Genomic DNA, 72,089 nt, shown 5'->3' on the forward strand with positions numbered 1-72,089 from the left:
AGCCTTCTCCCTTATGGGCCATTTCTTGGGAGGCATCCTAGCATGCTGGCCCCGTGGTCATATGTTTTTGCAAATTTTGCAAAATTCAGAAATTTTATCAGTAATCAGTTAAGACCAAGTCTTTCCATTGCCCTTTGCCCTTTACATTTTCCCTGGACCAGTGACTGGAATGGTCATGAGAAGTTTTGGAAGCTACTAAGGGAAAGTATATTTCTTCTGGGGAACATGCTTTTGTAGTTCAGTCACTTACCTACATACATATGCCCAAGTAGGAATGGGTTCTGGGAACACTCCTACCTCTGCTGGTGTTCAGTTGTGAAGTTCTGACCCTGCAACCCCATGGACAGTGGCACTCCTCTGGGCTAAGTCACCGAACATTGGCACATTCAGGCGCAGGCCCAGAGATCAGAGCTGAACATGAATGTGTCTGAAAGGTATTCAACACCGGAAGACGTGGGTAGATTAATCAATGTCATCAACTCAAAGGGCAATTAAGATTTAGCACTGCCCAAGAAAACTTGATTTACCTTGAAATGTTACAGCTCATATACAAGGAAAATTTAAATTTTCTCCAAAGTGGACAACAATCCCCCAAGTTTACAAAACATTACCAAGATGAAGTAAAGTTTAAACAAATTATTCTACATATCAATAATAAAGAAACAAGTTATAATCCATTGTGTGGGAGAAAAGATTGAATTATCTTTCTAGTCTCTTTATAGAAGAAAATGATATTATGAAAGCATTCCAATTTGAAGTGATAATCAAAGAATATGCAGCCAAAACAGTAAGGAAGAAGTAATACAGAGATGAGTCAAGGCTTTAGTTAATAAAATGTTGTGTTATTCTTCTAGATTTTATTATTTATGTCATATTTGTCAGCTTAGTTTTTCTCAATTGCAATGTTTTATTTTTTTATAAATATAAACTTTTGTGCTTCATTTTGAATTTTTAATATTGTAATTTCTTCTATATAGACTTTGCCCTAATTGCATAAGCTTTAGGTCCCACAAAATGTGAATTTTCTCATGGTTCCAATATTGAAAATAGTACCTCAGATAGCTGCACACTATCTATTGTGTACTGTTAACTTCTGTGAGAGAAAAGAAAAGAAATCAAAACTGTGATATATACAAACTGAAACTTTAGATTTAATGTTTTATTTAGAGACTTTATATATAATCATATTTTTTCTTTAAAAGTATCTGAAGCAAATGACAAAATTCACATTTGTTCATTCCCAGTGTAACTATGTACATTTTGTATTACTTTCTGATTTTTCTACATGTTGCAAATACTTCATGTTTTCTGAAAAGACTAAAAAAACTTCAACATATTTGGTGCATGACTGAAAAAAGGGGAACTAATTAGGAAGGTGTTGGTCTACATAAGAGATTCTAGTGCCCTGGCATAGGACAAAAGCCATGACCTTAGAAAGCAATGGATGAATCTGAGAAATATAGGGACTGCAATCAATGAGACTCAGTGACTGATTGTGGGTTGATGCTCAGATAGAAGTCTAGAATGAAGCCCAATTTTTGGTGGAGACAAGTGAACGAATGGTGGAACCGCTGAGAAGTTTTTTGGGCTTAAAGTGACAGATGATGAAGATGGGAGGGAAAATTTGTTTAGTCTCTAAGTCGTGTCCAACTCTTTTGCAACCCCACGCACTGTATGTAGCCTGCCAGGATCCACTGTCCATGGGATTGCCCTGGCAAGAATATTGGAGTGGGTTGCTATTTCCTTCTCCAGGGGATCTTCCTGACCCAGCACTTAAACCCATGTCTCCCGTATTAGCAGCTGGATTTTTTACCATTGAGTCACCAGGGAAGCCTGGGAGGGAAAATAGATATGATTTTATCCTAGTCCTTTCTTCCTACATTATACACAAAAAAACTGAAAACCAGAGAAGTGCAGTCACTTGCTCACTTAGGAGATGCTATTTTCTCTTTGAGCATCCTTTCTCACCTGGACTTTTAGAGTGTCTTGTAATATAGTATCTCCATAAAAACCAACTAAGCCTTTAGAGTTTTATGAACCGTAATTCAAAAACCAAATAAGAAACCTATCAGCTATGTCACTTGGAAACGTAGCTTAAACTCCCTGAGCCTAATTTCTTATTTCTATCATGGAGTTACGGTGCTTATTTATCTGAATTGCAGAGAAAATTATATGTGAACTAAGAAAAGAACTCAACAATTGGATGTGTCTTCAGTAAAATATTTCCCCTGGATCTAATGATTAAAGAAACAATTAGCAGACAATACTGCAAATACAAAATACCCACAAATAGTTGACAAGTAGTAGGTTGTGAACTTCCTGAAACATAATTTTGTCACTAAAAAATAACCAAATCTGATGTTATCATCATTAAAAATGAATGTGGAATTTCAAATTTTTGCTAAATAAGAAACAATCAATCCCTTCTCCATTTATTTTTACCCACATATTTACCACTTCCAGTGCTTTTAATTCCTGTGGAAGATTTGATTTTTCATCTAATTTTATTTTCCTTCAACTTGAAAAACTTCTGTTAATATTTCTTTCAGTGAAGGTCTGCTAGTGATAAATTCTTTAAGCCTTTTACTTTTTAATATTTTATTAATATTTAAGCCTTTTAATATTTTATTTACCCTTTAGTTTTGAAGGATGTTTTATCTGATTATAGAATTCTAAGATGATAATTTTATTTTTATTTTAGCACTTTAAAAATATCAGTCACCTCAGAGAAGGAAAAATATCATATGACATCCCTTATACATGGAATCTAGAAAGAAATGATACATAGATGAACTTACTTACAGGGCAGAAAAAGACTCAGTCTTAGAGAATGAACTTGCAGTTGCCAAGGGAAAGATGAGAGGAAGGGATAGTTTGGGAAGTTGGGATGGACATGTGTGTGTCTGTGTGCTCAGGACTGGGTTGCCAATTCCTTCTCTAGGGGATCTTCCAGGACCAGGGATCAAACTGGTGTCTTCTGCATTGACAGGCAGAGTCTTTACCACTAAGCCACCATGGATGCCCAATCTGTGTGTCTATTTATTGCAAATTGAGCAAGGAGGGTGGTGGTTAACAGTCAGACTTTAAAAGGAATATGGTAGAAGCAATGTGATGACAGAGAGACTCAATGTTGAAAGAAAGAATGCAAAATTGAATCTGTGCAATAGTTTCAATTATGAAGAACTTATGTAAGCATACAAAAAAGCCTTAGCATGAGCCAATATTAATTCTTGCTTCCTCTGGACAGCTTTTTAAATTCGGCATTACTATGATTAAGGTCTAAATAAAAATTTGTGTTTTTAATTTTTTTGTTTGTTTTCAAAGTCTTTATTATTCTATAAAGACTGATAAGCATTTTTAGATCTATACCAAACAGTAAAGAACCATCAAGAAGCTTCAGTGCTTCAAAGTATTTTTGTAATTTAGTAACTTAATTAAGTTCAAGTTAATCAAGTGAACAGAAAATTGAATATATCTCAAAAAAGAGAAGAGTCATATCTTTCAAGATTAGTGCCAAAAGAAAATTTTTCAATGGTGAGAGGTACCTATTCACCTTATAGCTCTTGTAGTAACCTCTTACTGATGGTTGCTGTCACAGCTATTTTAATCTCTGGATTTAAAGAGTAGAGAGAGAGAGAAAGGGTCATTTTAATGCTTATTACTAGCTTTATTCTTCAATATTATGCTTTGAAGCTGAGCTGAGACAAAATTCTAGCAAACAGACTAAATGATTATTATGTCTGTTACAGCAGATAATAGTAAGACAATAAACAGGAAACCAAGTGAAGCTTGGATGTTCTTGGATACTGTTATTTCTTTGCTCCCAGACTGCCTGCAGAGGAAGAACACCAGTATCTTTATCCGGAAAACACTTCCAAAATGGAAGTCCCATTTCCCTTATTCTTAAGATTTGTCTTCTGAGTTCTGGTTAAATCAGTCCTGAATATTCATTGGAAGGACTGATGCTGAAGCTGAAACTCCAATACTTTGGCCACCTGATGAGAAGAACTGACTCATTAGAAAAGACCCTGATACTGGAAAAGATTGAAGGTAGGAGGAGAAGGGGACGACAGAGGATGAGATGGTTGGATGGCATCACCAACTTGATGGACATGAGTTTGAGAGGCTCTGGGAGTTGGTGATGGACAGGGAGGGCTGGCATGCTGCAGTCCATGGGGTCACAAAGAATTGGACAGGACTGAGCGACTGACCACTTCCAATTTGCCTTGATTCATGGACCTGACATTCCAGGTTCCTATGCAATATTGCTCTTTACAGCATCGGCTTGAGAAATCTGTATGCAGGTCAGGAAGCAACAGTTAGAACTGGACATGGAACAACAGACTGGTTCCAAATAGGAAAAGGAGTACGTCAAGGCTGTATATTGTCACCCTGCTTATTTAACTTATATGCACAGTACATCATGAGAAACGCTGGACCGGAAAAAACACAAGCTGGAATCAAGATTGCTGGGAGAAATATCAATAACCTCAGATATGCAGATGACACCACCCTTATGGCAGAAAGTGAAGAGGAACTAAAAAGCCCTTGATTAAAGTGAAAGAGGGGAGCAAAAAAGTTGGCTTAAAGCTCAACATTCAGAAAACAAAGATCATGGCATCCAGTCCCATCACTTCATGGGAAATAGATGGGGAAACAGTGGAAACAGTGTCAGACTTTATTTTGGGGGGCTCCAAAATCACTGCAGATGGTGATCAGAGCCATGAAATTAAAAGACGCTTACTCCTTGGAAGAAAAGTTGTGACCAACCTAGATATCATATTCAAAAGCAGAGACATTACTTTGCCGACTAAGGTCTGTCTAGTCAAGGCTATCATTTTTCCAGTAGTCGTGTATGGATGTGAGAGTTGGACTGTGAAGAAGGCTGAGCACCGAAGAACTGATGCTTTTGAACTGTGGTGTTGGAGAAGACTCTTGAGAGTCCCTTGGACTGCAAGGAGATCCAACCAGTCCATTCTGAAGGAGATCAGCCCTGGGATTTCTTTGGAGGGAATGATGCTAAAGCTGAAGCTCCAGTACTTTGGCCACCTCATGTGAAGAGTTGACTCATTGGAAAAGACTCTGATGCTAGGAGGGATTGGGGGCAGGAGGAGAAGGGGACGACCGAGGATGAGATGGCTGGATGGCATCACTGACTCGATGGACTTGAATCTGAGTGAACTCTGAGAGTTGGTGATGGACAGGGAGGCCTGGCGTGCTGCGATTCATGGGGTCACAAAGAGTCGGACAAACTGAGCGACTGAACTGAACTGAACTTTCCCTTTTTAAGAACCTGATTTTCTTCCAGCGATTAATGGTAGGCAATGCACTTCTAGGGACTCAAAATTAATTCTTCACAAGTACATCAGACTAATCCCAACCTTCACAGATATAGTATCAGAGTTCCCATGAGGATGAGATAGGAGTGGTTACAGACCAACAGAGACCAAGATCTGCTCTGAAGTTAAACCAAGGAAACGTCCCATGTTCCCAGAGTAGGTAGTCTTTGATTTTTCTTCCAAGTAGAAACTGGGAGGAGATTCTTACTTGGTAAGATGAGACATGTATGTGGCAGTGCTGAGTGTCTTTGGATTTACTTACAAGAAACTGTTCTCAAGTATACGATACCATGGCCTAAGATACTAGAGAGAAAGGGGGTAGCCCCGGGAAAGACCAAGGCCACAACCAAGGGAACAGTTCCTTGGTCAGGCATGAACTCCTGATGTGTGGAATCGTACTTCCCCCAGCTGGATGCTGCTGGTATTCTGCCAGTAACAGCATCCTGATTTCTGATGACAAACATCTTTGCTAGGGCAAGGTCAAAAGAGAGCTGGGAAAAATCATGACTTGCACAGAGCAAAGGGGCGTGACCACGAGGGCTTTGGGGTCCTTGGAGACTGGTCATCTTCCATGCCTGGAGTTCTGCCCACCTAGGCCCGCCCCCCTCCTATTTGGGCCTCCCTGGTCACTCAGCTGGTAAAGAATCTGCCTGCAATGCAGGGGACCTGGCTTCCATCCCTTGGTTGGCAAGATCCCCTGGAGGAGGGAAAGGCTACCCACTCCAGTATTCTAGCCTGGAGAATTCCATGAAATGTACAGTCCATGAAGTTGCAAAGAGTCAGACACCACTGAGCGACTTGTACTTGCACTTTTCATGGTCCCTCTCAGCTACCAGGGTACTCTCTCTTAGACTCTGACCCACTTCAGTGGGTGGGTTTTGACATCATTAACTTAGATCTCTGTAATGTCATCTTTTGGCTCTTCTCTAAACACTTCTCTCCTTGTTTTTAAAAGATATTATAATTTGCAGCATTTTTATGTTCATAGCAACATTGAGGGAAAGGTATGGAAACTTCCCATATACCCTCTGCCTCCACCCCCCACATATACATAGCTTTCCTCATTATCAACATTCCTCACCACAGTGGTACATATTTTACCAATGATAAACCTACATGGACACATCGCAATTAACCGAAGTCTATAGCTTACAACTAGAGTTCAACCTTGGTGTTGTACATTCTGTGGTTTGGACAAACATATAATGACATGTTTCCATCACTATGGAATTATAAAATATTTTCACTGCTGTAAAATCTTTCTGTTCTGTGACTATTCATCCCTCCTCCCAACCCCTGGCAACCACCAATCTTTTCACTCTTTTCATAGCATTTCCCTTTCTGGCATCTCATATAATAGGAATCATGCTTTAGCTTTTTAATTATTGGGACAGAGTGGTAATTTTCAAGCCCCTTACACGTAGAAGTGAAAACATAAACTCTTCCACACTCATTTATATTTGTCTTTTCTATTTTACTTGATGACATTTATGTCCATTTTCCTGAAGTGCAAACACAAATGTCTGATAAGTGATAAGATTTGTTCTTTACTATAATGCATATAATTTCTGCATTTTATTTGATATTCTGAGCTGAAATTTTGATGAAGTATACCACTATGTGGGATTTTTAAGCACTAGGACTATATGAAAAGTTATTTTTATTTTCTACTAATTTATTGTCTTAAAAGCAACAAATCAATTACCAGTAGATTTGTAAGTGCTTAGTAAACAAAATCTGCTTGTACTTTAGAAACTGATTTGTTAAAGCATGTAACTGAGTTCCTTTTGAGAAAAGCTTGATGAAAAGCTCCAGGGTTATATAAACCACAGCCGAACTCTAAATTTTATTTTATAGCAGTTGACTTTTTTCCTTAAAAATGCCATTCTGCGTGATTCTACACTTTAGAGAATAGCAGCAACAAAGCAAATACTATTTCTGCCTGAAAATTGTTTTCCATTATTCTGTAGTGTCTCATTAGGCCAGTTAACTTCTCGAGTCTCAGTTTCTTTGTCTGTCAAATGGGGATAATAGTATCTACTTAATTTTTAAAATCAAATAGGGTAATGAAAATGAATGCATTTTATGTTTGAGAAATGATCCTACCACCAAAGGATGATATTCTGGAAATAAGGATCACATTTGTTTATTTTTAAACCTCCTTCTAATCCAGAATTAGATAGATTAAACTGTGGAAAATATTATAATCACACTTTAACTTATCCTTAAATTCACAATGATAAAAATTACATGTCTACTGAACATATATTCACCATAAAGATAAATATTGTGGGAAATTTCTGGAAAAGAAATGATTTTACCTCAAATGTTTACCATCTAGTTGGAGAGACAAAATACAGTAAAATAAAATAATTCAAAAACAGTTTACTGAAGAAGAGGCAATATTGAAAAGATATTTTATGGAGTCTGACCTTAGTAGTTGAACCCCAGACCAGCCACTGATGAACCTTGTTAATGTTAGTGACTGACTCTGAAATGGGAATTAGAAAGCTATTTTATGGAACTTACTTGTTGGTCCAGTGGTTACGACTTCACCTTCCAATGCAGCAGCTATGGGTTTGATCCCTGGTCGGGGAGCTAAGATTCCCACATGCCTGATGGCCAAAAAAACCAAAACAAAGAACAGACGCAGTATTGTAAAAAAATTCAATAAAGACTTAAAAATGATCCACATCAAAAAAATCTTGAAGAAGGAAAACATTTTTACAAAACTTATGTGAGAAATAAATGAGACAAAAATTAATACCCTGGAAGGAAGTCAGGGACGAGAGACACTCCCTTCCCTCCCGTCCCTTAACCATCTTCATGTCTAGTCCTAAACTGGATAGCGCTACTCTCTTAAATGATTCAGTGAACAATGCAGTATTAACTCTAGCACAGTGCTGTACAGCAGATGTCTGGAATTCATTCATCTTGCATAACTGAAACCTCATGCCTTTTGAACAACAACTCTTCATTTCCTCCTCCTCCCAGCCCCTTACTAACTAATGTCTTTGCTTTTATGATTTTGACTATTTTATTTAGAAAATATTTATCTACTTATTTGGCTGTACCAGGTCTTAGTTGTGGCACACAGGATCTTGCAAATTTCTTAGCTATTGCATGTGGGATCTAGTTCCCCGGGATTAAACCAACCCTCCTGCTTTGAAAAGGTGGAGTTTTAGACACTGGATCACCAAGTAAGTCCCTTGACTATTTTAAATACCGGATAAAAGCATAAGTATGATATGGGCTTCCCAGGTGGTTTAGTGGTAAAGAATCCATCTGCCAAGCAGGAGACCTGGGTTTGATCCGTAGGTCAGGAAGATCTCCTGCAGAAGGAAATGGCAACCCAGTCCAGTATTCTTGTTTGAGAATTCCCATGGACAGAGGAGCCAGGCATGCTACAGTCCATGGGATTTCAGAGTTGCACTTGCATGCATAACACACATGAATTTTAAAAAGCAAAAAGACAACTTATAGTTAGAAAATATTGACAAATTATATATCTGATAACGAATGTGCCTTATGTGCAGAGAGGGGACATACCATATCTAGAATATATAAGGATCACTTACAACTCAATAATAGATACGTGACCTCATTTTTTAAATGGACAAAGACTTTGAAAAACAAATAATCTTCTAGAATCCAAATGCTCTGTAAAAATCCAATGTATTAGGTAAGCTAATTTTCTACAATCAACGTGTGATAATGAGGAGAACCTGGGAGTTCAAATCCTGGCCACTGTTCCCAGCTTCACCACTTATAAGCTTCCTGTGTGGCTCCAACATTGCATTCGACTGTTTGACCGTGGGACTCTCAGTTTTGCTCTTGCTAAAATTGGGATGTTAATTCTGCTAGCATTGTTGTGAGGATCAAATAAATCAAACAGACTTCCATTAATGAAAGCATTTTGTGAAACGAAGAGCGGCATACATGTTCAGGGGATCATTTATCCTATTGAAATAGAACAATGCTACAGCATTTCATAATGATTATTGGCCAAAATACAATGATTAGATTCTCTTTCCCTGAGCAGACGTCCATGAAATACTGTGCACATTTCCCCAGTGTACCTCAAGGTCCATAAACCAACCCATTATAAGAGAATGATTCCTCTTTTTGGATACAAAAGAAGTGTTTTTCCTAAACTGTCTAAAAATATGCCATTTTCTGAGCTATTAAATGGACACTTTTTTAAACTTGTAATTATAACTAAATGTGATTCGACTCCTTTTACATTTCTTCAATCTGCAGATTTCTTCTGTAAAAAAGCTTTCCATTAAATCCACCTTTAATTTCAGAAAGCACACAAGTGACAACAGTGATGTCACAGGAATTCAAACTTATTACTGAGTTATTGCTGCACATTTCAGATTTGTTTGTTTGTTTGTTTGTTTTGTTTTGGCCACATGGCAGGACACAAGAGATCTTAGTTCACCGATCAGCGATCAAACCAGTGCCCCTTGCTTTGGAGACAATGCTGGACCACTGGGCCACCACAGAAGTCCCCAGATTTTAAACTAAAAAATTTTAAATTAAGAAAAATTTTTTTAACTAAAAAAATTTCATTGGGGTCAGTATTTTAAGATTTTAAAGGACATGAGTTTTGGGGTCCTGATTTCAAGTTGCTGCTATAAGAGTTTTTAGTTGTGTTACATCAGGCAACTCAACCTCTGAGAACCTTGGTTTGCTTACCTTAAAAGATGTATGAAGAAACTGAATTAAATAATGTACTTTAAGAATAAGGTACATATTAGAAACTTCATGAATACTCAATCACTCAGCCTTAGGCACTGGGTAAAAATCAATGTGTAATAATAAAATTTCTGAATTTTATGACTTAAGTACATAGAGTAAGAAATAGGAAAAGAAGCCTAAATTGATAGAATTCTGTTGGCAAAGATCTCTGGACCATTTGCCAGAATAGCCTAGAGCTGCATTTTTTTTTTTTAATTTTTAAAAAAGTTGTTTTGAGTGGAGTGATCAAAATGGTGCAATAGGATGGCCTAAGCTCCTCTCCTCAGACAGTGTCATGAAAATGACAACTATTTACAGAGTCACCATCACTAAGAACGACCTGAACACTAGCAGAAAAGGTTTCCTGCAATTAAAGGGATAGAAAGAACCACAGGGGACTTCCCTAGCAGTCCAATGGTTAAGACTTTGCATTTCCAATTCAGGTAGCTCGGGTTCGATTCCTGGTTGGGGAACTAAGATCCCACGTGCCACGTGGCAAGGCCAAAACACAAAACAAAAATAAAGAAAGAAAGAAAATCACTTGTGCTGACTTGTGGAGTAAATTTAAAAAAAAAAGAAAGAAAGAACCATATCTAGATGGATAGGAAAGGCTATACACCTAGTGTAGTCAAGACCCAGACCCTGGGTAGGTGGCCCACAAATGGGAGGATAATCACAATTGACAAGTTAAACCCTAGGAACCGAGGGGTCTGAGCCCTACATGTTTCCCAGACTGGGAATCCTGCACAAGCCCCTAGACAATTTAGCTTGGAAAGCCAGTAGGGCTTACTCACGAGAGCCAGAGGGCTGTAGGGAACAGGTACTTTACTCCTAAATCTCACATGCTCCAAGATCTGACACACTGGGGCTTATCTGAAAAGAGCCTGGGTCAGAAGTACTTTCTGATCTTGGAGAGCCTTCTGGAGAAGCAGAGGATGACTGGGACTCCCTCTGGGACACAGATGCTAGCAGCAGTTGTTCGGAACTCATTTTACCATAAGGACACCGGTGTTAGCAAAGCTCCATTTTGGAGTTCTCCTTCTAGCTTGCTGAAGGGCAAGCAGACTCAGGAACCAAGCAATATCTAGCCCTGAGCCTAGGACCTGACCCCACCTACCAACACCAGCTGCAGAAACCCCTCCCACTCCACAAAGGCCTGCTGCCAGCTGCCCTGGGAACTGGCTCAAACTACCAGTGGGCCAGCAGCCTTTGTATGAGACAGACTCCACTGGTCAGCCTCACCACAAGAGAAGGACCTGTGCAAATACATGGGGGCACCTGTAGAGCATACAGCTCTACTGACCAGAAGGGAGTGTGTTGCTGGGCCCTGCTGGATGTGTCCTAATAAGGGGCACTTCTCCATGATCAGGAAACAGAATAGTGAATAGTGAAATTCGCTCAGTCTTATCCAGCTCTTTGCAACCTTATGGACTACCGGAGTAGGTAGCCTTTCCCTTTTCCAGGGGATCTTCCCAACCCAGGGATTGAACCCAGGTCTCCCGCATGGCAGGTGGATTATTAACCAGCTGAGCCACAAGGGAAGCCCCTCTTATGTAATATGTGGTGCTTCCCAGGTGGCTCAGTGGTGAAAAATCTGCCTGCCAATGCAAGAGATGCTAGAGACGTGAGTTTGATCCCTGGGTTGGGAAGATCCTCTGGAGAAGGAAATGGCAACCCACTGCAGTATTCTTGCCTGGAAAATCCCATGGACAGAGGAACCTGGCCAGCTACATTCCCTAGTGTTGCAAAGAGTCAGACATGATTGAATGACTGAGCACGCCCATGCACACCTAATACGTAGAAATAAAAACACAGAATTAGGTAAAATGAGACAGCAGAGAAATACATTCCAAATGAAGGACCAAGACAAAAGCCTCAGGAAAGAGCTAAGCAAACTGCAGCTATCAATTCACAAGGGAAGCAAACAAAAGAAGGAACAAAAGAGAGCTACAAAAGCAATCCCCAGGCCAGTAACAAAATGGCCGTAAATACATTCTCATCAAGAATTATTTTAAATGTAAATAGACTAAATACGCCAATCAAAAGGCATAGGGTAGAAAACCTCAGGCAAATGGCTCATTACAGAGCAGGGTCTGCTCAGGGACGCGGTATGAAGTTATGCCCTCTGCTGTGTCAGAAGTCTGGAGAATGAAGTACCGTAGAAATAGGAGTGTATATATGAGGAAAACTGACACAAATGAAGAAACACAGCAGCACTAACGAGATGAATAATGTCCTCATTCTCCAAGTAAATTAAGGAGAAGAAAGATGAGCATGGTTGAGAAAGAAAAACTGAACTCATATTTTGGTGTTTGAAAGTGGTTAGAGTAATATTCTTCTCCTTCTTAGTAAAATGACATAAAGATACAGGAGTCAGGCAGATGAACGTTTCACCTATAGTGATAAGATTAGAAAACTTGGTTTAGACGTGACATTAAGAAGCTTCTAAATACTTTCCCTAAAAGTTAAATTTCGTTCCCGAAGCTATGAAACCACGGGCCAGTTTTTCCAGGAAAGCAGCTCAGTGCTCTATTTGCTGTGGAGCCAAAAGCCCACGGAAACGTGTGGTCAAGAAAAACAGGTGCATGCGTGGCTGTACCTGAACACACTCAGAGACAGACCGACAGGCATCCTTGATTCCACCTACTCCATCACCTCGACCTTCCCAAAGACTGTAGTCACCCTGTCCTTCCTGTCCTTCCTCCTAAAATATCCCAGACCCCAGTTTCCATACCTATGATCGCTGCTATAGTTTTGGTCTTTATCTGAACTACTGCATTAGGGTGCCCTCCCATTTTTCCTCCTGTCCAACTTGAACCTTTTCAGCATCTTCTCCCGCCATGGCCTCTGTCTTGACATAGTCCCTGCAGCCATAGTGGCTACAGTTGTCATCAGCAAAATTTTATACTAACCTATTTCATGCCTCTGTACCTGTGCATATATTGCTCTTTCTCCCTGGAGTACAATAACAGCCTTGCTTGACTCATTTATTCTACTTCCTTTTTCTAAATCCATCCCAGATATTGCGTCTTCCAACTCCTCCCGCTACGCAGTCCAAAATTCCTTCTGTACAATCCCTGTATACTTTCAAATGGCCATTTCATTGCACTTGCTATGCTAGGCTCTAAATCTGTGTTTCCTTGCCTCTTTCCACTATCAAATTTTGAGCTTCATGAGAATAGGAATCATGTCTTTTTAATGTTTATATTCCCAGCATCTAACACGGGGCTCAATACTGCTTGAGGAATTGAGTCAAATGAAATGTGTTTTTTGAAAACTATGAGGCATGACTTCATTAAGAAAGTATAGTGGGGGTTTCCATCAAGCCTGTTACATAAAGGAGGAATTTTTTTTTTCTTGCTTTCAAATGCACTAGGGCTATAAGCCATCAAATTATTGCTGTGCATGAAAACATAAGCACAAGACTTTAAATTTCATTCTGCGGATGTTGCCATATAATTCAAATGAACACACATTTTGCTCCATCTGTTAATAACCCTTGCATGTTCTTACTGCTGCAAACACGGGGAAAGTGACAGGTAATGCTATGCAGTAATGTCACAAAGAGGCAAACACATATATTACCTCCTGTCTTGGCAAGATTGAGTATTCAGATATAGTCTTCTGTGCAGATTAAATCCACTTTTTTCAGGAGAGTTATGAACCCTCTGGGGCGGGAGAACTGAGCACTGAGACTCCAAAGCACTAATGAATTTTTCATGGAACTATCTTCCTTACTGTGAAGGGAAGGGGATGTATAGCCAACTCAGGGTTCTCATGAACTTCTGCAGAAAAGAGGATAATTGGGGAGCCATTTGCAATTTCCCTTTGGCTATGAATCTCTCTACTGGTTCTCAGCTAAATTTACAGTTCAGTTCTCAACGATGAACCAAGAAGACTCTGGGAAAGTCCAAGTGGGTGGTGAGGAGGCATCTTCCATCTGTGTGACAGTTAACAAGTTCATTAGCGTTCAACGCAGCCCTGCACGCAGCATGAGACATGGGATACCTTAAAAGCGATAGAAGTGAAGTGAAAGTCGCTTAATCATATCTGACTCTTTACCTCTTGGACTACACAGTCCATGAAATTCTCCAGGCCAGAATACTGGAGTGGGTAGCCATTCCCTTCTCCAGGGGATCTTCCCAACCCAGGAATTGAACCGGGGTCTCCTGCATTGCAGGTGGATTCTTTACCAACTGATCTATCAGGGAAACCCAAAAGTGATAGAACCAAATCCGTTTTGCAGTTAGGAAATTGAGACCCAGAGAAAAGTGAGATGGCAAGATAGTATCCAATTCAAAAATCTCGTGATTTCTTCCGGTCTAGAGAATTGCAAATGACTTCTGTAGATGTGAATATTTTTCTTATCTTTTCTCTCAAATGACAGAAATTCCAACTTCAACTAGAGCTCAAGCAGCATGTGAAATGCATTATCTGACTAAATGTCCTGTATAAGTTCTCAGGCATGACATGATCCATTTGATCCAACAAACAACCCCCAACCAGCATACAAACACGCATTTTTTAAAACAAATTTTGGTCACGTAGATTGTAAATGATCACCCTCATTATCAAGTTCAGGAAGAAATAAAAAGATACTTCGAATGCAATTGAATTAATATTGCCCAAAGGTATTTTTTCTTAGACATTTTTTAATAAGTGCTGGTTGTCAGCTCATTTTCTTGTGATTTTCCTCTTTCTCTGCAAATTAGAAGCATACCATCTTGCTAAAGGAAGGAAACTGGTTAGCTTGATTCAGTCTATTGAAGATTTTATTAAACACTGCTGTCACACATTTTGTTCTAGATAAAAGAGACTAATTTCCTAATGTTTATAGACAGTGTTAAAATGCATGCAGTCTCTAGCTACACTGTCTCATTGAAAACTCACAAAGTCCTTAAGAGGTAGGGTTTTGCTTTTGTCTTTTTGTGCTGGGTCTCCGTTTCTATGTGTAGGCCTTTCTCTAGTTACAGTGAGCAGGGACTGCTCTCCAGTTGTGGTGCTTAAGCTTCTCCTTGTGGCGGCTTCTCTTGCTATGGAGCACAGGCCCTAGAGCAAGTGGGTTCAGTCGTGGCTGCTAGTAGACTTAGTAACCCGTGTCCTTTGCACTGGTAGGCAGATTCTTAACCACTGGACCACCGGGGAAGTCCTGAGGTAGGCGTTTTATGTCCATCCCAAAGACAATGAAATAGAGATACAATGAGTGACATTGCTCAGTTAATAAGAGAACAAGAGTAAAATCCTCACTCAGTGAGTAAAGGCTTGGTCTCTCTATTTATCTCTGGGTTCAAATTTCACTTTCAGTATTTTCCAGCTCCAGTGTGACTGTGAGCAAACTCCTTCACCTCTCTTATTCTGTCAAACAATGCACTTTGGGGCAATTGTTGAAATTTCAGAACGACAATTCATCCTATTAAAGTGTATAAATACACTTCTAAGTTTAGAAATGTCTAAATCTAGAAATGTCTAAGTCTATAAATGTATATAAATCAGCAAAGTCCTTCTTTATCTTCCATGGAGTAACCTCCTCTAGGGGACAGCCCATATTTTAGGCACTAGAGTTTTCTCTCGTCAGTGTCTCCAATCAATCAGTGACTTTACAGGAAATCATATAAATGGGAATAAGGGAGAAGGGTTGCATATGTTATCAAAAATGTCTGTCACCCCAGTGTACATAAAGATGGCTCTTCTATGTTCTGCTTTATTTTCACCTGGCAACTGGGAGTGGGAGAGGGGGTTTAGAAAAGGCCTTTGTGCTGCTGTTTGTGGCCCCTGTCACCTGTTTCTCTGCCTCTCCCCATCCCTGACCTCTGGTGAACACTAATACGCCTTGCATTTTTATATTGTTTTCATTTTAAGAAGGTTATATAAATGGACTCATGTAGTTTGTGACCTTTGAAATTGGCTTTTTTACACTCCGCAGAATTCCCTAGAATTCTCCAAGTTGTTGCTTTAATACAGTCCTCCCTTTGTACTCCAGAGGATTGGTTCCAGGACCTCCCCACGACACCAAGATCTATAAATGCTCAGGTATCTTATATGAAACAGTTGGCCCTCCATACAGGGGCGTGATCCCTGTGAAAACTGCACTCTTCAGTTTGATTATGTGTTTACTGCCACTTTTATTCCAACTCACATAGTTGAGGTATTCTATTTCCAGTTAACATTTCCCTTACAGTTTTTTATTCTTTGTGTCAACTGAACACGATATGTTCACCCACTGCCTCCAACCCTGACGGAAGTAATACAAAGCCTTATCATTTAACTTAGATTTAATTGCTTACAAATGAGTCTGATTATGAAAACACTCTCAGCTCATTATTTCCTGTGGTCACAGTGTCACCCACAAGCTGTAAGGGGTCAGCGTTCAGCTGATAGCAATGTCACATTGACCGCAGTGTGGCAGGTGTCTGGACTCAGGGTCAACGGAACAGGCAGGTTGAACGACAGAAGCCACTGGAGGCAGAAGGAAACTTACATTATCTACAGAGAAGATTTAGAAGTAAGGAAAAGAGGGCTGGAAGAAACCTTAAAGAACATTCAACTTGGCAATCTTACAAATGTGCAAAGTGTGACACAAAGAGAGAAAGAGATATACCCAAGGTCAAAGAACCAGTTTCTAGAAGAATTACTTGGGCAGTTACCCAAGCTATGAACCCTGAAGTCATCTGAGGCTCGCCTTTTTAAAAGCATATTACATATCTTTGCCAATTCCATTTTCTCAAAGATTCAATGACTAGCTCATGGTTCATCAATGTTCATCTCAATTTTCTTTAACTATAGGTACTTGAAACAAAACAAGGTCAATAATGTTTCCTTATGTGAAAAATATCTTTTAACATTCCTCTTACTTAGTATTGTTGCCTATTTCTTTTTTTTTCTCAATCTATATTACCTTTCCTCTATTTAGTTTTTAGGAGAAAAAAAAATGTTTTTGTGACACCAAGGAACGCAGTGATTATCTACGTACTCCTTTGTGTATGTATGACTGCTCTTATATTCCAGTCAATTGGCTTTAAATGAGCAGATGATGGGGGACTTCCCTGGTGGTCCAGTGGTTAAGATTTCACCTTCTAATGCAGGGTGGCGTTTGGTCTGGTAGTTAAGATCCCACATGCTTCGAGGCCAAAAAACCAAAACATAAAGACAATAGAAGCAACACTGTAAAAAATTCCATAAAGACTTTAACTATGGTCCACCTCAAAAATAAAAAATAAATAAAAGGGCAGATGAAAAAAAATTTGCTATTTACCATGATACCTCATGAGTATCTTACCTTCAATACATATATACTGAATCTGATAAATCATTGACCTAAATAAATATCTGTAGGGCTCAAGTTGTAAAAAAAAAAAAAAAAAAAAAAACCCACATAGCTCAGTAAAGTGATTCTTTCAGAGTAAATTGTTCTTTAATGAAAAGGTGAGGGACAGAGGCAAAGGAAGGACTGAATGAGAGAAGATTGTTTACCAGGCTAGAAACTGACTTCCCTCTGACAGTAAGTATTTACTGAGGTTATGCTATTGCTCCTAGTTATCCTACCCACCTCCACTCCCCACTTCCTTGGAGAAGTTTTCCACATCTGCTCTTGTTGCCATGTGACTCCCAGTGTTCATGCTCACAGTGGAAGCACTATTTATCTGTGACCCCCTGATGTTGGGCATGTGACCTGCTTTGGACAATCAATGTGAGTGGCTGGGACCTTGGTTAATTCAACTTGAAGGTAGTGTAATTCCCTATGAGGCTCTGGTTTCCTGCTTCCAGGATAATGGTATTCTCTGAAGAGGGACTCTTTTTTGAGCCTGGGCCCCCCATATGAGAAGATAATAGAGAAGAGCAATAGCAGTCACCTTGCAGCTGCTGATGTGTAATCCGAGTGAGAAATGAAGGCTCCTTGTTATAAGCCCCTGAGATTATGGGCTGCGTATTGCTCTAGCAAAGATGACTAATATATATGTGCAATGAAACTATTTCATTCAGCAGCGGTCACAGATGATCTGCTTCTAAAGCAAAATGTATTATTTAAGGAAGACCCTTTGTTTGAAATATAGTTACTAAAATTCAGTCCTATTTACCCCTGATTTCCTATAATGCAAAATTTCCCCATATTATTTTTCTGTAAGCAGTCCATTCTGTCAAGTGATGCATGGGGTGTATGGTTTTCTGTGGATTTTAAAAAGATTTTTTTTTCAGTTTTTAATTTATTTATTTATTTTAATTGGAAGTAATTACTTTACAATATTTTGGTGGGTTTTGCCATACATTCACATGAATCAGCCATGGGTGTACATGTGTCCCTCATCCTGTACCCCCCTCCCACCTCCCTCCCCATCCCATCCCTCAGGGTCATCCCAGTGCACTGGCCCCGAGTGCCCTGTCTCATGCATTGAACCTGGACTGGCGATCTAGTTCACATATGATAATATACATGTTTATTTATTTTTAATTGGAGAAAAATTGCCTTACAATGTTGTGTTGGTTTCTGCCATACATCTTCATGAATCAGCCATAGGTATACATCTGTCCCCTCCCTCTTGGTATTCTTTCCCACATCCCACCCCTTTCTACCCCTCTAGGCTGTCACAGAGCAGCAGGCTGAGCTCCCTCTGTCATAAAGCAAATTCCCACGAGCCATCTATTAATATTGTACACATGCTAATGTACATATTTCAATGCTACTCTCAATTTGTCCCACCCTCTCCTTTTTCCCTCTGTCCACAGGTCTGTTCTCAATGTCTGAGTGTCTACTCCTGCCCTGCAAATAGGTTCATCAGCATGAGTTTTTAAGATTCCACATATATGGGTTAATATATGATATTTGTTTTTTGACTTATTTCAGTGTATATAACAGGCTCTAGGTTCATCCAGCTGACTAGAATTGACTCACATTTGTTCCTTTTTGTGACTGAGTAATGTTCCACTGTATATATACACCACAACTTCTTTATCCATTCATCTGCATGGGACATATGATTAAGTATTGACAAGCTGGTTTTAGAAAAGGCAGAGGAACCAGAGATCAAATTGCCACAACCGCTGGATCATTGAAAAAGCAAGAGAGTTCCAGAAAAACATCTATTTCTGCTTTATTGACTATGCCAAAGCCTTTGACTGTGTGGATCACAATAAATTGTGGAAAATTCTGAACGAGATGGGAATACCAGACCACCTGACCTGCCTCTTGAAGAATCTGTATGCAGCTCAGGAAGCAACAGTTAGAACTGGACATGGAACAACAGACTGGTTCCAAATAGGAAAAGGAGTATGTCAAGGCTGTATATTGTCACCCTGCTTATTTAACTTATATGCAGAGTACATCATGAGAAACGCTGGGCTGAAAATAACACAAGCTGGAATCAAGATTGCTGGGAGAGATATCAATAACCTCAGTTATGCAGATGACACCACCCTTATGGCAGAAAGTGAAGAGGAACTGAAAAGCCTCTTGATGAAAGTGAAAGAGGAGAGTAAAAAAGTTGGCTTAAAGCTCAACATTCAGAAAACTAAGATCATGGCATCTGGACCCATCACTTCATGAGAAATAGATGGGGAAACAGTGGAAACAGTGTCAGACTCTGTTTTTGGGGGCTCCAAAATCACTGCAGATGGTGATTGCAGCCATGAAAATTAAAAGACGCTTACTCCTTGGAAGGAAAGTTATGACCAACCTAGATAGCATATTCAAAAGCAGAGACATTACTTTGCCAACTAAGGTCCGTCTAGTCAAGGCTATGGTTTTTCCAGTGGTCATGTATGGATGTGAGAGTTGAACTGTGAAGAAAGCTGAGCTCTGAAGAATTGATGCTTTTGAACTGTGGTGTTGGAGAAGTCTCTTGAGAGTCCCTTGGACTGCAAGGAGATCCAACCAATCCATCCTAAAGGAGATCAGTCCTGGGTGTTCATTGGAAGGACTGATGCTGAAGCTGAAACTCCAATACTTTGGCCACCTCATGTGAAGAGTTGACTCATTGGAAAAGACCCTGATGCTGGGAGGGATTGGGGGCAGGAGCAGAAGGGGACAACAGAGGATGAGATGGCTGGATGGCATCACTGACTCGATGGACATGAGTTTGGGTGAACTCCGGGAGTTGGTAATGGACAGGAAGGCCTGGCGTGCTGCTATTCATGGGGTCACAAAAAGTCGGACACTACTGAGGGATTGAACTGAACTGAACTGAAGCTTTCAAGTATTTTTGATAATTCTAATATTTAAATGTTTTTCTCCTTACAAAAGTATACAAGTCTACTTGTATAGGAAAATTATAGACTTGTTATGGAAAATGCATCAATGATTGTATTAACTTAGATCTGACATTATGTCAATAATAAGCTTTGACTTTTATAAATCATGAAATAATTACCACAATAGGTTTAGTGGACATTCATTATCTCATATAGATACAAAATAAAAGAAACAAAAAAAATCTTTTTTTCATGTGATAAGAAGGCTTAGGATTTACCCTGTTAATTTTCATATATAACACACCAAAGTGTTAATTATATTTATCATGTTGTACACCACATCCCTAAAGTACTTGTTTATCTTATAATTAGAAGTCTGTACCTCTTGACTGGCTTCATCCAATTTTCTCTCCTCTACCCAACCCACTTTATTTATTTTGGGCTCCAAAATCACTGCAGATGGTGACTGCAGCCATGAAATTAAAAGATGTTTGCTCCTTGGAAGAATAGTTATGACCAACCTTTTTAATATAGACAGCATATTAAAAAGCAGAGACATTATTTTGCCAACAAAGGTCCATCTAGTCAAAGCTATGGTTTATCCACTAGTCATGTATGGACATGAGAGTTGGACAATAAAGAAAGCTGAGCACCAAAGAATTGATGCTTTCTAACTGTGGTGTTGGAGAAGACTCTTGAGAGTCCCTTGGACTGCAAGGAGATCCAACCAGTGCATCCTAAATGAAATCAGTCCTGAATATTCATTGGAAGGACTGAGCTGAAGCTGAAACTCCAATACTTTGGCCACCTGATGTGAAGAAATGACTCATCGGAAAAGACCCTGATGCTGGGAAAGATTGAAGGTAGGAGGAGAAGGGGACAACAGAGGATGAGATGGTTGGATGGCATCACTGACTCAATGGACATGAGTTTGAGCAAGCTCCGAGAATTGGTGATGGACAGGGAGGCCTGGTGTGCTGCAGTCCATGGGGTCAAAAAAAGTAGGACATAACTGAGCGACTGAACTGAACTGAACACACCCCACCCCACCCCTGCCTCTGGTAACTACAAATCTGATTTCTTTTTCTCTGACCTTGTTTGTTCATTTGTTTTGAACTATAGTTGACCTACAACACTATGTTAGTTCCTGATACATAACATAGTGATTTTATATCTCTATAATTTCAAAATGATCACTACAGTAAGTCTGCTTACCATCTGTCACCATACAAAGATATCACATAATTACTGACTATGCTCACCACACTGTACATTTCATATGGGTGATTCATTTATTTTGTAACTTGAAGTGTGTACACTTAATCTCCCTTACCTCTTTCTCTCCTTCCCCCACACCTTCCTCTCTGGCAACCTGTTTGTTCTCTGCCTCTATGACTGTTTCAGTTTTGTTATATTTGGTCTTTTGTTTTTTGAATTTCACATATAAATAAAATCATGCCGTATTTGTCTTCATCTGATTTATTTCACTTTGCAGAATATTCTCTAGGGCCATCCATGTTGTCACAAATGGCAATATTTCATTTTTTGTATATTTCATTGTATTAATATATGTATACACCACATCTTTTTATACAGTTATCTATCGATGGGCACTTAGGTTGCTTCCAATTGCTTGGCAATTTATAATGCTGCAATGAACATCAGTTCAGTTCAGTTCATTTCAGTCGCTCAGTCATGTCCGACTCTTTGTGACCCCATGAATTGCAGCACGCCAGGCCTCCCTGTCCATCACCAAATCCCAGAGTTCACCCAAACTCACGTCCATTGAGTCGGTGATGCCATCCAGCCATCTCATCCTCTGTCGTCCCCTGAACATAGGGGTACATATATATTTTCTAAGTAGTGTTTTCATTTTCTTCAGGTAAATACCCAAAGTAGAACTGCTGGAGCATATGGTAGTTCTGTTTTTAATTATTTAAGGAATCTCAATATTGTTTTCCACAATGATTGCCCCAGTTTACATTTCTAGCAACAGGGAATGAGAGTTCCCTTTTCTCCATATCCTTGCAAATATTTGTTACTTGATTTTTTAAAATAAAACCATTCTGACATGTGTGAAGTTATATCTCATTGAGGTTTTATTTTCCTGATGGTTAGTGATGTTGAGGTTCTTTTCATGTGCCTGTATGTCTTCATTGAAAAAAGAATCTATTCAGTCCTCTACCAGTTTTTTAACTGGGTTGTTTGGTTTCTTGACAATGAGTAGTATGAAGTTATTTGGATGCTTGAAATACTAACTCCTTGCAAGTAATTAGCCTTTGCAGTTTATTTCTCCCATTCAGTAGGCAGCTTTTTTGTTTTGTTGAGAATTTCCTCCACTGGGCAAAGATTTTCGGTTTGAACCAGTCCCACTCATTTTTGCATTTGTTTCTCTTGCCTGAAAGGACATTGCTAAGACTGATGCCAAAGAGATTACTGCCCCTGTTTCCTCCTAGAAATTGTATGGCTCATGTCTTACTTTGAAGTCTTCAATGTATTTTTAGCTTATTTTTGTATATGGTGTGGAAAAGCAGTCCAGTTTGATTCTTTAGCATTTAATTGTCCATTTTTACCAGCACAGTTAATGAAAAAACTCTTTTCCCCATTGTATATTCTGGCCTCCTTTTTTTGGTATATTAATTACTTATATGAGTGTGGGTTCATTTCTGGACTCTCTATTCTGTACCATTGACCTATGTTTCTGTTTCTGTTCCAGCCCTGTAGTTTGGATTACTGTGGCTCTGTAGGATAGTTTGAAATGAGAGAACATGATACCTCCACCATTGCTCTTCTTTCTTAAGATTACTTTGGTCATCTGGGATATTTTGTGTTTCCATACAAATTTTAGAATTATTTGGTCTAGGTCTGTGAAAGATGCCATTAGTATTTTGATAAGGATTGCTTTGAATCTATAGATGCCTTGGATAGTATGATCATTTTAACAATATTAATTTTTCATTCATCAAGTAATTCACAAGTCACACTTTAAAAAGCTTCAGTGGAGTGTGATTAAAAGCATATTCACTGCAGAGTCAGGAACCTAGGTTGTAGTTCTAGGTTTGGACAAACCAGACAGGAAATTGTGCACAGCACTTCACTTCTGGTTTCACAGTTAGGACAGTTCTTCATCCAAAGAATGAAGAAGTAGAAGTAAATGATTATTAAAGCTCCTGGATGGTGCATAATGACTGGTTTCTGATGATAAGTGCTCAGTAATGATTGAATAAATGAATGAACAAACAAAGGTTTTTTCCAACTCCAAGATTTTATAATTGGCACACCAACTCCTTTTCCCTTTAAGGAATATGGGCAGAACTGCAGCTCTTTTTTCTTTATTCCCAGTGGCTTGCCTGTAGAGATACTTAATTATTTATGCTGCCTTTAGGAAGTGCCACTGAGCTCTGCTGCTTCAGACGCTATTACTATTATTATTAGTCTCAGAGCTATTTCTTATTTCCTTCAGCACAATGAAGGTGGTGAAGTAAGAAACTGCACTTTCCTTTTTCCAAAGCCCTTGAAGTGCTCAACTCAGCAGTAGTCAGACTCCTTGAGCATTTAATAAGAACTTTGGAAGACCTAATTTCCTTTGCTGTTCTTGGTTCTCTCGACCTCAGATCATCAGATGAGGAGCGGCATTTTCATAGTCTCTCTCCATCACTTTTCAGTTGGTGTGAATTTCAGCATCCTATGTTTTCTGTGAGCCTTTTTTCAAAATTGAATATACTCCATAATTCCTTTTTTTTTGCTGAAAAAAAAATCTGAAATTGCTAGATATTTGCTTACTAGATAGGTCTAAAAAAAGTGAAAGTGCTGGTTCCCTCACTTGTGTCTGATTCTTTGTGACCCCATGAACTGTAGCCCACCAGGCTCCTCTGTCCATGGAATTCTCCAGGCAAGAATACTGGAGTGAGTTGCTATTTCCTTCTCCAGGGGATCTTCCTGACCCAGGGATTGAACCCCCATCTCCCACAGTGCAGGCAGATTCTTTACCATCTGAGCCACCAAGGAAGCCCACTAGATAGGTCTCAAATTTTGCCTTTTAAAACATTTCTTGTTTCCTTGTCTTCAATTTTTCAGTTTTTTTAAATCATAATACTAATTTAAATGAAAGAATATTCTAAGGCTCCAAAATTGATGAATAAATTTTATTGTCTAGCCTGGTATTTTGGACAGTGTTTCAAAGGTTAGAAGCACTTACCTTCTATCATGGAAGCAAATGCACTCCAGTTTAAAAGAAACCATCCACACATCTGGTAGTCAGGTACACTGACCTTGATTTAGTAATAAATTTAATTTACTCAGTATATGTGAAGAGCTTGCTATTTGCAAAATTTCTACATTTGCACTAGCAGTCAATGGTTGGTGCTCTCTGCTTTCATGATTTAGTGGGAGGGAATGGCATGAAAGTGTTATTAATTTTGCAAAGCTGGCAAACACCAGTATAGAAAGTGAAAGTGAAATTGAAGTCCCTCAGTCGTGTCCAACTCTTTGCGACCCCATGGACTGACTGTAGCCTATCAAGCTCCTCTGTCCATGGGATTTTCCAGGCAAGAGTGCTGGAGTGGATTGCCATTTCCTTCTCCAGGAGATCTTCCTGACCCAGGAATCGAACCTGGGTCTCCCGCATTGCAGGCAGACGCTTTACTGTCTGAGCCACCAGGGAAGCCCCAAAACACCAGTATAGATAGGTTAAAAAACAAACATGGATACCAAGAGTGAAAAGTATTTCCTTACAGTTGGATCTTGAGTTAAGGTGTGAAGCAGGAACAGAGCTTCAACAGGTAGATATGAGCTAGTGAACATTCTAAGAACTAATGAGAATAGGGATTTTTAAAAACCCTAGCATGACAGGCTTCCCAGGTGACTCTGGGAAAAGAAATTGGTAAAGAAATTGCCTGCCGATGCAGCAGATGCTGGTTAGATCCCTGGGTCAGGATGATCCCCTGGAGGAGGAAATGGCAACCCACTCCAGCATCCCTGCCTGGAAAACCCCATGGACAGAGGAGCCTGGCAGGCTACAGTCCATGGGGTTGTGAAGAGTTGCACAAGACTGAGCAACTGAGCATGCAGGCACGTGCTCATCCATCTGTGAGCAACTAGCATTAGCTGAGCATCTCTGCCTCTGGATGTTAGTTGCCTGCCAGCTTGGGGAATCAGGGAACTGGGCCCGCATTTCTCATGATTCCTATATAACCATCATCAGAAGACAGAAGTTGGCAAGTCCTCTGGATATGTAGGCTCAGAGACAATACAGTCACTTCCGTTTCATTCTATTAGTCAAAGAAAGCGGTAAAGACCTTTGCGGGGAAACAAACTTCACCTTTTTATGGAAGGAGTTTCAAAGTAGCATTGCAAGAATACAGAGGTGTTGCCATTTTTGCAAAAGGTACATAAGTGCTCCTCAATAAGGGATTGAATAAGCAAATGATCCCACTATCAGAGCAATAAATAACTACTGAAATTTTAAAGAATAATTAAATAGGGGAAAAGACCATGTGTAAAATTAAATAATACACAAAATATTAATGTACATATATATACAAAAGTATATGGTGACATGCACATATATAAAAATACATATACTCATTACCTATGTTCTCTAAATTCATATTTTCTAAATTCTAAATTTATATATTATCATGACTATTAACAAAAAATTAACATTTTTATTGTACAGTTTTCTAAAATGCACTCACATTTTTGTATTCATATATACTTGAACTTACCTGAGCCTTGAGGACTAGTTTATAAAGATCAAAAATTTTAATATGGCCTTTGATTTATCTGTCAAATGATTTACCATGAAATATTAATAATCCAGGATTAATTTAGATCCTACTATACTGACACTGTTCAAAAGACAATAACAGATATTTTTAGCATCCTACAATCCATCTTTATCTCAGTCTTTATCTTTTAATCTAGATATTCTCTGCTAGAAGCAAGAAGCTTTCATAACTAGGACCACAAATCAGAACAAATGTACTTTCTTGAATCTGAGAGTAAGAGAAGAAAAATATTAAGTTCTACCTTAAGTTCACTTGCTAGTGTTTATTCTTGGTTATATCCCACTTTTCAAATTGTGCTTTCCTTCATTCGGTAACTATTCACCAAATAGTTTGCACAGTTCCTGTTTCTGAGGAGTTGAGAATCCAGTGAGAATGCAAACAAATGAGCAAACATTGTATCTTTTATTATAGCATCTGTTTAGTTGCTATGACAGAAGGCAGCAGGTAGCACTCTACAGAAACCTCTGACTCAGACATAATTTTTATTTTGTGGGAGAAGGAGGTGCTGGAGGAACTTTAAGAAAGTTGACCTTTAAGAATATGAATTTGCACTTATTCTTTCATCAAATAAGTATAGTCTGCCTGCTTCGTGATAGTAAAATTTGGGTACACTGTATTGGGTGCTTTAAGTAGAGCAGTGAACTGAACAAAATTCATTTCCTCAATTCATTTTAAGTAAACAAGTAAATGTATAATCACATGCCCAGGTGGTGCAGTGGTGAAGAATTCACCTGCCAATACAGGAGACACCAATTTGATCCCTGGGTCAGGAAGGTCCCCTGGAGGAGGAAATGGAAACCCACTCCAGTATTCTTGCCTGGGAAATCCCATAGACAGAGCCTGGCAGGCTACAGTCCATGGGGTTGCAAAGAGTCGGACTTTACTGGGCACCCATGCATGCACCAAATATCTAATCAGGTGGTAATACCTGCCATGAAGAAAACTGAGTGAGGGAACACATTAGGAGAAGATCTGGAAGTGTTAACAGAAAGACAGTGCAGGGAATGGTCCTGGGACATTCTTCTGCCTGCCTCACTCTCTCATCCAATGTTTTGAAGATGCGGGCTTGCCTGAAGGGACGTTCAACCCATCAGGTATTTGGAGCTAGAGTAGTCACATGACTCTTATTTTGTAATGAAAGTTGATTAAGCTAAAATAGTCTTTTTCACAAGACTCGCCTACTCACTGTAAGTGCAGGATTTTTTTTTTCTTTTTCCAAATCTTTTTTTAAAAGTTTGAAATTTTTTGGCTGCATAGATTCTTAGTTATGGCACTTGGGTTTCATTGCCCTATGGCATGTGGTGGTTCAGACAGTAAAGAATCTGCCTGCAATTCAGGAGACCCAAGTTCGATCCTTGAGTCGAGAAGACCCCTTAGAGAAGGGAATAGTGTTCTTGCCTGGGAAATCCCATGGACAGAGGAGCCTGTTGGGTTGCAGCCCATGGGGTCTGAATGGGACACTACTGAGCGAGTAACACTTTCACTCTCTGGCATGTGGGATCTTAGTTCCCCAACCAGGGATGGAATTATATAGCATAATATTTATCATTTTACCTATCTGCAAGTGCACAGTTTAGTAGGGCTAAGTTAATTCCCAGGTGGTAAAGAACCTGCCTGCAATGTGGGAAATACAGGACACTCAAGTTTGATCCCCGGGTCGGGAAGATCCCCTGGAGGAGGGCATGGCAACCCACTCCAGTATTCTTGCCTGGAGAATCCCATGGACTGAGGAGCCTGCTGGGCTACAGTCTATGGTGTCACAGAGTCGGACACAGCTGAAGCCACTTAGCATGCAGTGTTGTAAAATCATCACCTCTACCCACACCCAAAAGTTCTCATCATCCCAAACAGAAACTCTGAATAAAAACTCTACGTTCCTGACTCCTCCCAGGCCCTGGTAACCTCTATTCTACTTTTCTGTCTCTATGAATTTGCCAATTGCAGGTGCCTCATAGAAGTGGGACCTGCAGTGTTTGGCTTTTAGTGTCTGGTTTATTTCACCTAGTTTACATCCTTAAGGTTCATCTCTGTTGCAGCCTATATAGAATTTCCATTCCTGTTTATGAATGAAAAATATTGCATAGTATGTATGAAACACAATTTGTGTATCTATTAATTTGTTGATCATCACTTGAGTTTTTCCACCTTTGACTTTTGTGAATAATGGTGCTATGAACATTAATGTACAAATATATATTTGAGTCCCTCTTCTCAAGTCTTTGGAATATATACATGTACACAGTTGACTCTTGGTCTTCCTTGGTGCCTCAGTGATAAAGAATTCACCTGCCAAAGCAGAAGATGTGCGTGTGATCCCTGAGTCAGAAGATCCCCTGGAGAAGGAAATGGCAACATACTCCAGTAGTCTTGCCTGGGAAATCTCATGGACGGAAGAGCCTGGTGGGCTATAGTCCATCACGTCAAAAAGGAGTTGAACCTGACTTAGCTACTAAACAACACAGTTGACTCTCTGACAACACAGGTTTGAATTGCATGGGTCCACTTAGACATGGATTTCTTTTTTTATAAAAAAGTATGAAGTAATTATTACAGTAGGTACTACATGGTCCTCAGTTGGTTGAATTCACAGATGCAGAACTGCAGATACAGAAGGGTGGCTGTGAAGTTATAAATATATTTTCAAATGTGGATGGTCAGCACCCCAACACTTGTATTATTCAAGGGTCAATTGTCTATATAGCTCTAAATTCTATGGTAGTTGTTTGCTTATTTTTTCAGGAGTCCTGGTTGACGTAATACCCCACCCTTGCTTTTTTCAAACAAACAGAATTATTTGAAGGAAAATATAAAGGAAGGGGAGAAATATGGCCTAAAATCAGATTGCTAAGTCACTTCAGTTGTGTCTGACTCTATGCGACCCCATAGATAGCAGCACACCAGGCTCCCCCGTCCCTGGGATTCTCCAGGCAAGAACACTGGAATGGGTTGCCATTTCCTTCTCCAATGCATGAAAGTGAAAAGTGAAAGTGAAGTTGCTCAGTCATGTCTGACCCTCAGCAACCCCCTGGACTACAGCCTTCCAGGCTCCTCCATCCATGGGATTCTCCCGGCAAGAGTACTGGAGTGGGGTGCCACTGCCTTCTCCGAAAATCAGATTAATTCTCATCATATTCAATCCACCTCACAAGAGGTCTCAGATTTTAGTCTATATCAGAATTTCCCTATCAAATTATTTAAAATACATATCTCTGAACTGTATCACTAGAGATCTTAATTAATACTATTTAACAAATGACAACAAAGCTAGTGAAGGTGATGGAATTCCAGTTGAGCTATTTCAAATCCTAAAAGATGATGCTGTGAAAGTGCTGCACTCAATATGCCAGCAAATTTGGAAAATTCAGCAGTGGCCACAGGACTGGAAAAGGTCAGCTTTCATTCCAATCCCAAAGAAAGGCAATGCCAAAGAATGCTCAGACTACCGCACAATTGCACTCATCTCACATGCTAGTAAAGTAATGCTCAAAATTCTCCAAGCCAGACTTCAGCAATACGTGAATCATGAACTTCCTGATGTTCAAGCTGGTTTTAGAAGAGGCAAAGGAACCAGAGATCAAATTGCCAACAACCGCTGGATCATGGAAAAAGCAAGAGAGTTCCAGAAAAACATCTATTTCTGCTTTTTTGACTATGCCAAAGCCTTTGACTGTGTGGATCACAATAAATTGTGGAAAATTCTGAAAGAGATGGGAACACCAGACCACCTGACCTGCCTCTTGAGAAATCTGTATACAGGTCAGGAAGCAGCAGTTAGAACTGGACATGGAACAACAGACTGGTTCCAAATAGGAAAAGGAGTATGTCAAGGCTGTATATTGTCACCCTGCTTATTTAACTTATATGCACAGTACATCATGAGAAACGCTGGACTGGAAGAAACACAAGCTGGAATCAAGATTGCCAGGAGAAGTATCAATAACCTCAGATATGTAGATGACACCACCCTTATAGCAGATAGTGAAGAGAAACTAAAAAGCCTCTTGATGAAAGTGAAAGAAGAGAGTGAAAAAGTTGGCTTAAAGCTCAACATTCAGAAAATGAAGATCATGGCATCTGGACCCATCACTTCATGGGAAATAGATGGAGAAACAGTGGAAACAGTGTCAGACTTTATTTGGGGGGGCTCTAGAATCACTGCAGATGGTGACTGCAGCCATGAAATTAAAAGACGCTTACTCCTTGGAAGAAAAGTGATGACCAACCTAGATAGCATATTCAAAAGCAGAGACATTACTTTGCCGACTAAGGTCCGTCTAGTCAAGGCTATGGTTTTTCCTGTGGTCATGTATGGATGTGAGAGTTGGACTGTGAAGAAGGCTGAGTGCTGAAGAGTTGATGCTTTTGAACTGTGGTGTTGGAGAAGACTCTTGAGAGTCCCTTGGACTGCAAGGAGATCCAACCAGTCCATTCTGAAGGAGATCAGCCCTGGGATTTCTTTGGAAGTAATGATGCTAAAGCTGAAGCTCCAGTACTTTGGACACCTCATGCGAAGAGTTGACTCATTGGAAAAGACTCTGATGCTAGGAGGGATTGGGGGTGGGAGGAGAAGGGGACGACAGAGGATGAGATGGCTGGATGGCCTCACTGACTCGATGGACATGAGTCTGAGTTGACTCCGGGAGTTGGTGATGGACAGGGAGCCCTGGCGTGCTGCGATTCGTGGGGTTGCAAAGAGTCGGACACGACTGAGTGACTGAAATGAACTGAACTAACAACACTCCAGGTGATTCTCAAGTTTATGAATCATGGACCACATTTGAGTACCACTGAATGACCTCTATAATCTATTTGCCAAAAATGATCTAGTTTATGGTTGAACACCTCTAGGAATGCTAAACTCTCTACTCCATATAGCGAATCCAGTTCTTCTGGAAACAAAAAAGCTTTCTCTATTCTGACTACCAATATGCCTTGTATAAAATGAAATCATTGAGTCATAGAATATTATGGTTATAGGATTATAAAACATTTTCCATTCCCTTTCACTGTATCCAATCTCCTGGGATAAACTATAATGGAAAAGAAATATAAAAAAGAATGTGTATATATATACATATATATATGTATATATAACTGACTCACTTTGCTGTAAAGCAGTAATTAGCACAACACTGTAATCAACTATATTTTAATTTTAAAAAGGAAGTAAAAAGAAGAATTTTAAAAATCAAATGAGCCTAATGAGAAGTATATCTTTACTTAAATGTCTCCCCATGGGAAAAAATTTTTCCTTTTGTTTTAAATAATTTAATTTCACTAAAGTATTTATGTATGTAACTCAGTGATCTCACAACCACCTTTTTTTAAAAAGGTGACTTGAGGTTGCTGAACAGAACCCCAAATCTCCAAATAGCAGCCCTTTTGTTCCCATCAGAGGTTGACTGTCTTAAGATGCTGACAACTTTTCTGTCTTGAAGAGTGTAGTCATGTACACCCTCGATGCGGTGCTAAGGCTTACCAGCTAGTGACCTGGATCCCAGGGACACTAGCAAAAGGGTATTAAGAGGGAAACAAAAGTGCTATCCTGGTGAGAACCATGTTAGATTGTTTTCCATTTCTTAATTTCTCCTCATTCCTGATTTTCACTCCCCCATCTGTTTCTCCACAGTGATTGGTATTTAAACTCCTCAAAGAAAAGAAACAGTGCTGCTGAACAAGTTGTTTCATTTAAGTAAAAGAATAATGTTTGATAATTTACTTGTGAGAACCCCGAAGTTATTAGCATTAAAGTGATCAAAGCCTTAAACACAGGATGAACTGATGACATGGTGGCAGAATTATTGATATAAGCTAGTGCTGGAAATGAGCTTCCTGGGGAGAGCAGTTGGAGCAAATCGGGTTTTCTGTATGCAGTTTAAAGTCCCTCAGGGACTTCCCTGGCAGTTTAGTGGTTAGAACTCTGTGCTTCCAATGCAGGGGTTGTGGTTTGATCCCCAGTCGGGAAACTAAGATCCCACATGTCACATGGCCAAAACATTTTATGAGTCCCTCAAGTTCAAGAACTTGGCTACACTAAAAAATAACCTTGCAAGAGAGAATGGCTTAGTGGAATGAACGTAGATGAGAATCAGGAACATTTAGCTTCAGGGAGCCTAACTGCACCTCTTTCTACTCCGGGGTTGATATCTGATTCCATGGATTCTCACTTTCTGTATTTGTCAATGGTGAACTCCAAGAATCACTGAAGAAGTTGATTTAATTCAACCATATCGAGCACAGGTACTGCAAACTGGCAGGGCATTAAAGATACAATAATGTCTGAGAGATTCCCCACCTTTGTTCAGCTTAAAGTTTGATAAGAGAGGGACTTGCCTGGTGGTTCAGTTTTTAAGATGGCACACTTCCACTGCAGGAAACTACAGTTTCAGCCCCAGGTTGGGGAGCTAAGATCCTGCATACCTCACACGGCCAAAGGAAAAAACATATGTATATAGGCATATATGTATATAGATACATATGTATAAGATATATATATGGATTATGAATATGCATATATATATATAGAGAGAGAAGTGCACAGGTTGTAAAAAATGTTTTAAAAAGTTTAATAAGACAGACAAGAGTAATAAAACAACACACAAAGATCTCTCGCAATAAAATCTATGCATGAGATGAGAGTAAGAATTTTGATAGATGTGTCACAGATTAAATAAGAAATCATGGTAGCTTTCCTTCTATCTTCTTACTTGGTTGAGTGTGACAACAACACAGCAACTTAATAAAACCCCTGCTCAAGTTCTGGAATATTTATTCTCAGAAGGTGTTGTTTCCCAATCCATCAGGGGCGAGTGTGTGTGTGTGTATGTGTGTGTTCACTGTAGGCACCATTTTCCTCATCTGTTAAACTACACAGTTGAGTTTTCAGCTAGATCTGTCCTCTGCAATTGATTCTCATTTGAGATATATAAAATTAGAAAACAAGACTAGCCAAAAATTAGACACGCCAATAGACTTTTACTAGGTAGGTGTGAACTGGAAGTCATCAGGTCTACCCACCTGATCTTACTGAAATAATTTCAGCTCAAGGAAGAAGCATGACTTACCAAGGTCAGTAAATGCTAAGCTCTTTAGCCATGGGTAGATATTGAGACTCTTGATTTCAGTCCAGTGCCATGCCAGTCAAAGCTGTGTTGTCAGAAAGGTCATTTACCCCAAGGGTGAGCCCCTTGAAAGAGAAGCATGACTTTATTAGCAAATGAAAAAGTTATGAATAGCTTATCATCAGCCTAATTTCAGATGAGGCCACAGACTCTTTACAAGAGACTGCTAAGACTGTCCTGCTCTGGATAGAGCACATGTGGAGCCGTTGTGCAAGCAGAAGTACTTGGAGATTCTTTGAAAACACCCTCTTTACAAAATAGTAGAACCTCAAACTCTTTCAGGCTGACTTGGATAAGATGATAGCTAAAAGCTGACTGATCCTGAAGGGACAGCATCTCAGTACTCCCTGTCCACTTACCTGGGACCTTGAGTACCTTCTTCCAAACCCTTATAGTCTTTGTCTATTTGTGGTTCATATGTGGCAGGAAGAAGTCCCAGAGTTCCCAGCTGCCAAGAAGTCTTGCTAAAGGAGGGAACATTGAGATAAGCTCTTTAGAAGTGAAGTAATCTCCTACAATCAGTTCACATATAGTCAAAGGCTTTCCTTCTGTTTTATACAATCACTAACTGGGGAAATCAATAAAGACAGATGAGTAAATCTAGGTATTTTTGAGTCTTTTCACACATATACAGGTCTTTCCTGGTGGCTCAGTTGGTAAAGAATCCACCTGCAATGCAGGAGACCCGGGTTCAATCCTTGGGTGGGAAAGATCCCCTGGAGAAGGAAATGGCAACCTACTCCAGTATTCTTGCCTGGAGAATCCCTGGCAGGCTATATAGTTCATAGAGTCACAAGAGTCAAACACGACTTAGCAACTAAACCACCACCATCACCACATATATTTATGAAGAATTTGGAGGCAAACAAGAAAAAACAATAACTTATAAAGAAACCAAGGAAAATCGGAAAGGATCAATGAAAAACCGCATCATGATTTGGAGCTTAAGTTCTGAAAACAAGCAGTTGAACGGAGAGTAGAGGGCTTCCCTGGTTACTCAGTGGTAAAGAATCTGTCTGCCAGTGCAGGAGACATGGGCTGACCCCTGATTCGGGAAGTTCGCACACGACGCGGACAAACTCAGCCTGGGAGCCACAACTACGGAAACACGTGCCCTGGATCCTGTGCTCCTCAACAAGAGAAACAGCTGCCAGGAGAAGCCGGCCCATCACAACTAGAGAGCAGCCCCTGCCCTCCACAGCCAGAGAAAACCCAGTGCGGCAACGAGGACCCAGCACACCCACAATAAATAAATTTATTTTTTAATAGAAAAAGTCTTTTTAGAAAAGAAAGCAGAATAGAGAATGTTCTCACTGGCTCTCCTTGGCCCTCACACAAAGCTCAAGGTCCTTAGGGGGGAGCACAGAGCACCTTTCTTCTATCACTATTCCATTGGATGGACTGCAAACTCCACCACGTGAAAGAAGGGCTCCACCTGATTTTAGTATTCCCTAACCTGGTTTCATTGGGTTGATATGGCTCTGATTCGCTGCTTCTCTTGCACATCTATTTCTTGATAGTAGGTTCACATCTCCTAGGATGTGGCAGTGTTTCTCTTACCTATGAACTTTTGGGCGAGGCTCTTACAGGCTCTAGCCATGCCCATGCTTTTTTTTTTTTTTTTTTTTTTTGCTGACATCTCATTTAGAAGAACTTTAATCTGCTTCCGCTTTTATTACGGTGTCTCAAATGATCTGCCGGCATTCTCCTATTCGTGGCCCACTCAGCACTGCTCAGCTGATTTCTTAATTCCCTCAAAACCCTTGCCCATCCAAAGCTGCAGAATGTAGCTCTGTGACTCTCAGCAGACTCTATTTGCCCAGCTAAACTTAGAATAGAACATTAGTTCTGAAAGGGACTGTGGGGGCCATTCAGTCTGTTCCCCAATGCACAGCAGCTTACCCTGAGGAGAAGACGGAAGGAAGAGAGAATGTTACAATGTTACTGAAAGATGGGGTCCAGCTGCTCACCACTCAAGAGTCAATAGACAGGCTGGGTTGGCGGAAAGGAAAGTTTGCTCTATTTCAGAATCCGGAGACTGGCGGGGGAGGACGGATATCCGTCCAAAGGCCCACTCCCCTGCCTCTGGCAACCAGTAGGGCAAGAGCTTTATAGATGGAGTTGGGAATGGCTACATGCAGAAAATGCACGGTCATCTCTGACTGCAGGGGAGGAAGTAGCTACAGATGTGGTAGGAACAGCAAGAGAACTAAAAGCGGAGCTCAAAGACATGACTGAGTTGTTGCACTCCCATGGTAAAACTTGAAGAAGGAAAGAAAGTGGCTTCTTGAGATGAAATCTCTTCCTGGTGAAAATGCCCTGAAGATTGTTGAAATGACAACAAAGGATTTAGGATATTACATGAATTTAGTTAATAAAGCCAGCAGCAAGGCTTGAGAGGATTGACTTAAATTTTGAAAGATTTACCATAGGTAAATCTGAAAATGCTATCAATCAGCATTGCATGCTAATCATTCCTGAACAGAGTCGAGCGATGCAAAAAGTTCATTGTTGTCTTATTTTAAGAAATTGCCACAGCCACCCCAACCTTCAGCAACCACCATCCTGAGCAATCAGAAGACCTCAACACAGGTAAAACCCTCCACCAGCAAAAGGATTACAACTTGCTGAGGACTTGGATAATAGCATTTTTTAGCAATAAAGTATTTTTAAAGTAAGTGGGCTTCCCTGCTAGCTTACATGGTAAAGAATCCGCCTGCAACTCAGGAGACTCGGGTTTGATCCCTGGGTCAGGAAGATCCTCTGGAGAAGGGAATGGCAACCCACTCCAGTAATCTTGCCTGGAGAATCCCATGGACAGAGGAACCTAGTGAGACAGTCCACGGAGTCGCAAAGAGTTGGACACGACTGAGTGACTTTCACTTTCATGCATACTTTTAGACACAATGTTATTTCATCTTTAAGAGACTACAGTGTGGTGTAAACGTAACTGTTACATGCACTGGGAAAACAAAACAAGTGTGTGACTTGCTTTATTGTGGTATTTGCTTCATTATGGTGATCTGGAACCAAATTCGTAATGTTTCTGAGGTATAACCTGTACTTCTTTTTCATAATTGCTTTTGCATCAAGGGTCTCCAGGATACAAGACATACATTAATTCAATGAACATTTGTCGAGAACTTGCTGTGTGCCAGGTAATGAGATAAGCTCTGTGGAATTGAAATGCTATCTTCTGTCAAGGAGACATGTAAACAAATGCTTATTAGGATTTAAAATATGCTTACAGGTATGTGCAATATTTATTAGAGGAGGGAGTATCTAATTCTGCTGTGGGGGGGGGGGGTTGGGGGGGAGCCTGAGAAAACAAAGCAAATTGCAAAGGCAATAGTTATGAACCTGTATTGACCTTTATTGACTCTCTTTCTCAATGTGCCTCACCAGCCCATCGTTCGACTTAGTGTGAGACTTGGCAAGACACTTAACCTCTCTCAGTCTCACTTCCTTGACCTAAATATAAAAATATACAATGTCTGGCCTTATTCCTTATAGAGAGGGTGTTTGTTTTGATAGAAAAGATCAGGAAAAGGGCCTTGTAGACTGTAAAAAGTTGTACACATGAAATGACTTGTTATAACAGAGACCAAGTTGAATCAGAAATCACACCTGGACACAGGTGAACAGGAAACTGAACTAATAAATCAGGATGTATGTAAGGACCTCACTCAGCAATTGTTTCATTTCAAGCAGGTTTTCTAGATTTACCTAATCTCCAGGCTTCTCCTAAAACACTGAAATCTCAATTCACAAAGGACCAAATATGTCTAGGAGATGTTTTCTTCCTGAAATGGAAATAACTTTACTGTTTCATCTGTTTGTAAAAGTGAAACACAGTTGTTCCATAAATAAGTAGATCATTCAGAACAGGAAAAGGAAAAGACAGCTAAAAGTGACCTGTGATCATGCCATTTAGAAAGAAACACTATTATCATTTATGTAAACACCTTTGGGAACTCAGGCTGACAGGCAGACACAAGCACACAGTGGATTTTTATCAAAATGCAACTTTGCTTAACATACCTGCATAATGAAAGTGTTAGTTGCTTCAATCATATCTGATTCTTAGGTAGCCAGCCAGGCCCCTCTGTCCATGGAATTCTCCAGGCAAGAATACTGGAGGGGCTTGCCATTCCCTTCTCCAGAGGATCTTCCCAACCCAGGGATCGAACCTAGGTCTCTCGCGTTGCAGGCAGATTCTTTACCGTCTGAGCCATTACCAGAAACCACAACCTCGCATATGTGTCCCTAATTTTTTAAACTTAGTGTGTGATGGAGTTGTTTCATGGCAATTACAGAGTCTTACATTATCATCGACTATGTAAGTAATCTTTTTGTAATGGAGAGCTAAGAAGTGGATTAACAGATCCAGCTGATTAAAAAGGAAAATATTAAGAAACATGTGATTTATCTGGCCAAATCCAAGAAGCATATTGAAATAAAATGACCTGATGGAGAATTCATGAGCTTTGAATATGCATCCCCAGGATTTGCATCCAAATACCAACACTTATACTGTAGTTGAGGGGCCTGACCTCTCTGAGCCTTTTTTATCTCACTCATGCAAAAGGCAGAGAGTGGAGAGAACATCTACTTCACAGGTTGGCAAGTCATCTCCATCCCCCTCGACTCTGCCAGTTTCCAGACAGAGTTCAGGAGGCCAAGATGAAGAAAACTTTTGGCTCTTCTTTATAAAGCACACAATCAGCAAATTAATTGTGATCATCAAACAGTAAGTGAGTCTAGTTTCAAGTTACACAGAGTTTAAAAGTATAGTATATTAAGGCATACATGTGGAATCTAGAAAAATGGTACTGATGAACCTATATAGAGACACAGATGTAGAGAACAGAGCTGTGGATACAAGGGGTGCAGAGGGCAGGATGGGATGAATTGGGAGAATAAGATTGTTATATATATATATATATACACACACTACAGCGTGTAACATAGATAGCTAGTGATAAAATGTGGCTAGCAAAAGTCAATGTACAGAATCAACATTTTTCTCTTACATGAATCTGCCTGGGTGCTGAAATAAATTAGGTACATCTTCCTATCTTCCACTTATCACAAGCAACAGCTTTCTCTAATGATCCCCCCTACATAACATAAGTTGACATTTTTCCAACCTCCTTCCTGCTAATCATTTCCAAAGCCAGTTTCACATAGTTTAGGTTCAGTTATGACAGTGCTACATGGTTTGCTACCAATTTTCTTCTCAATTTACTATGTCAACAGAAATGCTGCCCAATCAACCAACCCCCAAATCAGGGACGTACAACAAAAAGAGTGTAGGTATCTTCATGTCTGTAAGGTCAGGTGGCAGTTGGCTGATCTAGGCTGGCTTGGATGAAGGTTGGCTTCAAGTTATTTGGTAGGCATAGATCCACTCTGTATGTTTCTCTTCCTCCTTGGAGCTAGTGATTATCAAACCCATGTTTTGTTTTGTTTTGTTTTTTAATCATGGCAAAAGGCAGGAATGCAAAATAAGAACCACATCACACAAACATATTTCTGGCCTTTGCTTGTGCCATGCCAACTAATACCCAAAGTAAGTTGTATTAGCAAACTACTGTTATTGAGGCAAGGAAATGCATTTCTTCATGAGGGTGAGGGAGGAGGGAGTAGAAATTTGCTAAACATATAGCCTTATTTGCCACATTTGTCAAATAATACCAAAGACTATTACATTCATCAATGTATGTGTTTTTTATTGAGTTTATATTAAGTGCCAGGTACAGGGCTAAATGCTGAAGCTATAGAGACAAAGAAGTAATTATAACTTATTTGCACTAAAAGTTAAGTAACGTATTAATTAAAATCCAGAAAAAAAACTGTACTGACAGATATACAAAAGGCAGCCACAAAAACAAAAAGAGATTTTTTGCCAAGCCTTAGAGGAGGGTGGATCAGAGAAACTTGGCCAGAGGAGGGGAATGGTAATCACTGAGCTAAATCTTGAGGGAGCATTAGAGGATAGAATGGTGAAAAATAGTGAAAAAGAAATTCCTTGGAAAAGGAATTACAAGTGGAAAAACATGGAAGTGTAAGAGAATTGCAAAATCTAGGAAATGACAGAAGAAAATGAAAGAAATTTGTTTACGTTTGAAACTAGGAAGTAATTTAATTTTGATAGAATGAAGCATCTCTACGGGATTTTAAGCACCCACTGTGTTTATCTTTTTCCCTGAGGCCATTACAATGAAACAATTAACAAAAGCTCAATGGGTTTCAGGAGATGCACTCATTCATATCAGGCATTAATGTTTGCATACATACTCACATACACCTGAACCCATCTAGTTATGCTACCCTCTCCTTTGTCCTTGTTGTCATCATCATAATCAATTAGCATTTTATCTTTGCAGCTCTATGAAATAAGAACTATTATTAACCCCATTTTATAGGTTAGAATACAAAGGCTTAGTAAGGTTACATTTCTTTCTCAGGGACACATAGGAAATGAATGAAGGAGAAAATAGGATTCACAGCTCATCACTCTGATTTTAATACTCTTCCTTATAATGTTATATTATAGGTGGGAGAAAAGACTTAAACTATGAGATCAAATGTTTGAGAAGTATCACTAACATTGATTGACACTGGGACCATCAGCTCAGTATGGCCAGCAGAGAAACACATCGAGGTTTGTACAGTGCAGCAAGAAGGCCAGAGGTTTCTCATCAGGTCTTTGAAGAAGACCTAGGAGGACAGAGAATGGACCATTTCTACTGGCCCGTGAATTTGGGAAACTCTTACCAAGCAATGTAGCAATGGAAGAAGGTACAACTTATTCAAAGGTTTGGAGAATGAAAAGCAAAGATCAGGCTTAAAAGAAGCTTGTATAACCCTATTTGGGTATAAGATAGAATAATGAGATCCCAGAGACTTTGAAATATTAAGCCCAGAGAATATTTCAATGACAGAATTTCAGATGCTCATTTGGTATTGTTCCCTTCTTCCCAGGCTTTTGCTAACTTATGAAGGGCAGGGCAAATATCCTTTGTATTTATGTATGTTCAGCTACACAGAGGTAAAAAAAATACACATGGATAAAAAATAATATATCTACAGCTTTTAAGCTACTCTTGACAAAGTGAAAAATGCTTTTAAAAAACCAACCTCCCTCTTTGCTCTAGAGGGTATATCAGAGATCCTAACTCATGAACCATATTACTGTTGTTATATATTACATATGTAATACATTAAAAATAAACCTGTGCCACCTAGTAAGCCACTACTTTAATATTTCACTTGATCCTTGAGAGCAATATGTTGCCATGGAAACCTAAGTCTGTCTAGCCATTAGCACATTTTTTTCCACACAGGAATTTGAATTAAATTAGCAATTATTCACGCAAAAATAGAATCAAGGATATCAAAGCAAACACACCTCACTAATGATTTGTTAAATTTGCATAAATTATTTCTGAATCATACAGTGGTTGTGGTAATCTAGTATGACTTGTATATACATTGGATGCTTGGAGAGGAAACAACAGGAATGAAGACTTTGTTATTTGGGGTCAGAAGAGTGCATTTGATCAACAAAAAACCAACTTCTTCATGAACCTTCCCATCATTTCCCTCATTGGATAAAATCTTTCACTAGGACGTTGCTGGTGGACCAGTGGTTAAGATTCCATGCTCATAGTTCAGGGGACACAGGTTCAATCCCTAGTCAGGGAACTAAGATCCCATATGCTATATAGTGTGGCAAAATAAAAACTTTCACCCTACAGACCTCCTGAAGCATGTTTTTCTGAACCTTTCTTATCTACTGATTACCTTCTTTGAGATGTGTATCTGATAATCTTGTCTGCCCCAAATTTATTCTCCCTTCTTCAGTAACAATTTCATTTTATTCTGGAGAAATAGTCCTGGTTCATGCATGTAGTCTCAGTGGGATTCTTTAAAGGAGACATGCTAACTTATTGAAATGGATTCTACAGTTGTTCCTGTCCCACCTCCCCACAACCCTTGCAACTTTCCCACTATGGAAACCCATTTGTGTGCAGACCAGAGCAATCCAGAGTCACAAGATAGTGATGCACTTGGAAAAAATTTCAAACCACGAGGCCTAGCATCCCTGGTGCCTCAGATGGTAAAGAATCTGCCTGCAATGCAGGAGACCCTGGTGTGATCCCTGGGTCAGGAAGATCCCCTAGAGAAGGGAATCACTACCCACCCCAGTATTCTGGCCTGGAGAATTCCATGGACAGAGGTCCTGGCGGGCTATGGTCCATGGGGTTGCAAAGAGTCAGGCACGACTGAGCGACTACACTTTCACCACACTTTCATGGGGCTTTGCAGTCTGGGAATACGTTTTCAGCTTCCCACCCTCCAAAAGGATGATTCAGAAGTTGTTCTATGTGGTTTATTAGAGTCTCTTTTCTACTTTCCCTCCTTCCCTATCTATTCTCTCTCTTATGCTTAGTTCCTGGCTGCTGCTACTGCTGCTAAGTCGCTTCAGTCATGTCCAACTCTGTGAGACCCCATAGACAGCAGCCCACCAAGGCTCCCCCGTCCCTGGGATTCTCCAGGCAAGAACACTGGAGTGGGTTGCCACTGCCTTCTCCGTTCGTTCCTGGCATCATCTCCCAAATAGCTTATAAGCACCCAACCCTTTGAGTATGGATCTGCTACTGGTGAGTGAAGTGAAAGTTGTGTCCAACTCTTTATGACCCCATGGACTGTATAGTCCATGGAATTTTCTACACCTTTCCCTTCTCCAGGGCATCTTCCCGACCCAGGGATCGAACCCAGGTCTCCTGCATTGCAGTCAGATTCTTTACCAGCTGAGCTACTGCTACTGGAGAAATCCATATTTGGCCAGTTTAGACCATCTCTCATGAATTTAAACCTGGAGCAATGACATAAGGATGGACAATAGTTGGAAACGGTTGAACAGCATTATTTCCCATCAGCCACTGCTCTCTGGTTGCTGCTTCCAAAACCTGAAGATTGGACTAGATAGTTATCCTTTCCAAGGTTTGATGGTTCACATTTTTCTTCAAAGATGCAAGGTCAAATAAATTACTTCCCCCCCCAAAAAAAAATTTCTTCTTCGGCTTCCCTGGTGGCTCAGAGGTTAAACCGTCTGCTTCTAATGTGGGAGACCTGGGTTCGATCCCTGGGTCAAGAAGATCCTCTGGAGAAGGAAATGGCAACCCACTCCAGGATTCTTGCCTGGAGAATCCCATGGATGGAGGAGCCTGGTGGGCTACAGTCCACGGGATCGCAAAGAGTCAGACACGACTGAGTGACTAGCTTATGTTAGGTAAAATTTCTTTCCTTTGCAATTAAGAGCATTACTTTGTACTTCCTCTTTTTCTTTATTTTTAAAAAATATTTAGTTATTTATTTGACTGTGGCAGGTGGGATCTTTGATCTCAAAAGCAGGATCTTTCATTGCAGCACATGGGGTCTCTAGTTGTGGGATCTTAGTTCTCCAATTAGGGATTGAACCTGCAGCCCCTTCACTGCAAGGCAGATTTTTAACCTCTAGACCAATAGGAAAGTTCCCCTTCCCTATTCCTTGATTAAGCAGACAAATTTAGTTTCAGCTATAATCCAATAGAGGTGTGAGTGTGTGTGTGTGTGTGTGTGTGTATGTGTGTGTGTGTATGTGTGTGTGTGTATTTGGTGGAACAAGAGAAGAGTAGGTTTTTCTGTGAGACAGCACTTATGGTCCATATACCAAGAGACTGACCTATCTATGTGCATGGCTGGGGCTTATTGTATAATTGGACAAGTGGTGAGGATTGAGGATGCTAACACGGTATGACATGAAAAGTCTGGTTGTCAGTAGTTAGGGGTTTACATTTTACCTGGTGCTGAAACTGAGAACTTTTGGAATGAACAGAAGAAATATAGAAAAACTTTATTTGGATGACCTCTATTTTCTCCAGTTGGTAAATGATCAGGGCTTCTGCTGAGACAAGGGAGTATGGAGAGGAATGAGGTACTTGAAGAGTATGGCAGTGGCTTAGGATTAGTCTCTACCAAGTTGTGATGGGAAGTGACAATAGGTAAGTACATATATGCCCTCATTTTATATTCCCTTCCCATTTAGCTCACCACGGAGCATTGAGCAGAATTGTTGCCAGGAAAGTAAAAGAGTCTTTTTCCTTTCTGTTGGGCTGTGCTATTATCACAGAGTGTGACATCTCACACTCTAGGCTTTCAACTTCATTTAACTGAGCTTTCTGTTTATTAATTTTTTTTTCTTACATTTGGTAGGATGCAAGTTATCATCATTCAGATGTGTAGGGGCACCAGGAAGGATGAAGTTGAACTGCAGGCTCTGATTCTGGGTATCTGAATTCCGCACAAATGAATGAAAAATTCCACAGTACATGTTAATTACTCTCACTTACCTATTGGCTCCAGCAGGCACCACCACCAAAGTAATCATAATTTCATCAACAATAATGGGATTCCCTGGTAGCTCAGTTGGTAAAGAATCTGCCTGCAATGCAGGAGACCCAGGTTCAATCCTTGAGATGGAAAGATATCCTGGAGAAGGGAATGGCTACCCACTCCAGTATTCTTGCCTGGGAAATCCCATGGACAGAAGAGCCTGACCAGCTATAGTCCATGGAGTCCAAAAGAGCAGGACACAGCTAACTGAGTGACACGTCATCTGAATTACACACAAGTACGTTAAATTACTCTCACTGTTCCGTTATCTCTACCATCCACCACCACCACTGTGATAATCACACTTCCACCAACAGCAGCGCCATCATCACCATTATCATCACCAACAATAATGAAAGTGAAAGTTGCTCAGTTGTGTCAGACTCTTTGCAACCCCATGAATAGTATCAGTTCAGTTCAGTCGCTCAGTCGTGTCTGACTATTTACGACCCCATAAATTGCAGCACGCCAGGCTTCCCTGTCCATCACCAACTCCTGGAGTTCACTCAGACTCACGTCCATCGAGTCAGTGATGCCATCCAGCCATCTCATCCTCCGTCGTCCCCTTCTCCTGCCCCCAATTCCTCCCAGGAGCTGACAGTGGCTCAGATTATGAACTCCATATTACCAAATTCAGACTGAAACTGAAGAAAGCAGGGAAAACCACTAGACCATTCAGGTATGACCTCAATCAACTCCCTTATGATTATAGAGTAGAAGTGAGAAATAGATTTAAGGGCCTAGATCTGATAGAGTGCCTGATGAACTATAGAATGAGGTTCGTGGCATTGTACAGGAGACAGGGATCAAGACCATCCCCATGGAAAAGAAATGCAAAAAAGCAAAATGGCTGTCTGGGGAAGCCTTACAAATAGCTGTGAAAAGAAGAGAAGTGAAAAGCCAAGGAGAAAAGGAAAGATATAAGCATCTGAATGCAGAGTTCCAAAGAATAGCAAGCAGAGATAAGAAAGCCTTCTTCAGCGATCAGTGCAAAGAAATAGAGGAAAACAACAAAATGGGAAAGACTAGAGATCTCTTCAAGAAAATTAGAGATACCAAGGGAACATTTCATGCAAAGATGGGCTCGATAAAGGGCAGAAATGGTATGGACCTAACAGAAGCAGAAGATATTAAGAAGAGATGGCAAGAATACACAGAAGAACTGTACAAAAAGGATCTTCACGACCCGGATAATCACAATGGTGTGATCACTCACCTAGAGCCAGACATCCTGGAATGTGAAGTCAAGTGGCCCTTAGGAAACATCACTACGAACAAAGCTAGTGGAGGTGATGGAATTCCAGTTGAGCTATTTCAAATCCTAAAAGATGATGCTGTGAAAGTGCTGCACTCAATATGCCAGCTAATTTGGAAAACTCAGCAGTGGCCACAGGACTGGAAAAAGTCAGTTTTCATTTCAATCCGAAAGAAAGGCAATGCCAAACAATGCTCAAACTACCACACAATTGCATTCATCTCACATGCTAGTAAAGTAATGCTCAAAATTCTCCAAGCCAGGCTTCAGCAATATGTGAATCGTGAACTTCCTGATGTTCAAGCTGGTTTTAGAAAAGGCAGAGGAACCAGAGATCAAATTGCCAACATGCTCTGGATCATGGAAAAAGCAAGAGAGTTCCAGAAAAACATCCATTTCTGCTTTATTGACTATGCCAAAGCCTTTGACTGTGTGGATCACAATAAACTGTGGAAAATTCTGAAAGAGATGGGAACACCAGACCACCTGACCTGTCTCTTGAGAAATCTGTATACAGGTCAGGAAGCAACAGTTAGAACTGGACATGGAACAACAGACTGGTTCCAAATAGGAAAAGGAGTACATCAAGTCTGTATATTGTCACCCTGCTTATTTAACTTATATGCACAGTACATCATGAGAAACGCTGGACTGGAAGAAACACAAGCTGGAATCAAGATTGCTGGGAGAAATATCAATAACCTCAGATATGCAGATGACATCACCCTTATGGCAGAAAGTGAAAAGGAATTAAAAAGCCTCTTGATGAAAGTGAAAGAAGAGAGTGAAAAATTTGGCTTAAAGCTCAACATTCAGAAAATGAAGATCATGGCATCCGGTCCTATCACTCCATGGGAAATAGATGGGGAAACAGTGGAAACAGTGTCAGACTTTATTTTTTAGGGCTCCAAAATCACTGCAGATGGTGATTGCAGCCATGAAATTAAAAGACGCTTACTCCTTGGAAGAAAAGTTATGACCAACCTAGACAGCATATTCAAAAGCAGAGACATTACTTTGCCGACTAAGGTCTGTCTAGTCAAGGCTATGGTTTTTCCAGTAGTCATGCATGGATGTGAGAGTTGGGCTGTGAAGAAGGCTGAGCACTGAAGAATTGATGCTTTTGAACTGTGGTGTTGGAGAAGACTCTTGAGAGTCGCTTGGACTGCAAGGAGATCCAACCAGTCCATTCTGAAGGAGATGAACCCTGGGATTTCTTTGGAAGGAATGATGCTGAAGCTGAAACTCCAGTACTTTGGCCACCTCATGAACTGTATGAAAGTGAAAGTGAAGTCGTGACTCTTCGCAACCCCGTGGACTATAGCCTACCAGGCCCCTCCATCCATGGGATTCTCCAGGCAAGAATACTGGAGTGGGCTGCCATTTCCTTTTCCAGAGGATCTTCCCAACCCAGGGATCGAATCCAGGTCTCCTGCATTGCAGAACTGTATAGTCCTTGGAACAGGCCAGAATACTGAGTGGGTAACCTTTCCTTTATCCAGGGGACATCCCCAACCCAGGGATCAAACCCAAGGCTCCCGCATTGCAGACAGATTCTTTACCAGCTGAACTACAAGGGAAGCTCAAGAATACTAGAGTGGGTAGCCTATCCTTTCTCCAGCAGATCTTCCCAACCCAGGAATCAAACTGGGGTCTTCTGCATTAAAGGCAGTTTCAATAATAATCAACAATAATATCCACAGTTTATTCTTGTTGCCTTAGTTTTTACCTAATGGTGTTTTACCTAAGAAGAGGTGGCAAGAATACCCAGAAGAACTATACAAAAAGATCTTCATGACCCAGATAATCACGATGGTGTGATCACTCACCTAGAGCCAGACATCCTAGAATGTAAGTGGGCCTTAGGAAGCATCACTACGAACAAAGCTAGTGGAGGTGATGGAATTTCAGTTGAGCTATTTCAAATCCTAAAAGATGATGCTGTGAAAGTGCTGCACTCAATATGCCAGCTAATTTGGAAAACTCAACAGTGGCCACAGGACTGGAAAAGGTCAGTTTTCATTCCAATCTCAAAGAAAGGCAATGCCAAAGAATGCTCAAACTACAGCACAATTGCACTCATCTCACATACTAGCAAAGTAACGCTCAAAATTCTCCAAGCCAGGCTTCAGCAATATGTGAACCGTAAAATTCCAGATGTTCAAGCTGATTTAAGAAAAGGCAGAGGAACCAGAGATCAAATTGCCAGCATCTGCTGGATTTTCGAAAAAGCAAGAGAGTTCCAGAAAAACATCTATTTCTTCTTTCTTGACTATGCCAAAGCCTTTGACTGGGTGGATTACAGTAAACTGCGGAAAATTCTAAAAGAGATGGGAGTACCAGACCACCTGACCTGCCTCCTGAGAAATCTGTATGCAGGTCAGGAAGCAACAGTTAGAACTGGACATGGAACAACAGACTGGTTCCAAATAGGAAAAGGAGCACGTCAAGGATGTATGTGGTCACCCTGTTTATTTAACTTATATGCAGAGTCCATCAAGAGAAATGCTGGGCTGGATGAGGCACAAGCTGGAATCAAGACTGCTGGGAGAAATATCAATAACCTCAGATATGTAGATGATACCAACCTTATGGCAGAAAGCAAAGAAGAACTACAAAGCCTCTTGACGAAAGTGAAAGAGGAGAGTGAGAAAGTTGGCTTAAAGCTCAACATACAGAAAACTAAGATTATGACATCTGGTCTTATCACTTCATGGGAAACAGACGGGGAAACAGTGACAGACTTTATTTCTGGGGCTCCAAAATCACTGCAGATGGTGACTGCAGCCATGAAATTAAAAGATGCTTACTCCTTGGATGAAAAGTTATGACCAACCTAGACAGCATATTAAAAAGCAGAGACATTACTTTGCCAATAAAGGTCCATCTAGTCAAAGCTATGGTTTTTCCAGTAGTCATGTTTGGATGTGAGAGTTGGACTATAAAGAAAGCTGAGCACCAAAGAATTGATGCTTTTGAGCTGAGGTATTGGAGAAGACTCTTGAGAGTCCCTTGGACAGCAAGGAGATCCAACCAGTTCATCCTAAAGGAAATCAGCCCTGACTATTCATTGGAAGGACTGATGCTGAAGCTGAAACTCCAATCCTTTGACCACCTGATGGGAAGAACTGACTCACTGGAAAAGACCCTGATGCTGGGGAAGATTGAAGGTGGGAGGAGAAGGTGATGACAGAGGATGAGATGGTTGGATGGCATCACAGACTCAATGGGCATGAGTTTGAGTAAGCTCTGGGAGTTGGTGATGGACAGGGAGGCCTGGTGTGCTTCAGTCCATGGGGTTGCAAAGAGTCAGACACGACTGAGCAACTGAACTGAACTGACCAAATGGTGTCTTTCTGCTCTCGAATCTTCATCTGCTAGCCATGATATCCATTAGTTGTCATGTCTCCTGGGCTCCACTTGACTGTGACCTTTTCTTACACCTACCTTGTTTTTTATTATCTTGACAGTTTTGAGGACACTTGGACAGGTATTTTGTAGGAAACCTCTCAACTGGAATTTTCCTGATTTTTGTTTTCTGATTAGACAGAAGTTATAGGTTTGCGAAGGAAGATCACAGCAGTAAAGTGTCATTTTCATTACAGAATATCAAGGGTACATATTACTCATATGATGTATGGTTGTTGATGTTGACCTTGATCATCCATTTGAAACAGCATTTAGTAGGTCTCTCCACTATAAAGTTTTTCTTTTTTTCCCACTTTCCACACTGTATTCATTGAAAGGCATTCACCAGCTCTATACTCAAGGAATGGGGAGTTACAGCTCCCTTCACTTAGGCCAGGCCATCTATATCATTCATTGTTATTTTCTTCTGCCATAGAATTTGGTATATTTGTGTTACTCTAATAAAATATTCTCTTGATTTTTAATTATCTCTTGCTTTTTAATTATTTAACCTATTTTTTAAAGAGACTAGAATGTAAGATATTCAGGTTGAAGTAGGCAATCAATGGTTAAAGTAGGAGCTGGCAGTCTAATTTGTGATGACCTCTGGAGAAATTTCATCAATTTAGAATCATGCTAATCTAACCCTCTCTTGGGAGACGGAAACAAGTCAGACAGGGATCCGTCTGAGTATCTATTTTGGTTCCTTTGTCTGTGTCTCCAGGAGGCTTGGGGAAACACATGTAATCAGTGTAACTGCAGAAACTGCTTTGCTCAGCTCCAAACACTGGCTGGATCTGGGTGGGGAGCTTGAGTGTGAAGTCATTTGCTGATAAATTCACATAGGCCACACTTAATGACCAAAATAACTGGTATACAAGTGATTGGTTCAACTACTTTGTTCACTTAATAATTCCAGCAACCATTTAAAAATGTAATTGTTAGCTGACTATTAAGACAATTGGGAAAAAATGCTTTAATCTTTATGAGGTTGCCTCAATTTGCCTGTAGAAAATGCCTTTGTTACCTTTTATGCTAATCAACTTCCATAATCCACTGCTAATTCTTTCCCAGTTAGCGATCTCCAAACTTAGGGAACTTGCAATATAACTTAAAAGGCGTAAGGCTTAGTGTTAGAAAACCAGAAGTCAGCCCCTGCTCTTCCCCTTCCTAGCTGTGTGACACTGAATAAGTCACAGTACGTTTCTCTTTTTTTGGAGGCTCTGGGTCTTCATTGCAGTGCACAGTCTTCTTATTGGGATGTGTATTTGCAGAGTATGGGCTCTAGAGAGTGCTAGCTAAGTTTCCCTGGACAAGCGGGATCTTAGTTTCCCAACAAGAAGTCAATCCAGCACCCGCCCTGCATTGGAAAGCATATTCCTAACCCGTGGACCACCAGGGAAGTCCCCACAGTAACTTTCTGAGTCTTAGCATCTTCCTTGTAAAATGGGAAATAAACTCCATGCCAGTGAAATGCTTTATCAATTTATAAATGAAAGCCTAATAATTATAGTGTTGGTACAGACATCTACTCGTCTTGCAGCTGCCTAAGACAAGCCTCCTGAGTAAGCTTCCTAACTTATTAAAACTGACACTACCAATCTGGGATGGTCTGCTCTTTTTTTAGTTTCTCCTTGCCTTCTGTTTACAGGGTGGTGGGTGGTGGTATAGTCACTAGGTTGTGTTGGACTCTTGCAACGCCTTGGATTGTAGCCCGCCAGGCTCCTCTGTCCATGGGATTCTCCAGGCAAGAATACTGGAGTGGGTTGCCATTTCCTTCTCCATGGGATCTTCCTAATCCAGGAATCAAACCTGGGTCTCCCTCATTACAGACAGCTTCTTTACCAACTGAGCTGTGAAGGAAGATTATGGGGACCAGATTGCAAACCAACAGATGGCAAACCAACCAACAATTACAAAACCACACTCTGTAATTGGGTGACTCACTCCTTCCAGGGTGATGGACCATATCCCCTTGGTAACAGGTCTGCATGTAAGGAAGACATGAGATGGTGATGTAGAAACAGTAATCACCATATAGTCTATGTGTTCCCCTCCACTTCTCAGACCCTGCACTAAAGCTAGAGTCATGTGACTAGTTCTGATCAATCGACTAGAACTGTCATTTTTTGTCCAAGAAAGTGAAGAGTCATATGCTTCCTTCCTGGCCCATTGGCTGCCGTGTTGCCCTTGGAGGCTGAGTAAATAGTAGATTTCAGAAGATGGCAGAGGGCCCCCTGCCTCACTCTACACTTCATGTGAATGTGAAGAAAAAGTTTACCATAGCATTCTCTCTTAGTCCACTTGAACAGCCCATAACAGAGTTCCACAAACTGGGTAGTTTATCAGCAACAAATGTTTTTCTTTTTTAATTTATTTATTTATTTGGCTATGCCAGATCTTGGCACACTGGAACTTGATCTTCTCTGCCATATGCGGGATCTAGTTCCTGGACCAAGGATCAAACTCGGGCCCTCTGCATTGGGAGCTCAGAGACTAAGCCACTGGACCATCAGAGAAGTCCCCGACAACAAGCATTTATGTGTCATAGTTCTGGAGCCCAGGAAGTCCAAGATCAAGGTGCAGGCAGACTCCGTGCGTGGTGACTCAGCCTCCTGCTGGATAGACGGCAATGTTTCTGTTGTGTCCTCACGTGCAGAAAGAGGAAGGCAGTCCTCTGGGGTCTCTTTTTAGGGCACAGGTCTATTCATGAGGGCTTCACACTCATGACCTAATCACCTCCCAAGAGCTCCACCTCCTAATACCATCATATCAGGGATGAGGTTTCAACATACAAATCCGGGTGTGAGAACATTTAGTCTGGTTTCCTTGGTGGCTCACTGGTAAAGAAACCACCTGCCAATGCAGGAGACGTGGGTTCGATCCCTGGGTTGGGAAGATACCCTGGAGGAGGAAATGGCAACCCATTCCTGTATTCTTGCCTGGGAAGAGGAGCCTGGCGTACTGCATACAGCCCATGGACTCACAAAGAGTCGGACACACACAGCTTATCAACTGAACAACAATAACAACATTCAGTCTATAGGAGCTCCTGAAATTTGGGATTTCTTTAATCCCTGAGTTGGGAAGGTCCCCTGGAGAAAGGAAAGGCTACCCACTCCAATATTCTGGCCTGGAGAATTCCATGGACTGTATAGTCCATGGGGTTGCAAAGAGTTGGAAACGAATGAGCAACTTTCACTTTCTCTTATATTAGTCAGCCCATCTACTAATACAGGCACAGAACAATTTCATATGATGACAAATGATCTTCTATGCCACAAACAGAGCCATAACTGCTTAACAGCCCAAGTAAAAGTGGGTATTAAAATAGTCTTTTTTTTTTTTTTTTTGCCTTACTTCCTGCCAGATTATAAGGGAATAAAAGGGATTCTTGACCACCTGTCTCCTCTTCTGGCGCTGAGTTCCCATTTAAGTCAGTGACAATACCTCAGCCGTGACAGTAATAGGGAAAACCATTAAGGCCTTCAGAGGCACTTAGACTAAAGCAAGAATGACAGTCATTTGCCCAGCACAGTGGATTTACTGAGAACTAAGTGCTCTCCTATGATTCAGTCTAAAACCTTGGGGTGTCATTTTTCAATCCCAAAGGACTGAATGAAATCTGTGCCACCTCCACTCTCTGCCACGGTCAGCATATAACCTGAGCATTCCCACTCCTAGGAGGGCTCACCATGCTGAACTCATGGCCAACTGGAAGATCCGAAATAGTGTTTCTTCAGGATCTTTTTAAGAAATAAATTGAAGAGAAGGAGACTGGGTAAGTAGGTGGGAATTTGATACCCTCAAAGAAGCCTAGCTAGACTTTGTCCCAGACAGGATCACAAATGTAGAGGGAGTCAGTTCTGTTTCAGAAGCAAGACTTTCAAAAATAGTAGTGGTTTCAATGCAATACGTTTTCTTGGGCATGCATTGATTTGCTAATTTATAGTTTGCATTATTCATATTTGCATCACAATGCATGGCCAAAAATACCATCAGGATGGAGACAGAGTTTCCTCTGAAGTTTCCCAACTAGTCTGTGTAAATTAGGGGTGAAGAGTCTCAGCAAAGAGAGGAGGGGCCTCTCCTCCCTATTGTGCTAAGGCAACAGCAGCTGGTAGCAAACAGCACCGTCTGCTGGACCTTCGCTGGGTTATCAATTGACCAGAAACAGATTGGAAACTGGAGGATGGCTTTGTCCATCTTGTGCAGGCTTCTTCACTCTTTCCCCACCCACCTCCCTGCTCCTCTCCAGCCAGGAGCAGGAGGTACGTGTGCCCTTGTTGCCTGCAGCTTCCGTCTTGGGCAGAAACGGCACATAGGCTGTGCAGCCGATGCCAAGGGTCGCTCCATTTGGAACGTGCGTGCGCGCGCAGTTGTGTCCAACCCTTTGCGACCCCACGTACTGTAGCCCGCCAGGCCCCTCTGTCCTTGGAATATCCCAGACAAGAATATTGTAGTGGGTTGCCATTTCCTGCTCCAGGAGATCTTCCTCACCCAGGGATCTAACCCACATCACCTGTGTCTCCTGCATTGGAAGCAGATTCTTTACCACTGCACCACCCGGGAAGCCCCATTTAGAACACAGGATCCATTCAGAGTATAGGATCCAAATCCAGAGCCCATATTCTATCTATTTAGTGTCATGGCTTGCAACAATTTAAGACTAACTGAGGCTGACTTTGGCTAAATTGTTAATGATGGGGGAATTTGAGCGTGGACCAGGGGGAGGGCATTTTTATTAGGAGATCCTTTCAACACTCCCACCCCCTTTGTGATATGGGATCTGATGTGCAGGAAGACCTCTGCTAAGCTCCTCCAGGCTCTCTGAGCAGGAAGTGTTCAGACCCTAAGCAGTGGCAGCTGTCCTACTGTGAGCTCCTAAGGAATTTTCGAAGATCAGGAGAGTGATATTTATGCTTTCCACTTGAAAGGGAGCAAAATCTGCCACCCCAAAATATGTCTCTTTGGCATAAGGATTATCTTCAGCTGATTATTTTTAAGCAAAAGCAGACACAGGAAAAGCTCTAAAAAAGAAGAAGTTACGCTTACGTAAAAGATCTTTGCATTCATAGGAGAAATTTTCATTGTTAAGCATCTCTCCTTGTCTGTACCTGGAAGAGGAGGAAATTTCTCAAAACTCTTATCATTGGAGAAGGCATTCACTCAAATGTGCACAGCAATCATACCCTTGTTTACTGTGATTTTCCTGGTAACCTCCCATAGGTGCCCTTCCCTCATCCAACATCTTTCTTTTGTTTTTCCCTGAAGATGGTATTTAAGGTGATGGCTTGAGGTATTTCCAGGAGTTACTCAGTTTTCTGGATATCTTCTATGTATACAGGAGGTACACATATTATTAATAATAAAAATCCTTTTGTATTTCTCCTGTTCATCTGTCTTATTACAGGGAGCTTTCAGCCAAGAACCTAGAAGGGTAGTTGTTATTGCTGCTCGGTCCCTAAGTTGTGTCCAGCTCTTTGAGACCCCAAAGACTGCAGCACGCCAGGCTTCCCTGTCCTTCACTATCTCCTGGAGTTTGCTCAAACTCATGTCCATAGAGTTGGTGAGGCCATCCAACCATCTCATCCTTTGTCACCCCCTTCTCCTCCTGCTCTCAGTCTTTCCCAGCATCAGGGGCTTTCCCAGTGAGTCAGCTCTTCACATCAGGTGGTCAAAGTATTGGAGCTTCAACTTGAGCATCAGTCCTTCCAATGAATATTCAGGGTTGATTTCCTTTGGGATTGACTGGTTTGATCTCCTTGCTGTCCAAGGGACCCTCAAGAATCTTCTCCAGCACCACAATCCACACCCCACCCCACCTCACACACAAACTATAGAAAAAATACACTTTACAAACATCTGAGCAGGCTTTGGATGTTTTCTGATGAACATCTAATACAAAGGAAGTTAGGTGAGGGAAAAGGTGACAGGAATAATTTCCCCTGGGAAAAACATCAATAGCAGAAATGCATTGCCCAAGATAGAGAGCATAAAGCTAGGAGGGAGCAGGAAAAATTCTAGAGTCTGAGAAGGAAATCCTCAGTCTTCTTTGAGAATTTCAGGCTAGTAAATTGGGGGAGGGAGAAATATTTATTTCAAGGTTTTAAAGGGGGGTGAGTGAGAGGGATGATGGAGGAGAAAGGCATGAGAGACCTGGGAGGAAGAATTTCTCTTTTGTCGAAAAAGCCATGCCTGCTTCTCTTTCTCTGGGGACCGCTTACCCTCTTTGCTTACAATATGTTCCTAATATCTCACTGAGTCTGTACATTCAGAGCATCTTAAAGCAGCAATTGAAATCAGGGCTGTGTCCTAGGAGAGCCCATCTGCAGAACCCCTTGAAAGTCACACTTGAGGATGAGATTTCCTTTCATAAACCTGGCATCCAACATCCTATTTTCTGTCCTGAATCCCTGTCGGAGTGTTCTGCTGGTCAGCCACTGCAGCGGCTAATGACTGGATTCCTGTAGAACTAAATGGTGGGCCGCATTCTTTGTTTTACCATAGACTTCAAGTGCCTGACTGTTCTTTATTTGGTGAATGTTTCCTGGCAAAAAGTGGACCATAAACCTTGATTTAGTCCAGCCTATGCCTTCTTCAAATGTGTTTCATCTTTAAGGAACAGAGGATCTTCAGCATATCTTTCTGAGAATGTTTGAGAATGTTTCCTTTTACCAAATCTACATCACCCTGTATGAGCTCTAGGGCAATAGCTCTGTAATCTGCAGATGCTCTGACTCTGAAGCTACCCAGAATGGATTTACACTCAACTGAGTGATAAAAAAAACCTGCCTGTGAATACAGGAGACAGAGATATGGGTTCGACCCCTGGGTCGGGACAGTTCCCTGGAGGAGGAAATGGCAACCCACTCCAGTATTCTTGCCTGGGATATTCCATGGACAGAGGAGCCTGGCGGGCTGCTGTACGTGGGGTCACAAAGAGCTGGACACGACTGAGTGACTCAGCATGCACGTCCACTGGTTTACTCTTAGTGGCAAATGTCTTAACCTCTCTCAGCCTCATGCTTTCATGTAATAAAATATGAGAGAATAATAATTGCTACTGCAGGTGTATAAAAATATGGCAGTAATAAATAGTAGGTATTTTTAAAGTGTTCATAGCACTTCTTTGTTAATTATCATCTCATTTCACCCACCTACATGAGAGCTTTGGAAAAATCCTATTGGAGACTATGCATCATGCCCATTTTAAAATAAATGTAAAATTTTCCAATAGAGGAAAAAAGAACTTGCCCTTTCCTTTCCGTATCAGACTGTATAATCAAGTTTCAGCATATGTCCTCAGGCCCACACAAATTTACAAGGCTTTTTGAAAGTAAGAAAATGTGGTTAACCAACGGATCCTTTTCATGATTTTAACAAGAAGCACTTTATGTGTTTCAGTTTTTATATTTCTCATAGTTTCAGGCTTAGTGGATCTATTCTGGGAAGTGGTTCACAGTGAGTAAAAGCAGCATTGAAGAATCTTTCCCTCTGTTTTCATTTTTTTAAAAAATTTAAAAATGTTATTTCTGAGAAAAATTTTGTGCTCAATGGCGCCACCTACTGGAAGAAGACACAACAACCTGGTATTTCTGCCACTGTATCCTTAGAAAAAATGAAATAACAATTGAAGGAAAACTTAGGGATGAATAGGTCCCACTCTTCATATTTTATAGATGAAGTTACAGAGTTTGACTCAGAGACATATGCGTTTCCAAAACTTTCAGTGAAGAGATGGATTTGTGTTGCTGTGCTGCGCTTAGTCGCTCAGTGGTGTCCAACTCTTTGCAACCCCTTGGACTGGGGCCCACCTGGCTCCTCTATCCATGGCATTCTCCAGGCAAGAATACTGGAGTGGGTTACCTTTTCCCCTCCAGGGAATTGTTCCCACCCAGGAACTGAACCCGAGTCTCCCGGATTTCCTGCATTAGCAGGTGATTCTTTCCACTGAGCCACCTGGGAAGCCCATAGGAAGTACAGTGTCATCTGTATCTAGGTGTACGTCGTCTGCATTGCCAGGTGGGAGAATAGTAATGCAAAGACTCTAAGGTGCATGAGCTCAGCCTAGACGAACTTAGAGAGTCTAAAATAATGTGATTTCAAAAAGAAGATGAATGAGGGATGAGTTCAGACAGAGACAAAAACATCCCTGTCTTGGACTTTGGATTCTGTCCCGAGACCAAAGGAAGGTCATTAGAGAATCTTAAGTGGGAGTAATACGATCTGATTTATGTTTTAGAAGATCACATTGGCTGCTTGAGGAGAATAAATGATGGGACTTACGGGAGGAAAGTAGAAGCGGGAAGAACATTTAGATGCTACAGTAGTGGTTCAGGAGAGAAATTACAATGGTGGAGATTAAGGAGATGTACATAGTGATGAAGAGGATATACTGATTCAGAGGGTACAGCTGCTGAGACGTGCAGGTGGATTGGACTTGAAGTGTGAAAAAATACCCTTAGGTCTGTGATTTGAGCAACTAGGTGGATAGTTCTGTCATGACATGGGAAAACTAGGCCTGATGCAGGTTGTGTTGGGACAGAGGAAACTGTTGAGAAAAATGTTTCGTGCTGTGTTTGAGATGCATGCAAAATACACAACTGGAGATGGTGAAGAAGTAATCAGCTGGTGAGTCTGGAGCTCAGCAGGAGATCAAGCCTGGACCAGAAATGCTGATTTGGAAATCATCACCATAGTTGATACCTAAAGTTATGATATTGAATGAACTAACTGTAGGAGAAGGAGCAAATAAAGAAGACAGTAGGGTCCAGAAATGAATGCCTGGGGCAACCCAATGTTTAGAAGTCAAGGAAAAGAGAAAGGAGTTTTAGCAAGGGATTTAAGAATCAATAGTCAAGGGAGCAGGAGGATTATCAGGGGGTGCAGTTCCGGGGGAGCCCAAAGAAGAGAGTTCTAAAAGGAGTTGATGGCCAACTCTGCCAAAGGCTGATGAGAAGTCAAGCAATAAGAGAAAAGTTACTGAAAAATAAAACATATGAAAGTCTTGACAAGAACTGTAGGGATGGGGCAATGGGTGTGAAAAGTTACTGATAAGAAGAGCAAAGAAATGAGCTGGTAATTATTCAGTGGAGAAGGACATAGGAAAGCTGTTTTCAGGAAGATGATTATAATACCGCAATAATAATAATCAGGTTTTAGTATATTAACTTCTCATTTTTATAATATGTCTACGTTTTACAAACTGTTTGCATCTTACTTTTCCCATGACACAATGGCATCAGCTTACCAAGTTATTCTGTATACAGTCATTGATGACTACATAATGCCACATTGAATGAATCTCCCATAGTTTGTATTATTTGAGCATTTGCCTCTTTTTGTTTTTAGAAATGAATGTCATTGATACTTTTCATATGTTGTCCCATTTCTTTAGGTCAATATCCCAGCAGTGTCTCCTGAGACAAATTTTTGAAAGGTTTTTCCAAACTATTCTACCAATTCATAATGTTATCCACAATATATTAGATTATTTCATTCATCTCCTGGTCTCAGCCATTGAATCTAATTATTTGAGGAAAGTGCGACAATTAATAGGTGAATCAAACACTTTGATGTCTTAATGTGCATATCAGGACTATTTGCAACAGTATTTTTTTCTGCTTGTTTCCTCTTCAGAACACAGTTGTTTATGGTTTTTGCCTATGTATGTATTAAGCTCTTAGCATTTTGTTTTATTTGTTTAAATTATCAGTCAAAAGAGTCCCAACTTTTTACTGAATGTAGTTTCTTCAGCCTTTCATTGATCTTATTATTTTAGTTAACTGTTTGGCTTTCTTCATCACTGTTTTAATGTAATTAAATATCCTGATCTCATGAATGTTTATCTCAAGGTGCTTTTTCTCCTTCACAGATTGTCTGTGATAAAATCTTAACCCCAGACTTCAAGCCATCTCCCCCTTATATTCATTAACACGTGTTTGAGAAAAGCAAGCTCATTTAATAATATTGTTAATTTAGAGTGCTAATATAGATCAGTCAAGAGCAAACTGTGCTGCTGAAGCAACCATCTATTAATAATAAAATTCCTCCTAAAAGGCAAATGTAGTCAAGTTTTGTTTTCATCCACACCAGAAACAATGTCAGACAATTCTTGGCTTGTTGGGATCAAGAACTTCCACAAAAGAAAAGATTGTGTATTAAGGATAAACATATGCCAGTTGGAGGAGGAGAGGTGGGTATATCTCTCTGGGACCTATTGGTACAGTCCTGGGGCTTCCCAGGTGGCGCTAGTGGAAGAGAACCTGCCTGCAAATGCAGGAGATATAAGAGACTCAGGTTTGATCCCTGGATCAGGAAGATTCTCTGGAGAAAGGAATGGCTACCCACTCCAGTATTCTTGCCTGGGAGATCCCATGGACAGAGGAGCCTGGCGGGCTACAGTCCATGCGGTTGCAAAAAGTCAGATATGACTGGAGCCACTTAGCCCCTGCTGTAGATTCTGTTAATAGCACAAGCCACAGTTGATGTGGCACTCACCATATGTTAATTACTTTCCATATATTATCTCATTAATGCTGTCAACAGCACTCCTAGATAATTGTCATTATCTTCATGTTACAGGTAGTAGCACAGAAAGGATTTCAGGCCAGGTGTGTTAGACTCTAAAACTCATCCTTTAACCTCTGTGCTCTCTGCCTTTCTAGTGCTGCCCCTGCCTTAGGTTCTGGATCTTGGTGCTAAGACCTTCCCTCATTCGTGATGGTCACTACGGGGATCAGTTCTGACCTCTCTTCTCCGGAGGTGACCACAGCCACCTTGGACTTTCGATTTTCCCCACTCTTATCTCACTATCTGCCTCTGACCTTTGATAGGGTACGAGAAGCAGTCAGAACTCTTCAGCACACAGGATTGCTTCTTGGAGATATTTAATGCAATTAAAGATATAGGGACCTCTCTGGTGGCCCGGCACTTTAGATACTCCGAGCTCCCGATGCAGAGTGCATGAGTTAGTCCCTGGTCAGAGAACTAGATTCCGCATGCCTCAACTAAGACCCGGCACAACCAAATAAGTAAATAATGAAAAAAGTAATGAATATGTGGAAAATATTATTCTGTGGATTAAAGGTACTCTATTGTGTTCAGTGTTGCTTTTGTGGCCAGTGTATGCGTGGTGAATACCTCTTAACTCATTGAAAATTGCCAAACTAAGGAAACTCAGTCTTAAGGTTTTATAGTGCTGAGCTGTGTTTAGTTGCTCAGTCATGTCCAACCCTTTGCAGCCCCGTGGGCTGTAGCCCGCCAGGCTCCTCTGTCCATGCGATGCTCCAGGCAAGAATGCTGGAGTGGGCTGCCAGGCCCTCCCCCAGTGCATCTTCCTAACCCAGGGGTCGAACCCAGGCTTCCCACATGGTAGGCAGATTCTTTTCTGTCTGAGTCACCAGGGAAGGTTTTGTAGAGCTGTCAACAATTCTAGGAATCAATTTCATCTCTATTTCCAGCTGTCGATTTTAGAGATGAGTGTCATACAGTGAAGAGACTTTCCCAAGGTCCCATACCTACTTGTAGAGTTGGCACCTGAAGCTGAATTTTCTTCTGTTCATTAATCCAGCTGCTATTGGCTGTTAATTTCTCCATGTAGGCAAGGAGGAAAGGAATAGAACTAAGGTTTAGGGAGCAACTCTTGTGTGGTCTGTCACTCTATTCAACCCCTTCCATGAATCCTTCCAGTGAATTCTCTTACTATTATTGGTATTCTTATCACCACAGCCCAGATGAAGCAAGCCAGACAGAGAACTGAATCCCTTGCCCATCAATAATCATTAGACCCAGGACTTGAATCCATGCTCACACAACGCTATGCAGTAGACACTGGAGTCCCAATCATAGCAACTAGGAAAATCACACAGAGATTTTGGCCCACAGCTCACCCACATCAGAATGTGATTCCTTGTGCAGTTATTGACTCTCTTCTCTGAAATATTCCAGGGATGAACTGTCCTCGACAAAGCACTGAGATGTCAATGGCTAGGAGCCAAAGTAGACCCATCTTCTGAAAAGGAGAAGATAGAACAATCAAGATGATAGCGACCACAACAATGAGGCTCAGACACAAGGCTGGAGCCGTTGGGTTTATTTAGTCTGTAGAGGAGCGAAGAGATTGACTTAAGAGCAGTTTTCAAATGTATCAAACATTACTGGGCTGAAGATGGTGACCAGCTGTTCCTTATCATCTCTAAGAATAACACCAGAGGAATCTACATTAAATGCCAGAAATGGAGCAAAGGCAGAGCTTCCAGTCTTCGCAGCAAAGGAGGTGGACAAACCATGGGGAGGGAGAAGCATTATTCATCAAACCCTTGGAAAGAACTAGCAATAGTTCTGTGTCAGGTTGTAAAGAGTTACTGATGCAATAAGGTCCCTCCCAGGCTACTCCAAGAGCTGATAAATTTACAAGTACTAAAAAATTTGTCAGAACTGATCATAAATAAATATGATGATTATAGTGGGTAACTATTGTTTTCTTCTCAGCAACCTGCCTTCTAATATGAACATCTCTACTCCTCTTGGTTCTTTTGAGACTATTTCCTCTGCCATCTTATTCACATGCCTGGAAAAAGAGCAGTTCCTGTATATGAGTTCACCCTCTGAGTACATTTTATCGGTCCAGAGGTTGGGCCGATGGTCCCGTCCCTGAGGTTTTGGGAAAGGAGGGACTCACAGTAGAAACACTAACTTTGGAAAATATATGAAAAGTTTGGGAATTGTCAGTTGTTATTTATTGTACATGATGAACCTGAGAAATAAAACAGAGATGAGAGGGAAGGACACTTAGCTTAAAAGAGAGGGGAAAAAAAAGTAGACAAATAAATCAGATTCAGAAAGAGGAATGCAGATCACTGACCCAGGATTTTAGTACCACTCGAGTGTCTGGTTCTGATTCCTCCTAAGGCGCTGGCATATTCCCGTCTCATGCAATCACAGGACCATTTGTAAGAAACTGTCCTTTTTGTTAAGTCAGTTTGAATAGGGTTTCTGTCACGTAAAACCTATTAGTGTTTGCTAATACTATAACAACGATGATAGAATCCTTACAGTAGTAGCTTCCACCAATTATGTGGTTAGTGTTCACTTTATGGTTTCTTGCTTTCTGTCTCCATGTTTTCATAAACACCCTCCTCTTCTTCAGACTCTGGAGGTGTCACGTTGGGATCGAGAAGACTAAATTTAAATATCACCGTGAGACACATTGACAGAACCTGAGAAGAACAAAATGACTCTGATTCTACTTGAAGGATGATTCAACTGTTGTTGAGGAGCAGATGCAAAAGTGATTCTAGGCCTTTATTTTTCATGAAATTCAATGCAGTCCAGCCTCATATCTTTTTCTGTTCCCTTTTATGCAGGCTGTTGTCTCCTCCAACATTCCAAGGTCTGCATGACCCCAGGGCCTTTGCACTGAAGTGCACTCATCTCACACGCTAGTAAAGTAATGCTCAAAATTCCCCAAGCCAGGCTTCAGCAATACGTGAACCGTGAACTTCCAGATGTTCAAGCTGGTTTTAGAACAGGCAGAAGAACCAGAGATCAAATTGCCAACATCCGCTGGATCATGGAAAAAGCAAGAGAGTTCCAGAAAAACATCTATTTCTGCTCTATTGTCTATGCCAAAGCCTTTTACTGTGTGGATCACAAGAAACTGTGGAAAATTCTGAAAGAGATGGGAATACCAGACCACCTCACCTACCTCTTGAGAAACCAGCAGGCCAGGAAGCAACAGTTAGAACTGGACATGGAACAACAGACTGGTTCCAAATAGGAAAAGGAGTATGTCAAGGCTGTATATTGTCACCCTGCTTATTTAACTTATATGCACAGTACATCATGAGAAACGCTGGGCTGGGAGAAGCACAAGCTGGAATCAAGATTGCCAGGAGAAATATCAATAACCTCAGATATGCAAATGACACCACCCTTATGGCAGAAAGTGAAGAGGAACTAAAGAGCCTCTTGATGAAAGTGAAAGAGGAGAGTGTAAAAGTTGGCTTCAAGCTCAACATTCAGAAAACAAAGATCATGGCATCTGGTCCCATCACTTCATGGGAAATAGATGGAGAAACAGTGGAAACAGTGTCAGACTTTATTTTGGGGGGCTCCAAAATCACTGCAGATGGTGACTGCAGCCATGAAATTAAAAGACACTTACTCCTTGGAAGAAAAGTTATGACCAACCTAAACAGCATATTGAAAAGCAGAGACATTCATTACTTTGCCAACAAAGGTCCATCTAGTCAAAGCTATGGTTTTTCCCATGGTCGTGTATGGATGTGAGAGTTGGACTGTGAAGAAGGCTGAGCGCCGAAGAATTGATGCTTTTGAACTGTGGTGTTGGAGAAGACTCTTGAGAGTCCCTTGGACTGCAAGGAGATCCAACCAGTCCATTCTGAAGGAGATCAACCCTGGGATTTCTTTGGAAGTAATGATGCTAAAGCTGAAACTCCAGTACTTTGGCCACCTCATGCGAAGAGTTGACTCATTGGAAAAGACTCTTTTGCTGGGAGAGATTGGGGGTGGGAGGAGAAGGGGACGACCGAGGATGAGATGGCTGGATGGCATCACGGACTCGATGGACGTGAGTCTGAGTGAACTCCGGGAGTTGGTGATGGACAGGGAGGCCTGGCGTGCTGCAATCCATGGGGTTGCAAAGAGTCGGACAGGACTGAACGACTGAACTCAACTGAACTGAACTGAACTGAGGAGAATGTTTGATTCTTTACAAGCACTCAACACTCCCCAGGCTCCAGTGGTTTGCCCATACTGGGCGTGGAGGGATAAAGCTGTGAACTGAGGTTGAAACAAAGTAATAAAAATAGTACCAAAAAAAAAAAAAGTGAATTTCCAGCCGCAACAGCTAAATTGCTGAGCCCCAGCCACTCCAAATCTTACATAAAAGAATTTGGAAGTCAAGTCCACTTGAAGTATCTCACACATTCTCCCAGATGGCAGTTAGATGTGCATACGTCTTTCCTCTCTGTGACTCCCAGCTTGGGATGAGTGTTAACAGGTCCCTGCAGAGATACTTTCTGCAATCTCAAGTAACTCCCAAGAAAATTCTGGGTCAAGGTGAGGGAAATTCCCCACCTGCTTGTGCGTCCACTATCACCAGGCTGCACCGCTGACTTGTACCCTCGGAAACTCGGGTTCATTTATTTTTACACTGGTGCTTTCTTTTTCTTATCTCCATTAGAGATGTCTTTTCATAAGTCTGATGTGTGTGCATGCCACCTAAGTGGCTTCAGTCGTGTTCAACTCTTTGTGACCCTAAGGACTATAGCCTGCCAGGCTCCTCTGTCCATGGGATCCTCCAGGCAAGATTACCGGAGTGGGTTGCCATGCCCTTCTCTTGGAAGGGGATATTCCAAACCCAGGGATCAAACTGCATCACTCAAGTCTCCTGCATTAGCAGCTGGGTTCTTTACCACTCATGCCACCTGATGAGGGAGTGTCAGAATGAGAGTTGGTTATGACAGAGATTGGAGAAGACTCTTGAGAGTCCCTTGGACTGCAAGGAGATCCAACCAGTCCATCCTAAAGGAAATCAGTTCTGAATATTCATTGGAAGGACTGACACTGAAGCTGAAGCTTCAGTACTTTGGCCACCTGGTGCGAAGAACTGACTCATTTGAAAAGACCCTGATGCTGGGAAAGATTGAAGGCAGGAGGAGAAGGGGATGACAGAGGATGAGATGGTTGGATGGCATCACTGACTCGATGGACATGAGTTTGAACAAGCTCCAGGTGTTGGAAATGGACAGGGAAGCCTGGTGTGCTGCAGTCCATGGGGTTGCAAAGAGTCAGACACGACTGAAGGACTGAACTGAACCGAACTGATGACAGATGAAAAGATGTTCATTGTGTTGTGCTCAAAATTTCCCCTTTCAACTACTGCCTGCAGAAGTCTGGGTCCCTGGATAGTTCTGACCCATAAGATACACTTCTGGGGATACTGAAGGGTCATCTTATTTCCTGGTATTTTGAGGAGGAGGAGGAGAAGGGGGGCATATTAACATATGTGATGTGTCTGAGCCAGAGGCTGTTTTTACTATTTAATTCTCATCATAGTAGAGTGATGTAGACAACACTGTTTCTGCTTCTGCAGGACCAGGTGCAGAGAGGGACCTTTCCCGAGGCAACACAGCCAGTGAGTGACAGAGCCGGAAGCCACATCTTTGTCACCCAGATGCTGGACTCCCTCCACCACGCTCCTCTTCCACACGAGCCACTGTCCTTCACATCGGTGAGAAAACAGAGCCCTAGACCATCGCCTTGGATCTCCAGACAACACAGGACATGAAAAGCATTAGTAAGCACCTGATTTAAGAATCTGTCTGGGACTTCCCAGTGCTCCAATGGTTAAGGATCCACCTGCCAGTGCAGGGCACAGGGGTTCTATCCCTGGTCTGGAAGATTTCACACGCTGCGAGAAAACTAAGCCCACCCGTGCTCCGTGCTCAGTCACTTCAGTTTTGTCCAACTCTTTGTGACCTCATGAACAGTAGAACACCAGGCTCCTCTGTCCATGGGATTTTCCAGACCCTAGGATTCAACCTGCTCTCCTGCACTGCAGGCGGATTCTTTACTTCTGAGCCGCCACGGAAGCCCAACCAAACCCAGGTGCCCCAACTGTTGAGCCTGTGCTCTAGAGCCCAGGAGCCACAACTACTGAATCTCACCCCAAGAGCCCATGCTCTGCAACAAGAAGTCACTGCAGTGAGAAGCCCGCTCACCACTAGAGAGTAGCCCCCACTCTCTGCAACTAGAGAAAGCCCACTTGCAAAAATGAAGACCCAGCACAGCCATAAACAAAAAAATGATTAAAAGAAGAAAAGAATGTATTTGAGATGTGAGAAGAAAGGAATATCTGGATAGGGGAAGTGACTAAGCTACAGTCACATAGCCAGCTCGTGTCTGAGATGGAGTTTCCTGACATTTGCATGACTTTTATTTCCCCCCTAAATCACTACAGTCTGGGGACAGCGCATGGAGAGGGCACTTGCTTGTCTCTGAGTTGTCCCCAACCCTGACTCCACAGGCTGTCCTGAGCCCAGGACAGTAAACTGTGGGCCTGTGTGCGCCTGGCCTTCTCTCCTGCTCTACTGCCTGCTTTCTGCAGCTGCTGGGGCTTGCTAAATGTCTTGGGAAACTACGGAGTAAGTGACTTTGAGATAAACAAGTGTTTATTTGCTCTTGAAAGTGACCTTAATTACACCTGTCAAAAATTTCCACTTGAACAGATTTAATAAGGAAACTAGAGGGCGAGTGGACATTTAGAGCTCCAGATTAAAAAAGCTCAGCAATTAAGTTCTTCTGGGCTCCTTTCTCTGGGAACCTGCCAGGCTCGGGCAGCCATGGGGTCCAAGACAGCACACTGCGGGAATGGCTTCTTCATCACGGATACTTCTTGTTTCTCCCACTCTCTGAAGGTAGGAATCCCTGAGGCTCAACTACACAAACACAAAGTTCTGGCTCCTGAAAGCATTTTCAAGGTTATCTAATGCAAAGCCCAACTCAAGCTACCCCAGCTCCACGTTATCCCCAGAAGACAATGTTCCAGCCTCCGCCTGAATCTCTCCAGTGACAGTGAGCTCACCATCAGCCCTGTGGGTTAGGCAGTGATGGCATGGAGACAAAGGCTGCATTCCGAGGTGTTAAGACCTGAGTTTAAATATGGGATTCTTGGCTGATCAACTGGGATCTTGGCCTGGTTTCTTACCTCTCTGTTTATGGGATGGAGACATTAACACAACTAGAGCTCATGGTGACCCAGTGAGAGAATGTCTAGACTTGACACAGCTCTTGGTGTTCAGTTCATGTGAAAATCAGTCCATTTCTTCTCTTCTGTTCTAATACATTTTTTTATAATACCAAGCAGCATCCCACAGTCTTGAACAATATCATGCAATTTAAATGTTTAAAATAGCACCTCTATGAAAAGAGCCACTGTAGAAAATGGTATGGAGGTTTCTCAAAAAACTAAAAGTAGAACTACCATATGACCCAGAAATTCCTCACCCGGGCATCTATCTGAAAAAAAAAAAAAAAAAACAGAAACATTAATTTGAAAAGACACATGTACCCCACCCAGAGTTCACAGCAGCACTATCTTCAAATTGCCAAGATATGGAAACAACTGAAGGGTCTATCAACAGACAAAGGAATAAAGAAGATAGGGAGTGTGCATGTGCGATTGTTAACCGGCATGAGGAGATGGCTGTGTTCACCAAATCCTGTTTCATATTCCTCCTTCCTTGGCCAATGAAATGCTAGACTTCTGAGCACCTTGCAAAGGTCATGTGGCTATTTCTTGCCCATGAAACATGAACAGCAATGATGTGTATTTTTTCATTTGAGCTAAAATCAGTCCTGAATATTCATTGGAAAAATTGATGCTGAAGCTGAAGCTCCACTTCTTTGGCCACCTCATGCCAAGAGCCAACTCATTGAAAAAGATCCTGGGAAAGGTTGAGGGCAGGAGGAGAAGGGGGCAGCAGAGGATGAGGTTGTTAGATAGTATCACCAACATGATGGACATGAATTTGAGCAAACTTCGGGAGACAGTGAAGCACAGGGAAGCCCAGCATGCCACAGGTCAGGGGGTTGCAAAGAGTCGGACACGACTTAGTGCCTGAACAACCACATCAACAGTTCTCCAGCTTTTCTCTCTCTTCGCTCTAATGAATTGTCAAGTCACATGTCAAGACAGTGCAACCTCCATCAACTTGGGTCCTTGACGGAGTCAATGGAATATGCGTGTACACAGGAAATAAACATGCTTGCTTATGTCACGGATATTTCAAAGTTTATTTATAACTGCAGCATAACCTAGCTTATCCTGACTAATGCACACTCATTAAGTGATTATAAAAAAGGTTAGAATTGAAGGAAAGTGAAGTGAAACACAGATTGTTTAAAGAAAAATATATATGTTAGAACATTTTCCTTCTAAACAGTCACTATCCATCTCAATTTTTGTAACTAAATTATGTTCTTTTATAACTCAAATTGGTGGTTAAAAGACCAGGTCCCATAGCAAGGGTCCAGCAACCACAGCCACTAATAAATAGTCAATTAAAGCCATGTAACATATATTTCTCAGGAAACCCCAGTGAAATGTTTTCTTATTAGTGCAGGTTCATAGTCCTTTTTAACTTCTTAGACTAACCATGGGTCCTCTTTGACTTCTGCCACATATAATGAACCATTTCATCTCTCTTTTCCAACCCCTTGTGTGATGATTTCCTTTAGTTTGGATTTATTTCTAAGCATGTCTCTGGAGCTGAAATTTGAGAGCACATTGAAATATTTTTGCAGTGTGATAGGGTGCAGAAAAAAAGCAAACCTTTATGCCAAGCTCCTGTATCAAGCAATCTGCCCTTTGTTTCAGGTAATCCTTCTTCCCACCAATGAGGGAAATGTCATGGTCCCTGATACACCTGTAAAGAGGTTCAGGCTCGTTACATTTAAGTGAATGATTGAGGTGACATGGGGAGCAAAAGGCTGAGCCTTTACTCCCGCCTATAAATGTCTGATTCCAGAGCCTGCAAGCCAAGAATGAAGATTCCCACTCCTGTGCCTGACTTTGCTTTTACCCAGCTAACAGCGAGGATCAGAACCTTCTCATTCAGTCATGGAGCGACCAACAACTGAGTGCTTGAAATTTTCAAAAACATTTAATTTTCAATTATTATTTTTTTGGCCACGTGTGTGGATTGTGGGATCTTAGTTCCCCAACCAGGGAAACTGTGCCCCCTGTGTTAGGAACACAGAGCCTTAACCACTGGGCTACCAGGAAAGTCCCCTCTAACATTTAAGAGTTTGCAACTCACTTTCAAGTTTTTCCCTTTTAATTGATCTTTACAGTCTTCCCTTGAATTCACTTACAATTTCAGGAGGCAAATGGTCTGGCCCTGTACTTTACTGTCAGGGTCAGGGGCATTTCAGACCTCCCTTTGAACCGTGGTTTTTCCTTCTGTACAGTGGAAGAGGGGTCATTGATTGTATCAACATTATCAAGTTAGTTTAAAATATAGAAAATAACAAAGCTTTAAATCCAAAATCACAAGTCTTAGTTTTGCCGTGTATTTTGGGCATTTATCTCCTTTATTAAAGCCTTAGCATTGAGCCAAGAGGAAGGAATTAAGAACATAAGAATTTCATTCCAAACAACCGATGTTTTAGAAATGAAGTGGAAAACACTGTGATGAGAAATTGTTTTGAAGGTGCTAATGTATTCCAATTATTTTGAGAAATGTTGAAATTCAGAAGATAGGAGGGGCTCATCCTTCTCCTCCAAGCAAAAACTTTGGCTTCTGAAAATCATTGTTGAAACTGATTTTCATTTCCTTATTGAAAATTCACTGCATTTAGAAAATGGATCAGAATCCTTACTGAAATTACACTCCATTTAGAAAATTCACTGCATTTAGAAAATGGGTCAAAACTGAAAATTCAGTGCATTTTTCGTGGAACTTTTAATTGCCATTTACATAAATTGTCTGATTCCATGACGTAATTTAGGCAAAACTTCATTTTACACTATGGCTCCAAATAATAAAATAAACAGTTATTATTTGTGAGTGTGCTCAGTGTGAGAGACTCTGGATATTAAACCCACAGTTAAGGTTTATAACAACACTGAAATGTAGGAATCAACAGCCTCTCTTATGGTGAGAAATATGAGAAGCAGAGGGCTTACCAAGCTTTGTCAAGACCACAGTTGTAAGAGATGCTCCCAGGGTTTGCAAGCTGGTCTCCCTGACTCCGGCTTCCCTGGTGGCTCAGTGATAAAGAATCCACCCGCCAATGCAGGAGATGTGGGTTCGATCCCTGAGACAGGAAGATCCGCTTAAGAAGGAAATGGCAACCCCCTCCAGCATTCTTGCCTGGGAAATTCCGTGGACAGAAGAGCTTGGTGGGATACAGTCCATGGGGGCACAAAGAGTTGGACAGGACTTAGTGACTAAACAACAAAAAAATCCCTGACTCCAAAGCACGTGCATCCTTCCCCCACTATTCCTATCCCTGTGCATAGTCTATTCAATAGGCAAATTGTAATCCAAGACCATAGCTCTCCTTTCTGAAACTGAAAGTACTTCTAGTAACTCACAATGCTTAAAGCCAATGCCCCAGCCAAGTGTGTGACCTCAAAGCATTTCTATTATTAATGATATCATGATTTTCTCCATAGCAACACTTCTTAAGTTCTAGCTCTTGTGAATGAAAAAAGATTAAAGCCACTTAGAAAGAAGAAAGTGGCATATCAGAACAGAACAACCTCTTTCTCAGAGTATAATTTTGAAAAAGAAATTTGACATTTTATAAATACCAAGGATGCGAGAATTATTAAAGTCCAACCCAGCCAGAATGTTAGATGGGGATTTGGATTTGTATAATAGATGCACTCATGTTTCCATGGTGGGAAGTGGAAGAAAGTGAATAAGAAACGTTTTCCACAGTGTTTACCATCAATGACACACTTCCCATAGGTCTGCACTTGGCAAGCTTAACACTAAAGATAAAAACACTTTTATATGATGCTCTTACCGTGCCCCAGACAATATGCTAAGTGCTTTACATATTTCATCTCATTCAACTCTTGTGATAACCCTAGAAAAAAACTGATGCCCAGAGACCTTAACTCCTTCCTCCCACAGATAAGAAGTAGCAAGGCTGGGATTTGAACTTGAGCTTGCCTGACATTAAGGTTCTGCATTCAAAATGCACACATCCGATGAAACCAGTTAGCTAAGGATTATTCACAGACATTTGTTTTCCACAGTCCTCTGATCTACTGGTTTCATTATGAAAAGCATCATGAGTATATTCTTGAGTAGGGCAAGGGAAGATCTATGAAAAAGCAAAGCACTTATGAAAAATAAATGATCTACACTAAGCAAGTCGCCTCCTTCTACTGGACCTCAGCTCTCCAATGTGTACAATGGGTCTTTGTACATGTTGAAATTTTCTAAGGTCTTCCTTAAGAAAATGCACTTGAGAGATACCCAGGAGAGGAGACCTGGGCAGCATTGCTAATGAATGAGCTCTCTCCTAGCTCTGCCACTTTCAAGCTCATTGTGTGTCTCTGTGTCTTCATTCCCTCAAAGTTTATTTTACTTTTTGGCTTCATGGCTTGTGGGACTCTAGTTTCCTGACCAGAGATTGAACCTGGGCTCTTGGCAAGTGAGTACAGAGTCCTAACCACTGGTCCACCATGGAATTCCCTGTTTACTCAGATTTAAAATAGGAATAAAAGGGCCTGAGCTGATAATTACTGTGAACTAATAAGAATTTTTAAAAAAAAGGCCCAGTGAATCTCCTGGAATATACAATCAATCCACTTGGGTTTTTTTTGTCTTTTCATCAAAACAAGAGGCTTGTGAGAGGAAGAAAAAATGAAGGGAGAAAGCAAACCTTTGGGGATATGAGTATATAGTGTGGGCCACTGACACACTAAAATACAACCAGTGTCCTTCCCCTGGTTCTTATTTCTTTTTTCTTTTTTTTTCTCTAACAAACAAAATGAAAAGGAAATAGATACAAGAATGAGAATTTTATTTGAATTAGAAAAGAAAAGTAGATCTGAAGGAAAATTATGAGGAAAGCCTTGATCTTTTCCCTCCTCTTTGGCATCCAGCTGCCCTCTAACCCTGCTCACATTTAGACCAATGATTCATTGAAGAAATACTAACCAGGAACCTACTAAGTGCCAGGCCCCAGGCTTGATGCCAAAGATAAATGGGAACTAGACACCACTCCTGCCCTTAAGGTCCTAAAGGTACATACAGGGATATGAGCAAAACAAATGTTCATTTTAATGCAGCATAAAACAGAGCTCATATACAGCAAGGACAACCTACACACAGCCTGTATACGAGGGGCCACCAGGAGCAACGAGATGCCATGGAAGCTGAGAGGGGAAGACCCATTTTCTTGAATTAACAAGCGGAAGATTGCCAATGAGCCTCTGCGCCTTTGGCTTAAGAACCAGATGAAAGGATGGGAGAGTCTTCCATTTCTGGGCAGAATTGTGGGTCTTCACTTCAGGGTCCTGGCGAGTTACAGAAGTAATAACATGATGAGGAGACTTCCCTGGGGGTCCAGTCTTTGGGACTCTGCCCTTCATAGCTGGGGGCACTGGTTAGATCCCTGGTCAAGGAACTAAGATTCTACACACTGCACAGTGCAGCCAAAAAAAAAAAGAAAGAAAGAGAGAGAGAGAGAAGAAAATAAAACGAAGTAACATGAGGTGGTATAAGTGCTATAGCACCATGCCAAGGTGTGCATGGAGGGAGTGTGCACACACTCACACATATCTGGTAACACTTCTCTGCTGGGAGATCACTGCTGCTTTGGACTCTCGCTTACCTGCTTTGCTCATTTGTTTTCTCAGCCTGTTCCCATTCCCTCTGGACACTTTTTGCCCCTTAAGAATACTGCACCTCTCCTGGACATCCCCTTATTCTTCTCTGTGGACACCAGCTCCTCTCCTCCTGCACGGGTTTCAAGATCCATGTTCTAGCACTTGGTCCAGTTTTACTTCAGGTTTCTTTCTCCTCCCTTTGAATACCATCTCAGGCCCTCTCATTTTTCCCAAAATTGCCCACAGGGGCTGAAATGGGTGAAGAGTCATCAAGAAGAAAGGTGAGTGATTAATAGGCACGACTGGAAAGGTTACTGAAGAACTTTCTTTTACAGAGTTCACAAAGCCCCAGGCAGTTCTAGTAAAGGGGGAAATGGGCCAAGAAAAAAAATGGCCAGGAATTTCAGGCAGAGTCCGTCTCACATA

Source organism: Oryx dammah, unplaced genomic scaffold (assembly GCF_014754425.2).
Source record: "Oryx dammah isolate SB20612 unplaced genomic scaffold, SCBI_Odam_1.1 HiC_scaffold_19, whole genome shotgun sequence".
Taxonomy (NCBI): domain Eukaryota; kingdom Metazoa; phylum Chordata; class Mammalia; order Artiodactyla; family Bovidae; genus Oryx; species Oryx dammah.